Source organism: Nansenia antarctica (genome assembly GCF_963989245.1).
Source record: "Nansenia antarctica genome assembly, chromosome: 14".
NCBI classification, from domain to species: Eukaryota; Metazoa; Chordata; class Actinopteri; order Argentiniformes; family Microstomatidae; genus Nansenia; species Nansenia antarctica.
The window spans coordinates 17406691-17477059 of NC_137684.1; the positions used below are offsets into that span (position 1 = coordinate 17406691).

Genomic DNA, 70369 nt, shown 5'->3' on the forward strand with positions numbered 1-70369 from the left:
ACACAGACACACACAGAGATACAGACACACACACACACGCAGACGCAGACACAGATACAGACACAGACACACACACAGATATAGAGACACACACATACACATACACATACAGACACAGACACAGACACACACACACTCTCTCTGAATGGCCAGCTCTACTCTGAGACATGCTGAGTCAACACCGAGACAGAAAATCCCCTAAGAGACAGTCAAGCAGCAAATGACAGATGATGTTGTCTGAGTGTGTGTGTGTGTGTGTGCGTGGAGATGAAGATGTGGGAAAGGTGCAAGATTCTGATATTTAGTATGCCAGCATTCTGCGCTGACCAACCTGACCCTCCTCTCCCCTCCCTCCCTCCCTCATCCCTCCCTCCCTCATCTCTCCCTTATCCCTCCCTCCCTCCCTCCCTCATCCCTCCATCCCACCTACCAGGTGCTGGAAGAGCTGGGGCTTCCTGTGTTTGAGAAACTGTTGGAACACCATGGCCTGGTGCTGGATCCTGACGGAGGAGAGGGGTGGAGGGAGGGAGGGAGGGAGGGAGAGGTGAAACTATAGTAAATACAGTAACCTACATAAGGCAACACAAACTGTCATCGCTCTCAATGAATTATAAACATCTGCATGTAGTGAAGTAAAAGCAGTATGTATTTTTCTTAATTGTTGTTGAAGAGGTCATTCCCATCATCATCATCATAATTATCGTTGACAGCATCTTCTTCACCAATAAGCAGATACTTTCACCTGAGGCGTTTCATAAAACGCAAACCAACAACAACATACTTACAAAATAAAACTGACATTCTAACTTGTTGAGAGAGGTCAAAGGTGAGTGTTACTTGTTGAGAGAGAGGTCAAAGGTGAGTGTTACTTGTTGAGAGAGAGAGAGAGAGGTCAAAGGTGAGTGTTACGTGTTGAGAGAGAAAGAGGGAAAGAGAGAGAGGTCAAAGGTCAGTGTTACTTGTTGAGAGAGAGGGAAAGAGAGAGAGGTCAAAGTTGACTGTTACGTGTTGAGAGAGAGAGGTCAAAGGTGAGTGTTACTTGTTGAGAGAGAGGGAAAGAGAGAGAGGTCAAAGGTCAGTGTTACTTGTTGAGAGAGGTCAAAGTTGACTGTTACGTGTTGAGAGAGAGAGGTCAAAGGTGAGTGTTACTTGTTGAGAGAGAGAGGGAAAGAGAGAGAGGTCAAAGTTGACTGTTACGTGTTGAGAGAGAGAGGTCAAAGGTGAGTGTTACTTGTTGCAGGAGAGGTCGAACAGCTCTGCCAGGCACTGGGGCTTCTCCAGCAGAGCCACCAGGGCCCAGAAGGCCTCCTCCTCACTCAGGTTCATCAGCAGGACCGCCGCGATGTGGGACATGCCTGGTGAGAGGAGACGGGTGGGGTGAGACAGGCTGGGGTGAGACAGGCTGGGGTGAGACAGGCTGGGGTGAGACAGGCTGGGGTGAGACAGGCTGGGGTGAGACAGGGTGATGTGGGACATGCCTGGTCAGAGGAGACAGGCTGGGATGAGGACAGGACCCGTGTGGTACTGTCACACACACACAAGCACGTGCACAAACGTTTGCACTCGCACAAACTCACGCGCACACACACACACACACACACACACACACACACACACACACACACTCGCACACACACACACACACACACACACACACTCGCGCGCACACACACACACACACACACACACACACACACACACACACACACACACACACACACACACACACACACACACACACACACACACACACACACAGACACAGACACAATGAAGACAATGAAGATGTTATCCCTGCCCCCACACCCTTTAGGAGCGGTAGCCATAGATACAGAGATCTATCTACGGGGGCAGCAGGGTGTTGGAGGTGTTTAGTGATAAGTTTGGCAGGAGGAGGATCTTGAATGCTGGCTGAACTGACTCAGCACTTCCTTAGACTCTGCTGCCCTCTTGTGGCCATAATGGGCTCTGCAGTCAGAATGCATGGCACAAAGGACTACCTCCCTTTGAGTGTCATGAAAGAACAGTAGCATAAAGATGTAGCTCATTGTAGCTCACAGTCTGAACGCAGTCAGTTATGTTGTTATGCACTTTTTTGAGCCAATTTTCTATGCTATACAAATCAATTTGTTTGATTGATTACTGCATTTACATTTAAGGCTTTTAGCAGACGCCATCATCCAAAGCGACTGAAATACATTTGACGTAGTAAGTGAACCATCTAACTATCAGTCATAGCAGGAAGAAGTAAACTATGCGAGGGCCAGGGGCCATTGGCAGTCATAATGCTAGAAGAAGGAAGAATGTATCTTTATTTTTTCTCTGTATATATTAACAGTAGAGAAACTGTACAGGCGGGTAGAGGGGATGTAGGTGTCTCAGGGGGGACAGTTAAGGTGTAGCTTGAAGAGATGGAGGTCTTCAGTCTACAGCGGGAGACAGGGAGTGACTGCAGTCCTGACAGCAGTGGGAAGCTCGTTCCACCAGCGTGGGAGCCAGGACAGTGAAAGGTCGTGACCCGGTAGTGTGACTGCTGCCTCCACATAGAGGCGGTGGTGCCAGGCGGCCAGCAGAGGCGGAGGAGAGGAGGGAACGGGCAGGTGTGCCTACTGTACCTTGGCTATAGCCGATCTTGGGGTTGTATTTGGCGTAGGCGATGAGGACCCTGAAGAGCTTGGCCTGGCCCTCGATGGCCTCGGGACGGTCCCCCATCAGGGTGCGGTGGGTGGGGAAGGACCTCTCTGGTGGGGGACACAGTGGGGTCCGGGCGGAGGCATCAATACCAGGCACCATTTTCAAACATAAACTTCAACAGGTCATAGTTGACTGTTGTTCCTGCTGATATTTCAATTTAAAGATATAAAAAAAAAGACACAACCAACACTCTAACTCACGCACGTCCAGAGCGATCTGGAGGAGGGGGGGCTGTTGGGTGGTCGCCCCCCCCAGGTGTCTCTCTGTGTCGCTCAGAGTGGCGATGGCAGAGATGATACCATATTCACTGATCCCAAGGTCGACCAAGGGCCCGCGGACCTCATCCAGACATCTCTGTCATCCAACAGAACACCATACAATAGCTTTTTAAATGTTTCCTTTGGGCCGGTTTCACACAAAAAAAAGCCAAAGCCTTAAGAGTAATCCTTGAGAGAGAGAGAGGAGGGACAACATGCAAGATATGTAGATGGTCGCAAATCGAACCAGGATCCTTGCGGTGATGTGGTATGCACATTAGTGTGCTACACCACTAATAGGGCTTTCACACCGCCAAGGAACCGTGCCGGTTTGGGAACACGAACCTAGTCTGGACCCGGACGGCGCGTTCAGACCGAAAAGACATTGGTTCAGACCCTGAAAAGTTGGTTCACAGCTGGAACCAGAAAATAGTGGTTCTCAACGCGAACCAAAAACTAGAACCGTGACGTCGTCAATGGGTGTGTCATATTCTAGGCTGGGAAAACTAGCAAGAAGGAAGGAGACAATGTAATCTAAATCCAATCATTAGTGATTTTTAAAAATCAGTTTCCTCATTCTCTCTATCTTCCTCACATGCTCAGCAAACACATACACGCACGCACACGAGCGATCGCGAACTTCTTAAGCCATTTCTATTCCAGTAACAGAGCAGCTGGCTAGTAAGAGAATGTGTTTAGGAAGAACTGACTTTTTTTTTCTTTTTCATAAAAATATAAAATATCTTCATAAGAAGATTCTATCCTAATTTCCAGTGAAGTAACTGCTATCCTGTTGTGACATTCTTGTTCATCCTGCCCCTTCATCACCCCACATTGATGACGCTGATGGTTCCAGTTACACTGGTATGAACGCGGGCTGGTTCGCAAGACAGCACCAAGATTCGGAGGTTCCAGAATGGGAACAGGAACGGTTCCTTGACGGTGTGAAAGCCCTATGAGTTCCCCAACACACAGCTTTATCATATTATCATGGTTTGGGCTAGCAGGATCGCACCCTCCTCCTCTGTACAGTCCAATGGACAGATAGAGTCAGAGACCTGTCATATATCTAAATATATATATATATGTAATAAAATCCTTCTTTCGCCTTTAGCCTTTCGTTAATGCCCCTTCTGCTTGGAATGATCTTCAGCTCACGCTGCATTAATGCACCTATCCTATGGGAGATTTACAAAATTAATTGGTGATCTGCCTGTGACAGTTTGAAATAGTTTTTAGTCTTTTTCCCCATTATTCTGTATTTTATCTATGTCTTTATATTTGTATTATGTCTTATGTTTACCGTGTAAACTGATTCTCTGATTTATCAATGTTTATTATCAACTTGTTGATTAATCTGTGTTTCGATGACATTGGAAATGAGGGTCGTTGAAATGAGGGGGAATTGTCCTTTCGAGAATAAATAAAGATTTGAATTGAATGGGTCATTTTTATTTCGATACATGACAAAGTCTCTGACTCTACTTGTCCATAGGACTGTGTTGAGAAGATGCTAACCCGGCTAGGTTTGGGTTAAGTTAAACCACACAACACTAAACATGTAACAAACGTTTAAATAAACATAAAACAACATACATACGTATCATTGATACAGAACACAGGCATGTGTGACCCCCCCCATCTCCCCTCCTGCATCCTATGGGTGATGTGACTTCCCCCCCCCCTTCCCCGGTTATTTACATAATAGTTCAAGAAAAAGAAAAAAATGGTAAATCCGGAAGAAATTATTGTATTCCAACTATTTGAAGCCTTGTACCCGGGCTACTGTTGCTGTGCATGGAATCTGGTGAATGAGATGAGAGTGTTGGGTGATGATGGGACAGGACTGACCTGGTAGTTAAACACGCTGGACCCCCTCAGGCTGTCTATGTTGAGGAGACACCCCCACACCCGGCCCCTCAGTGATGGAGGGATGCCCATCCTCATGAACCGCTCAATCTGAAAAGATGTGGGGAAACGTTTATTAAACAGTGCTGCACAGGGTCACAGCTGGATCAATCCTGCTGCACAGGGTCACAACTGGATCAATCCTGCTTGAATTGACTAGTTTGAATTTAAATCCTTGACTATAATTACACACACAGACACACACACACCCTTTTGACAGGTGCATGCACTGTAAGCCTTGTCAAAATTATATGTGGTGTGTGTGTGTGTGTGTGTGTGTGTGTGTGTGTGTGTGTGTGTGTGTGTGTGTGTGTGTATATACAAAGTCCAACCTGGCTTCTGCAAATAAAGCTGGCTCCATTCCAGTAGCTGAGAAGCTCACACAACTCCTTTGCCCGGACAGGGTTGAGGTGGGGGTAACTAATTGAGACAATTACAAATATATTATATATTAATATTGATTACTTAATACTCAATAATCAGGCACAATCACATTACTGCAGCACGAATCGCAATCACTATCAAAACATTCAGAGCCTGTATTACCCGTTTCCTTATGCCTTCTAGACAGACTATTGATGGACTGGTAAACGGATTAGGCACTATGTCGTTTCTCATATAATGTTCAAATAGTCCTCCATGCACGGAACATGTCGTGAGCTTAGAATGATCAGGTTCTATCTCCGTTTAGAATGATAAGGTTCTATCTCCGTTTAGAATGATAAGGTTCTATCTCCGTTTAGAATGATAAGGTTCTATCTCCGTTTAGGGCAGTTCAGAGATATTGAGCGTCAAAGTTTTTACATTCCATTATGTTTTGTGAGATGGAACCTTTGTATTTTATGAATTACTAACTCAAAAATGTCAACATTTTAAAAATAACACCACACAGGCATTAATAAACACCTAATGGATCAGTTATGTAAAAAAAAAAAACTCAATTTTGACAAAAATGGAGATAGAACCTTATAATTCTAACGTCACGATGTGGCACAAGCGAAGCCGTTGTGATGTAAACTTAAACGCAGGTGTCCCGTACCTGTAATCATGACTCCGGTGATTCAACTTTTGCTCTTTTCTTTTCATCAACGCAAACCCGAACTCGTCAAAAGCCAAACTCTCAGTCCGTCTCTTGGTCGAGCTTTTCCTGCTGCCGGGAGTGCCACTGCTCCTTCTCCTCATTCTCAATGATCTGTTGAATACTTTGTAAAATGCTGTTTTTGTCTTAACGGAGACTGACAGACTGTCCGTAAACGAGTCCTTTCTTTCAGTTCAGTTGGCGACTTCGTTGCTCGGCATTGTGAACGTTCAAAAACCGCGCCCCTGCCCGCGTCTGCGTCAACTGGCGGTCCGCTCGATGTGCCCGCCTGCTGGGCCTGATGGGTAAGCAGTGGCGTAGCGGACGGGCCCCAGCCAATAGGGGGCCCCCTAACATCGGATACAAACTTTGCGGATATCACCTTGCGGGGGGGCCTCGGAATTTTGCGGTAAGTAAGCGGGTGAGAAGGAGTTATTGCAATATTTTCTTTGCAACAGACAAAAAGGCATTATTTTTGTGTTATCGTTGACCTCATAATAATAATAATAATAATAAGTACAGATGCAGTTGATGTTAATAATGTGTTTACTCTCATCTCTAAACTCCATCTCTCTTTTTGTCTCTTCCAGTCCTCTGTGTGTGCCTGGCCAAGGAACACCCCCCCCCCCCCCCCCAAATAAAAAAAAATATATATATATATATATTTCTTTTATTTAAATAATTTCATTTCGTAATAGACACCCCATCAACAACAACAAGCACAACTCTACAGCCTGCAGACACCCCATCAACATCAACTGGAACATGTCCTGAGGTACGTGAGTATCAAGGCAGCACCTACAGTTCCTGCTGCTACAGATCCTGTCATTTTAATTTTAAAAAAATATAGTTTTTTGTCTTGAAACTATTGTTGTCCATATTTTGAATGTGTGGGTGATGATGTGACAGCATCAAATCATACTCTCGCCAAGGGCATCTAAATACCTAGAGCCGGCCCTGTGTGTGTGTGTGTGTGTGTGTGTGTGTGTGTGTGTGTGTGTGTGTGTGTGTGTGTGCACTCGCACCGTGTTTCTTTGAAGCTTTTCATGTATGTCCTGTTGTGTCACAGTTATCATTAACTAATCAATTTCTTATTGATTGTTATTACAATATTTCCTTGAGGAAAATCAATCTCTGGATGTCTCACCACTATTGTATCATGTCTGTAACTCCACTTGTACTTCTTATTATTATGAAGTCTTCTTTTTTATTAAATACTACAAAACACCAGCCCTGAAGTGATCATCTTAGAATAGTGTTGGAGGACCAGTCTTATGGACCAGTCTTATGGACCAGTCTTGTCCTCTCTGTTCTCTCTCGTCTCAGCCTCCCCTCTCTCTTTCCCCTCCATTAATTGTTTGTAATTTTTACCTTTTATCCTTTGTATTTTGTAAATGCTATTTTTGTTTATACCTTCGTTCTTTTTACAACTGTAAAGTGTATTGGTGCGCTCCAGAAAAAGCACTTTAAATAAAGTCGGACTCGACATGACTAATTCCCCTCGGGGTTCTATGTACTTTTCAACACCCTTGGAAAAGGGCTGACATTTCATTTGCACAGCACAGCTAGTACACTTGTTGTTTTATCCTATGATGTTTTTATGCCACCGTACAGACAGACAGACTGCCACACTACAGCAACAACTCGGTCATTCCCACAGACCAATTAAGGGCCTTCTTCTTGTGTCATTCATCGCATTATGTCATTCACAAACAGGCGTCTCCAGAGAGGGAAATGTACGCTCTCTGATAGGACGACCAGAGTGTCCGTCATATTTTTTCCTCGTACTCTAACGACGCTGTGATTGGTCGAAGGAAAAAACGTAACCTCCCCCTCACACCCTCATAGGTTCAGAAAGTAGGTTAGTGGCGCGGCACGCTGGTGACGGAGAGGGGAGAAAAGTAGGTCACAGATTGAATACCGTTTATATCACAGGGCTGCGTTCGTCAATGTGCTCCGAGAGCGCCGGAGCGCACACTGCGTTCGACGTCATAAAGCCACCGAGTCATTTGATTGGACGAGAGGCGTTCCATCAGATACTGATCAGATTTCCAGAGCGTATTCACGAACGCACCCCACCATCACAGTTCTTATCACACTATCGCGTTGACCGCAGGAGAAGGCTTCATTCAATGGGTCTGTCCTAGTTCACAGTAAGTAAATACCTGATTTTTTAATTTGTGTGCTCCCTTATGATCAGCATGCATAGTTAGGACGAATATAGCGACGTTTGTCGGAGAGGAATGACATGTTTTTCATGTCTTGGTTCCTGACATAGTGATTTGGCTCTGGAGGAAGAGGGACTATGCTAAGCTAACATGCTAGCCATGTCACATTGTCTTGGCAGCAGCTGAACTGCGATAGTTAGCTAGGGTGGCTGTACTGTACTGTACTGTACGGACACATCATCTGTCTAGATATAGATATATAGATCTATATAGATGTATAGCTACTGATGAGTATCCCTCAGTAGGGGGGTGTTTGGGTGATGTTTGCTTGAAGCTCAGGGGGGTTTCTCAAGTCAGTGTGTGTCTCATAGACATATCGTGACGTTAGAATTATAAGGTTCTATCTCCATTTTTGTCAAAATTCCGTTTTTTACATAATCTGATCCATTAGGTGTTTATTGATGCCTGTGTGGTGTTATTTTTAAAATGTTGACATTTTTGAGTTAGTAATTCACTAATTCATAAAATACAAAGGTTCCATCTCACCAAACATAATGTTGGAATGTAAAAACTCAATATCTCTGAACTGCCCTAAACGGAGATAGAACCTTATCATTCTAAGCTCACGATACATGAGTTCTTCTTACCTGCCTGCCATCCTCATCATCTAAGCATCTAACGTTAGCTGACACATCAGACAGTGTTTAGTTCACTGTCAGAGAGATGCTGAAAGCCACATGATGCACTTAAGTAGGAGAGTCAGATGGGGCCAGCAAGCAAGGGAACCCGGGGGGCCAGGGGGGCCAAACGTACCCCACCACATTATGATCTGATTATGTAACTCTCCACTTCAGTGTTGGAAAGCTGACCATGTGGAATGACATTCCTCCATCAGGGCACTGCAATACTTTATTATACTACTATATACTATACTATATACTACTTTATTATATGATGTTTTTTTACATGTATTGAACAACCTATACGTTATTTGCTTACCAAGACACCATTGAGAACAATACATATAAATAAGGTAGTTATTATGCCCAACCATGATGATGTGGTTTTTACACTGGATTTTCCAGTTGCGTTGTTACCATGGTGACCAGGATGACAGCAGACCAGTGTGAGACCGTTTAAGAAACCTGAGAGATCTTAACTGCACAATTTGATTGTGGTTGATTATCTCCAAATGTTCTTGCGAGCTGATTAGGTAGGACATTTTTCCGCTCATATGTTTCCTGCTGACCTGACTGTTCTTCATTATTGCCTTTCAATTGAGAGAATTAGGTTTGTGTTCTTTTTGAGTGGAATAAGGACTCTTACTTAACATTGAGTGTTTTAGGACACTTTTTTTATCCTACTTAAATACATTTTAGAGTAGGCTTGCATTGAAGAAAAGACAAGGACTTTTGACTCATCTGATCCTGACAAATTCCTTTTGCCTATTTGAAGATAGCTTTCACCAGCTGTGGAGGTAGGCTATATTCCTCATCCAGACCTTCTTAGAAATGATGGTGCTGGGAAAAAAATGTTGATACATAAAACAAAAATATTGCAATGCATTGAAATAGCTGGCAACCAGTACTCATTAAGAATGTCATAGCTATCGCTACACACAGCATTAATAAGTACATTTCCTATAGTTTATTAGCAGTGACTGATAGCGAAGTTGGTGAAAGGTATCTGCGATAGGTTAGAGGACTTTACCAGCTCCCCAAGGCAGTGTAAGTGCGTCGCATCAAAGCAAGTGACGCACAAGAATATGTTATGCATGTTGGTGTACTGCGCCCCTTAAGCACCCCCTAAGCTACCACCCAAAGAGACTTCTGAATGCATGTCTATGTCAGAGTCAGGCAGCTCTGACGTACGTCCTCTCAGATGGAGTCTAGGCAGTCACAGAGCATACACCAGGGGAGGCTGGTGGAGGTAGAAATGGGAGGACACGGCTCATTGTAATGGAACGGTGTTGTACAATGATCCTGTCCTCCGATGTCGGCCTCCAGTGTGCCCTAGGCCTAAGCTCATAGCTAAGTTATTATATGGTGGATGATAATTACACTATGACACACACAGTATACATGCATGAAGTACTGCAGTGGATTAGACTATGTATTTTTCCTATTGTTCTGCGCTGCCATTAGGCTGTCTGTGTTTTTATGTGTCGCTCTCGGCCCGGGTTTCACAGACAAGGCCTTACGCCTAGTCACTGGACTGAATCACACTTTCAATGTAAAAACCGCCATTGGAAGATGCTTGTCTAAGTCTAGGGTTAGCCTAAGCTTTAAGCCTTGTCAGGGAAACGGGCCCTGAAAGTCCTCGGTCTAGTTTTGGTGGCGTAACTGTCTGTCCCGAAACCCAACAATGCTGCTTTGTGATGCGGGCCGAGGTCTCAGGGCCTACTGCTTTGGCAGACGGGCTTTTGGCTCTTTCAACTCTGGCCATAGCACCCTGCCTGCCAGCGGGTTTGCTGGCAATATTTCACAGAGTCCAGTCCAATCTTCTCCTGTGTCTTGATCTTTTGCAACTGATGTGTGTGTGTGCTTCCTTTTGCAAATGTCAGGCTGATGATTTTATGACCCCAAAAAAAGCGTCACACACTGCAAATAGTATTTTCGTGAATTGAATAGATCTATTATTCAATAACTCTATAGCGTTTCTTTGAGATGTTCCACTACCTAAAGGGTACGCCTTGATGGAGCACTGCTTTTAGATTTCTGTGTTTGTAAACCCCCCACGGACCATGGACGGAAAAAAAAAACGGCTGCCTACTTTTCTGGAACTTTGTCCTCAGCTGTGCTTTGGTGTGTCTGCCTTTGATGATGTCCTCCGAGGCCATGCGTTAATCACACCCTGCCAGCGCTCTGAGTAGGCTGACTGCTGTGGAGGAGGGGAGGGGGGCAGCCCAGTCTGTCAACGGGGCTGGGAGGGTGGCTGACCCAGTTTCCAGTCTCTCGGCAGAAAGAGCTAGCGTTGTGTTGATGATGATGATGATGATGATGATGACTCAGTGGTTTTTTCCCACTGCTGTGTCCCACTCCCACTGAACAGAACGGAGACTAGGCAGAAGGAGGACTGTGCTTTCTCAATCCACATGGGTCTATGGATAACTTCCACCTGTGTGTGTGTGTGTGTGTGTGTGTGTGTGTGTGTGTGTGTGTGTGTGTGTGTGATCCTATGAGTGCTCAGGCAATCATGACTCAATGAACCAATTTGTCTGGTGGAATTAAATGAACGGAACAGTGTTTTACATGTAGCCTGTTATGCATTGTTAATTTCAACCCTCCTGAGTCCTGATCCCTTACGACGATTCCTTGATGACTTTATGAATCTAAATGTGGGTCATTTGTTTCATGAAATACAGGCCTAATCAAAGGGAAAGTTATTACATTTATTCTCTTTGGAATAACAGCTTGATCGTTTTGCTTAAGCTGCCGACTGACCCACTGACCTCAGTTTGAACGATAATAAACTTTCTCTTCCTCTATCTCTCTCTATCTTTGTCCTTATCTTTCTCAATCTATCTCTTCCTCTCTTTCTTTCTCTATCTCTTTCTCTTTGTCTTTCTCAACCTATCTCTTTCTTTCTTTGTCTTTCTTTCTTTGTGAAGGTAGAGAGAGAGCCCAACCCAGTCCAGTACCTCAGAGTAGGAATACTGTACCAGTCCAAACCAGTCCAGTCCAGACCATACCATACCAGGGAGTGTGCCTCTCAAACCCAGGTACAGTATACGCTATGAAAATATGTACTTTCCAGTGTTGGTTACATTCTGCAGTGTACAGTAAGACATTTGTCAGAGAGTGTCAGCACAACATAGATAGATAGATAGGTATGTAGATAGGTAGGTAATTTATTGATCCCTGAGGGGAAATTAAGGCATTACAGCAGCTCACATCACAAACAACAACAACAACAAAGTAAAGTGATGTGACAAAAATAAAAGACATCTGAAAACATTATATACAGTAAGAACAGTCCAGTATGAGTTAACATCCCCCAGCTAGAGGAGTTCTACAGTAATACAGTACATTCCAAGATATTACTCAATTGACCGTACCTGCAAGCTCAGACAACCTTCCGCCCAAACCAGGTAAAACAACCTTACCGTTGCCTAGCAACCCTTCAGGTTAACTTTTCGCTCGCCACGACTGTGGTGGTGACGTCAGTCTGTCTGAGCGTCGTCGGGGCATCAAACTAGTTTATGTTTACATTCTGTTCTGCAGTTTTGTGCCGTGCGGTTTTGTGACACACTGGCCCAGATCAGGATCCAGTTCTACCTGAAGACACGACCTTTACACCACCTCACACACCGGCTAGGGGCTACGCCTTACAGCGTTACACACACACACACACACACACACACACACACACACACACACACACACACAGGACCAGCATAACCCAGTGCGCACACACACACACACACACACACACGCACATACACACACACAGACACGACTAAAGCCTAACCCAACACACCTAATTCCCTTTTATCTGAAGTGTTGCCCTTCCCTCCGTGGATTTAAAAGCGTGACGAACGTCTCCGTTTACGTTTACGTTCTGCGACATTTGTGACGTACGGACCTCCCTAGCCTGTCCTGACGTCAGCACCCTGTCCCTGAGCTGTCCCCTTGAGTGTGAGGTGGCCTTGAAATAGTGTAAACCCCCAGGGTCCTCGTCTCCCGTGGAGCGGGGGGGGGGGGGCGGGTGGAGAGAGATGAGCCTACTGCCTTTGGGGGGGTTAGTTGGTGTTGAATCTCTGCTGATTCAACACTTTGATGTTAAAGCCTCTAAGCTGTGACTGAGGAGAGGGGAGAGGGCCATGCTGGAGTCTGGTTCTATCTGGTGAGGCAGATGCAGAGAGGGAGGGACAGAGGCAGAGAGGGAGGGACAGAGACAGAGAGGGAGAGACAGAGGCAGAGAGGGAGGGACAGAGGCAGAGAGGGAGGGACAGAGGCAGAGAGGGAGGGACAGAGGCAGAGAGGGAGAGACAGAGGCAGAGAGGGAGAGACAGAGACAGAGAGGGAGAGACAGAGACAGAGAGGGAGAGACAGAGACAGAGAGGGAGGGACAGAGGCAGAGAGGGAGAGACAGAGGCAGAGAGGGAGGGACAGAGGCAGAGAGGGAGAGACAGAGAGGGAGGGACAGAGAGGGAGGGACGGAGAGGGAGGGACGGAGGCAGAGAGGGAGGGACAGAGACAGAGAGACAGAGGCAGAGAGGGAGAGACAGAGAGGGAGGGACAGAGGCAGAGAGGGAGAGACAGAGGCAGAGAGGGAGGGACAGAGGCAGAGAGGGAGGGACAGAGGCAGAGAGGGAGAGACAGAGGCAGAGAGACAGAGGCAGAGAGGGAGAGACAGAGGCAGAGAGGGAGAGACAGAGGCAGAGAGGGAGAGACAGAGGCAGAGAGGGAGAGACAGAGGCAGAGAGGGAGAGACAGAGAGGGAGGGACAGAGAGGGAGAGACAGAGGCAGAGAGGGAGGGACAGAGGCAGAGATGGCGCTTCTCCATTGACCAGACCGGGACGGTACAGGACAGCACGCATTTGTATCTTACCCGTACCGTATTTTCAGAAACGCTTCTCCACATTACACCACAGACCTGGAGCGACACAACACAACACAGCCACAACATAGCAAAATGGAGGAACTTCAACCAATGCTGTACTTTTTTGTCAGCATTTGGTTCATTATTAGAGGTAGAGGCAGAGACAGAGGACCAGGGAGAGTTTGGAAGCAGGAGTTGAACACCAAAGGCTTTTCCCTTTGATTCACAAAAAAGGCTACGGCACTTCTGTTCAGCTCTACTCTACTTTGTTATTCTACTGTGATCTGTTCTATTCTACTTGGCTATCGATTTAGTCAGACAATAGTACTTCCTGTCTGCCCATTCTCTCTCTCTCTCTCTCTCTCTCTCTCTCTCTCTCTCTCTCTCTCTCTCTCTCTCTCTCTCTCTCTCTCTCTCTCTCTCTCTCTCTCTCTGTCAGAGGTGCATTAGTAAACCAGACATGTCTTACACGGCATGTTTTCTCTCGAGGTAACCTGGCAACCAGTCTGTATCGGGCCCTCACTATGGGTGTGTGTGTGTGTGTGTGCGTGTGTGGGTGGGTGTGTGTGGGTGTGTGTCATACACTGGTTTTGTCTTTAATAGGTCAAAATAAAAAAGGGAGGCAACTCCTAGTTAAACTATTTCGGTCTGTTGTATTCCACTCGGCTGTGTTGGTGAAAAAGTGCAGAGATGCTATCATCATTGCCTCATGTAAACAACAGCAGACTTCTGGCGTCTCTCTGCTGTTAAACTAACATTGACGTTGATCTTCTCCATGCACCACAGAGTTTCCTTGAGTGGGTGGAAGGAGATGCTTTCCGAGCAGAAGTCGTAATGAATATTTGTGGTAAGAATGAGACTCATTTTTAATAGCTGAGAGGCATTTAGCCAGAATTCCATTTGAAGGATTATGTTTTTGTCCCTTCCACCGAACTACTGTTTGTGTTATAGCTTTTGATGTACGGCCTACTAAATTAGAAGTTAAAGAGTGTTCAGAAAGGATACTGGCTGGAGTTAGTGTTGGAAAGACGTGTGTGTCTGAGTCATTACCATGTTTGGCATTTAGCAGATGCCTTTATCCAAAGCGACTTACGACAAGTACATTTGTCTAAGTAAGCAAATCATCTTAGGAAGTGAGAAATCTATGCTAGGGCCAGGGGCCATTGGCAGTTGTAATGTGAGAAGAAGGAAGAATTGAGTGAGTGTGTGTGTGTGTGTGTGCCTGTCTGTGAGTGTGTGTGTTTAAAGCTGTGTGTGTTTAAAGCTACCTGTGTGTGTTCCAGATGACCTAATGGCCGACCAGAGAATGGACATCTCCTCTACGATGAACGACTTCATATCCCCGACCTCTGACCTGATCAGCAGCTCCGTCACCCCCGGCCTGGACTACACCCGCAAGAGGAAGGTCAGCACCTCCGACTACCAGTAAGGACACACACACACACACACACACACACACACACACACACACACACACACACACTGACTAATGTCAGTCCAGTGCTGTGATGGAGGACAGTGTGTGCTCTGTGCTGCTCTGTGTACTTTTAAAAGTGTGCCATTTGTAAATTGCCTGCAACACAGTTTCCCTCAGAAATTCAGAAAGTTATTATGATAATATAATTATATTATTATTGATCAATGGTCATCTGTCAAGCAAATGATTAAGACATTTCATGTTCCTTTGCTTTGCAGAATCGATGGCTTTTTTGAGTAAGTATGAGTAATGACTTGGTATGTTTATAGCTTTGGAAATCTCTCAGAAAATTGCATAACCTACATTTCCATATAGGCATTTTTCAATTATCAATGCAGGGCTTAAAGTACTCCGGCACAGTGCCGGATTTCCGGCGCGGGGGAATTAAAAATAAATAAATATATATATATATCACACGCTATTGGTTTACATCGTAATTTAAAGAGTCATCTTCAGCAAAGAGACAGTTCCGCCTACCAATGGTATCACATTGCTCAAGCCAACCAACAACTTCTAGCCAATCGGAGGCAGAGTATTGGGGCGGGCCTTAATAAGTTTGAATGAGTGTAATGTGAGCTTGTAGAGACGTTCGCTTTTAGCAGCCCGCTATCTCGCTAACTTTATTCTATTAAAATGGAAGCCAAGTTTCTCAAAACTGGCGAAGACACAGCTATATTAGAACGAGGAGTAAGAAATAAATGGCGCTGGGCATGGATAGAGGAGAGTAGTGGTGACGGGAAGCCTTATGGGACGTGGTGCCTCAAACTGAGGGAGCCGGGTGCTTGTTTCTGTACGCCGTGCTCGAAGAGACTCCTCTACGGCAGCAGTGGGAAGAAGGTGATCGCTCGACACGCCTCAGATCCCGGTCACCAAGCATCGGTTCGAGCACTCGCTCACACAACAACCTTGCCGGGAGCGACGGCTACAGGTACCACTTCATCTTCAATGACCGACCGTGTTTGCGAGCAAAAGATCCGAGTGTGTGCGTTTATAGCCGAACATGATCTGTCTTTCACAGTGGCTCAGCCACTCGTCGATTTGTGTAAGACGCTATCACAAGATAAAAATGCACTGACAAAGCTGTCCATTTCCAACCAGCACGCCAGCTATTTAAACACACATGGCCTTGCCCAAAAACGGCTATGTGAAAAGCTAAAAAAAGCTACATTTTCAATGAATATCGACGAAGCTACAAATCTTAACATGGACAAAATCCTCAATGTCCTTGTTCGTTTTTTTGATGATGATCTGGCCAAGGTAACAACACAACACCTAGCGAGCAGGAAAGTAAACATCGCCAACTCCTCAGCCCTCATGCAGGAGCTCAAAGATATCCTGGAGTCCAATGGTCTTGACTGGTCACTAGTCATCAGTATTCTGCTTGACAACTGTGCAGTGATGAGAGGAAAGAAGACTGGACTGGAGACACAAGCAAGGAAGGAGAACCCTAACCTGCTCGACATATGTGGAGATACAGTTCACATGGTGAACAATGCCGCCAAGGCCATGATGAGCCCATTTACCTCTGAGGTGGAAGGATTCTGCAATGACATCTATTATGATATAGAAAAGTCCTCAAAACAGAAGGAGATCTTTGCAGAGTTCCGGTCTCTTCTTCATCAACCAGCCAAGAGCTTAATCAGGCCCATCGGCAACCGCTTTCTACAGATCCTGGAGGTGTGTATAATGAGGGGTGAAAGCAACAAAAATGTAGGCTATTCATAAAAAAGATTTTAATATTAATTAATGTGTATTACTTCCACCCCTCATAGGTGTGCAACAGGTTACATGAACTTATGGATGTACTAGTGTTGCACTACTACCATCATGTGTTGGATCCAAATGAAGAGCATAAATACAGGTAATGCAAATTATGTTAGTGTTAAATGAACAGTTCACTGTTAATGATTTGTACTGTATTGCTTGTGTTAATCTGTAGTTAATGGTGTAGAGACTAGATTTCGGATAATCAATTGCTAAAATAAAAAGATAATCATTTGCTAAAAATGTAATATAAAATTCATGAATTAGTTAAATTAGTATGTAACATGAGCATCAACATGAGCATTGCAATTTCCTTACCGGAGAATACGTTTTCAGTTTCGGCCTATTTTCCTGGTTTTTAACTATAGCCTATCCAAGGCCATTGACATTGACAATTTATTTGAGTTAACAGGTTGAGTTTTAATCTGTAATCCACAATGAAACAAAATCTGTGTGTGTGTGTGTGTGTGTGTGTGTGTGTGTGTGTGTGTGTGTGTGTGTGTGTATGTGTGTGTGTGTGTGTGTGTGTTTGTGTGTACTGCAGATGGCTTCTTAACCAAGTGTTTGAAAGGCATGCACTAACATTTGAGGAAAGGGCCAGAGTAGATGTTCTTCAACAAGAACAAGCGTCAGCGTCCCGAATGAGAACAGCAGAGAATCAGAACCGGAAGGCACGGATCTCTGTGCTCTTCTTGGAGTTTGATAGGTTGACAGCCTTGATTGACATGTTCAGAGGTATATTACAAGTAGGCTAACTCGAGTGGCAATAGCTGTACATGAGCGCACAACCCTGACTGATGTTTTATTCCTCTCAATCCAACAAGAACAGAGTAACAATGACTGCTAGTGTAACATATTATACGTGTCAAACCTTTTGATTGGTAGTGAATATATTTAAATGTTCTGTCATGTAATTGCTTTTTAATTCTTCTTCTTATTATTATTATTCTTATGTTGTCTGTATGCACCAACAACCATAGCAAATTCCTTGTATGTGAAAACCTACTTGGCGAATAAAGTCATTCTGATTCTGATTCTGATATTTTGTACTTTGTTTGCAGGTGTCCTTCCAACCTTTCAGGGATTTCTGAAATAACTGCAGCATGAGAAACCCCTGGTGCACTTGCTGCATGTGGAGATGGTGGCCCTGGTCAGAGAACTGCTGTCCAATTTCATGATGCCCTCCGCCATCCCACTGAGTGCAAAGAGGCTAGTCAAAGTTGATGTCCAGAGTCGAGACTTGCAACTGTCTGACAAAAGGCTGTTTGTCGGCACACATTGCTACTCTGCACTGAACAAGGCTCGTGTCGAGGGGAAGATATGGGTTAACAATCTCTACAGCTCTCTCAGAGAAGGTTATATGAAGGCAGCAGATTTCCTTCTTAAAAAGCTTCCTCTCGACAACCACATCATCACTGCACTCTCGGCTTTGACTCCTTCTTTGATTCAAGATGAATCTGTCTGTGGGGCTTTCATCACATTAGGCAAGGCCTTGCCTAATGTACTGTAGTTGAACCAGAGGAGATTGGTCAACTAGATGAAGAGGTACGGGCATACCAAATAGATGTGGACCTGGTAGCTCGTGGCCAGAGTTACATTGAGGAAGAAAGTCGACTTGATGTAGACTGGTGGAGTGGAATCCTGAGAGATGCGAAATTTCCTACTCTGGGTAAGCTGGTCAAAGCACTTCTCAGCATCTTCACTGGCCCCCTGGTTGAGGGATCCTTCAATCTCATGGATGACATCCTTGAAGCAGACAGATGCTCAATGAATGTGGAGACTTACGAGAGTCTTGCAATTGTCAAATCTGCAATTAAAGCAAGGGAGTGGACAGCCTCAACGATGATGATAGACCCGCCATTGAGGAGGTCCTGCCTGGCGTCATATCAAACATATCAGCTGCACCTGAATAAGAAGAAAGAGAGGGAAGAGGCACTAAAGAAGAGAAAGCTGACAGATGCAGCAAGGGTTCTGGCTTCAGTGAGAGTAAACAAACTAGTGCACCAGGCCAGGAATATGGCTGCACAACCCAAAGCCTCCACTGCACCACACACTGCCTCCACTGGACCACCCAAAGCCTTCACTGCCTCCACTGGACCACCCAAAGCCTTCACTGCCTCCACTGGACCACCCAAAGCCTTCACTGCCTCCACTGGACCACCCAAAGCCTTCACTGCCTCCACTGGACCACCCAAAGCCTTCACTGCCTCCACTGGACCTCCCAAAGCCTCCACTGGACCACCCAAAGCCTTCACTGCCTCCACTGGACCTCCCAAAGCCTTCACTGGACCTCCCAAAGCCTCCACTGGACCTCCCAAAGCCTCCACTGCCTCCACTGGACCTCCCAAAGCCTTCACTGCCTCCACTGGACCTCCCAAAGCCTTCACTGGACCACCCAAAGCACTCAAATCCTCCACTGCACCACCTAAAGCTTTCTTTGGACCACCCAAAGCACTAAAATCCTCCACTGCACCACCTAAAGCCTTCACTGGACCACCCAAAGCACTCAAACCCTCCACTGCACCACCCACTGCCTCCACTGCACCACTCAAAGCGTCCTCTGTCTCCCCTGGAACACTTAATGCCTTGAAAAGGAGTGTCTCGGAGAAATTGCAGGGCTTTGTTTATGACCCAAAAAGAAGGAGAATATAAGTGATAGTGGCTTAAGTAATCAGTTTGTTCTTTTAAAGACATGTATATATTTTATTCTGTATTGTTATAGTGATAGTGGCTTAATAAGTAATCAGTTTGTTCTTTTAAAGACATGTATATATGTTATTCTGTATTGTTATAGTGATAGTGGCTTAATAAGTGATGCAATCAGTTTGGCCTTAAGTGATTTAATCAGTTTGTTCTTTTAAAGACATCTAAATATATTATTTTATTTTGTATTGAGTATAAAACAGTATTAATGCATTTTAACATTGAGACATATATGTTGTATTGACTATTAAATAGTATTAATGCATTTAAACATTGAGACAAGAAGCTGTCTTCTGTACCCGCTCTCCCAATATCTCAAACTGTGACCCCCCTCCCCAAGAAAAAGTTTCAGGCACAGGATTTTTTCCCACTTTAAGCCCTGTCAATGTATGAACAAACATTTTTGTTGATGTTTTATTTGAATCTGAGGTGTTTTTGTGAAACTAATGACCTGTGTTTCTCCTCCACAGTGACATGGACACAGACAAGGATAAACTGGGAGGGTAAGGGCCCTAGGATTATGGCCGCAGAAAGCTTGTGTTATTATAAGAGTCTCTGTCATCATGTTGCATGTCTGTCATCATGTTGCACGTGGACCCCAGGAAGAATAGTCTTAGCTATGTCTCACTATGGTGATGACTAATATTAGGGTTTTATTCTGAGGTAGAAATCGGAGGACAGGCTCATTGTGATGCATGGAATGGATTGAGTAATGGTATCAAACACTATTCCAGATAGATATTCCATTGCATGCATTGCAATGAGCCCGTCCTCCGATTTCTACCTCCACCACCCTCCCCTGAGTTCTGTACAGTGACGGAGAGTACAGAAACGTGTGTGTGTCCGTGTCCGTGGCCGTGGCCTTCTTCCTCCAGTCTAAATACCCTCTCCTTCCCTTCCAGTGACTCCCAGGGCCGGATAAAGAATGCCAGGTACTTACACACACTCCTACTCCTGCTTCCTCCTCCGGTGTCCTCTGTAACGGTAGACTCGGCCAGATCTGGCGTTTACCACGGGAAGTGGAGTGACTTCGGTGTCAAGCGAGAAGTTTCACGTTTCGTTAGCGATGCTGGGAGCGCCCAAGCATAGCGATACGTGTGATTAATGAGGAGATTGTCCTTGCTCCAGGCTAGCTTATCTCTGATGTGTGTTCACCCCAGTTTTCTGTGACCGAGTCTACTTTTCAAGTGTCTTTTCTGGGTATAGGCTTAGCTATGCTATCCTAAGACATGCTAGACTAAGCTATGCTATGCTAAGATATGCTATTCTAGGCTAGTGTTCCCCCTTTACCTGGCAACCACAGGCAGTGGTTCATTTCCAGAATCACTCCCTCAGTGACACACCCTCCCAGTGTCCTGGTGTGTGTGCTCTCATCCCTCTCCTGGGAGAATTAAACAGTTGTGTTGGATGAGGAGACCGAGGAGGAAGCCTTGTTGGTCGTTAATGAATAGGCACTTTATGTTTATGTTGTCTATAGGTTATGCTGTTGAGTGGAGCAGAAGGACTCAAGTGGTGCTTACTGACCGCTCTCTCTCTCGCTTTCTCTCTTGCTTTCACCCTCCCTCTCTCCCTCCCTCTCCCTCCCCCTCTCTCTCTCTCTCCCTCCCTCCATCCATCCGTCCATCTCTACCAGGGAGGCTCACAGCCAGATTGAGAAGCGTCGGAGGGACAAGATGAACAGCTTCATAGATGAGCTGGCTGCGCTGGTGCCCACCTGCAACGCCATGTCACGCAAGCTGGACAAGCTGACCGTCCTCCGCATGGCCGTCCAGCACATGAAGACGCTACGAGGTGGGACTGAGACACACACACACACACACACACACATATACTGTACATACTCATACATACATAGATATACACACACACAACTACACACATATACTGTACATACAAACATGAGATTTGAAACTAAACTACAATGAAACACTGTACTTACTTATTCCCTAGAATAGCTTAATCTAAACCTCAACGTGTGTGTGTGTGTGTGTGTGTGTGTGTGTGTGTGTGTGTGTCCACAGGGGCAGCCAACCCATACACAGAGGCCAACTACAAGCCAGCCTTCCTCTCAGATGACGAACTGAAGCACTTAATACTGAGGGTGAGTTACCATCTCTCCTACATCTGCCCTGTGTGGCGGAGACTGGTGTCACGGTGTAATGTGTCCCCCTCTCTCATGTCTGCTGCTCTCTGGTCTGGTGTTACGGTGTTATGGGTCCCCCTCTCACTTCTATGTTCCCTCAGGCGGCGGACGGCTTCCTGTTCGTGGTGGGCTGCGATCGCGGGAAGATCCTGTTTGTCTCCGAGTCTGTCTACAAGATCCTCAACTACAGCCAGGTGTGTCTACCTTCCCTCCCGCTGTCTGTGTGTCTGACCTGATCTGTCTGTCTGTCTGCTCATAGCTTCAACCTCCCCCCTCCCCTTCCCAATCCCTCTTTCTGTCTCACAGAAAGACTTGAGTTTGCACTAACTGCTCTCTCTCTCTTCTCCATCCTCTCTCACTCTCCCATCCTCTCTCTCCTCTTTCTCTCTCTCTCTCCCCCATCCTCTCTCTCTCTCTCTGTCTCTCCCCCCCACAGAACGACCTTATTGGCCAGAGCCTGTTTGACTACCTGCATCCAAAAGACATCGCCAAGGTCAAAGAACAGCTGTCGTCATCGGATACGGCGCCGCGGGAACGACTCATCGATGCCAAAAGTAAAACATCAACATCATTAAGAACACAGTCTATTACACTTGTGCTGTTATTTTATTCATTCTAGTCTGCTGGTATTTAGTAATGGCAGACTACCTCTCTTATATCACCGATAAGGGTGTCTGTGTCTGTGTCTGTGTCTGAGTCTGTGTTTTTGTTAACACAATCCAGCGCCACCTGGTTGAAAACATTCATCGGGTGTGGAAGTACTGGGTGAGAACAGCAACGTGCAACCTCAAGATCCCAAGGCCGGGAAAAACACCACTGTAGTCAATAGTTTATCAGATCAAATTGAATTTTCACGTACCTGGCTGGCATACAGCGTGACTGACATAGTAAAATGGCTCATTCAACAATGTGCTGTAAATAAAAGCACTGCTGTAACCCACTGCTGTCAGGACTGCAGAGTCACTCCCTACCTTCCGCCGTAGGCTGAAGACCTCCATCTCTTCAGGCTACACCTTAACTGTCCCTCCTGAGACCTCTCTATCCCCTCTACAGATTTCTTTACTGTTTTTTTTTTTTTTTTTGGGTAAAACAAACAAAAAATCTTCTAGCATTATGACTGCCAACAGCCTCTGGCCCGAGCATAGATTACTTCATCCTGCTATGACTGATAGTTAGATGATTCACTACTTAGTCATGTGTTTATTGTAAGTGGCTTTGGATAAAGGCGTCTGTTAAATGCCAAAAATGTGAATGTAAACCTTAGCCCACGGAGTGTGTACTGTACAATGGTCTGACCTGTGTCTCGTGTGTGTGTGTGTGTGTGTGTGTGTGTGTGTGTCCGTCCTCAGCGGGCCTCCCAGTGAAGACAGACATCACCCCCGGGCCGTCCAGGCTCTGCTCCGGGGCCAGGCGCTCCTTCTTCTGCAGGATGAAGTGCAACAGACCCTCCGTCAAGATGGAGGACAAGGACTTCCCTTCCACCTGCTCCAAAAAGAAAGGTCCGTCAACTCACCCTCTGGGATGCCTTCTATTTGAATGTTCTGGAAGATGTTGGGGGGGGGTTCTAGCATTGTGACTGCCAATGGCACCTGGTACCTAGTATAGGCAAGGCAAGCACCTTTCATACAACAGGCAAATCAAAGTGCTTTACATACAGCATTAAGTGCATTAAAATACAGCAAGAGCAGAATAGTAAGAAAATAATGGCTAAAAAGACGTTGAGGTGTTAGTGTACATCTAGTATCGGTTGTTTCTTATGATGACTGATGTATAGATGGTTCACTTACTTTGGACAAATGTACTTGTCGTAACTCGCTTTGGATAAATGCGTCTGCAAAATGTCAAGAATGTAAATGTAACAAGGTTGCACCCTCCTAACCCCCCCCCCCCCCCCCTCATCCCCCCCATCCCCCCTCCGGCATCACAGCTCTGTTAGCTAGCGTTGGCATCCGAGCTAACAGGAAGTGCGCTACTCTCTCCTAGAACAGGGAGTCACTCCAGCTTTTTAGACATTCACATCCACATTTCCAGCTGCAACATTTGACCTCCACTGAGTCGACCGAGTTCACCCACAACATCACAGCACGCCCAGTGAGCTTTGGCACCAAAACAAGCAGCGAGAATGTCCCACCTAATTAATACCAAGCTTATTGCTGCTCTTTGCACAGTAGAAGTCACGGGGGTGGGGGGGAGAGAGCCAGGACGCATTACGAAGATGATGTCGTACTAATAACCGTTTAGCAGGCGAAGGTTGTCAAGGTCGGACGGGAACACAGCGTGCCAACTGCAGCCTCCGAAGAGAGCCCTGTTCAAATATTCATACGCACTCAAATATTCATGAAGTAAAAGTGTGGGGAAAAATAGAGCTCGTCTCTCTGTGGTTTGACCTGGATGCGTCACATGATGACAGGTGTGGCTGAGTCGGCGCGGGGCATCAGCTACGGTGGAGGCCGGGTGTTATGTATTGAAGTGTAATTTTGAGCTATGTGGACCACCGTAGTTGGAGTGATAAAAAGCGGATAGGTAAATGCGGAAGTGATTATGCCTGTATACCTGCGATGTGTTCAGTAAAGCTACTACGGATAATCAAAGTGTTTCGCCGCCTCTGCCTCCATTCTTGATCGGGAATTATCGATGTTATTGTCTACATACATAACAAAACAATTGGCGACGAGAATCGACGAACTTGTGCAGCGGTTTTGTTTCCCCCTGGATTACAAATTATCGCCGGCGGGAGTCATGACCAGGGCGGTGTGCGTGCTGTGAAGTTCGGGAAAAGAGAAACTCACACTGCGCATATTGGAGGAGAGTACACAAGTAAGTGAAACGGACTTACTTAAAGTGGGAAAATGCCGATGACTGGAGCATTTGGACAGTTTGATGACACTTTAGAGACTTGGAATGCTTACACTGAACGGTTTGAGTTTTTTGTTATTGCTAATGACATTAAAAATGACAAGGTGGTGGCAACCTTCCTCAGTATAATTGGAGCTAAAACGTTTGGCTTGCTAAGAGACTTACTCCAACCAAACAAGCCAGGTGCCTATTCTTACACGGACATTGTGACAACGTTAAATGGACATTTTTGCCCAAAGCCTTTGGTGATTGCAGAGCGGTTCAGGTTCCACAAGAGGAATCAAGAGGAAGGTGAATCCATTACTCAATATGTAGCAGTACTGAGGAAATTGACTGAACATTGTCAGTTTGGCACATCACTGTGTGACACTCTGCGTGACAGACTTGTGTGTGGATTAAGGAGTGAGGCAATACAGAAGCGCCTGCTCACAGAGGAGCACCTCACATTTAAGACAGCTGTGGATATTGCAATATCAATGGAGCTAGCTGCCAGGGAAGCACTGCAGCTAGGGGCTGCCTCAAGAGTGCATGGGGTAGCAGCCACACATGATAGACAGAGAGGGGGTACCCTGGAATGTTATCGTTGTGGGAAACGTGATCACCTGTCATCAGAATGCTGGGCGAGGGAGCTCCTATGCCATCACTGTGACAAGAGGGGACACATTGAGCGGGTTTGTAGAGCTAAGAGAGAGAAGTCAACAAAGGACACCTTTAAAGATAGGAAAAAGTCAGACAAGGCAAACACAGACAACTGGCGGTCAAAGAAGAAACTGCACAGTGTTAAGCAGGGACAGACAAGCAGCAGTGGAACAGACTCAGAAGAGGAGTTACCAATAAAGGTGTTAACTGTAAAAGGAGGCTCGGCAGCCTATAGTGTCACCCCGTTATTGGAAGGACATCCCATTACGATGGAAATCGATACTGGAGCCGCTGTATCACTAATGTCAGAGACACTGTTCAAGAAAAAACTGAACCATATGCCATTGACTCAGGCAAAGCTCATTCTAAAAACATACACAGGTGAAACCGTCCCCATGGTTGGGAGGGCTAAGGTCCTAGTTGAATTAAATGGACAAAAAGTCAGGCTTCCGATCTATGTGGTCAGAGGGGACTATCCAGCACTGATGGGCAGACCATGGCTGGAGGTGATGCGTCTGAACTGGAGAAAGGTGAATGCAGTATCAGAAGATACCACCGGCCTATCAGCAGTGTTAAAGCGACATGCAGCTGTGTTTAAAGACGAGCTGGGGAGCATGAAAGGCATCACAGTCAAGCTGCAGGTCAAACCTGATTCCAAACCACGCTTTATGAAAGCCAGGACTGTTCCCTATGCACTCAGGCCAAAGGTCGACGCTGATATACAGAGGCTGGTGAAGATTGGGGTCATTGAGCCAGTACCATACAGCGACTGGGCCACCCCCGTGGTCCCGGTAATCAAGAGAGATGGATCAGTTCGCCTGTGTGGTGACTTCAAGGTAACTGTTAACCCGGTGCTGACTGTTGAACAATACCCTCTTCCAGTGATTGAGGACCTGTTTGCTGGGTTGGCTGGTGGTAAGAAATTCAGTAAAATCGATCTGAACCAGGCCTACCTACAGATGCATGTTGAAAAAGAGTCACAGGAGCTCCTCACCATCACCACCCACAAGGGTCTCTTTAGATATCACCGTCTGCCGTTTGGCATCACCTCCGCCCCGGCAGTGTTCCAGAGGGCCATGGATCAGGTCCTGAGTGGTCTCTCTGGTGTGCAATGCTATCTGGATGATATCTTGGTGACTGGAAAGGATGATGAAGAACATCTGCTGAACCTGGATAAAACTCTGGGAAGACTTGAAGAATATGGCTTACGTGTTCGCCAGGAAAAATGCGACTTCTTCAAGGCAGCAGTGGAATACCTGGGCCATGTCATCGATGCAGACGGGCTCCACACAGCGCCCTCTAAAGTGACCGCCATTTCAGAGGCTCCTGCTCCCGAGAATGTGAGCCAGTTGAGATCTTTTCTTGGGCTTCTAAACTATTATGGCAAGTTTATTCCACAGCTGTCTACGCGGCTAAAGCCGTTGCACGAACTACTGAGGGAGGGCAAAACATGGTCATGGTCAAAAGAATGTGACGCAGCGTTTAACATAGCCAAAGCAGCATTGACCGACAAGAGGGTGTTAACACACTTCGACCCGTCCTTGCCTCTCCAACTCGCATGTGACGCATCGCCATATGGAGTGGGCGCCGTGGTGTCCCATATCACACCGACTGGAGAAGACAAACCCGTCGCGTTTGCGTCACGTACGCTGAGCACAGCAGAAAGGAACTATCCACAGATAGAGAAAGAAGCATTAAGCATTATCTTTGGAATTAAAAAGTTCCACACTTACCTGTTCGGAAGGAGGTTCACCCTGCTGACCGACCATCGTCCTTTGACATCCATCTTGGGTCCGTATGCAGGGATACCGACCCTGGCAGCAAGCCGCATGCAGCGCTGGGCACTGCTCCTCAGTGCTCACAACTATGAAATTAAGTACCGGAGGTCAGGGGCACACGCCAATGCGGATGCTTTGTCACGCCTTCCACTTCCTGATCACCCTAAGAGCAAGGAGCAAACCATTTTCTACTTTGACATGGTGGAGAGTGCCCCGGTGACTGCTCACCGTGTCAGGAAGGAAACAAAGGGGGACCCCATCCTCTCCAGGGTGTTTGACCGCGTTATGAGAGGGGATCTGTCACAGGTTCCTGACGCACCACCGGATCTTCAGCCTTACCTTTCGCGGGGGAAGGAGTTGACGGTGACGGCTGGATGCTTGCTCTGGGGCATGCGGGTCATAATCCCGACAAAGCTGAGAGAACCAGTCCTGAGAGAGCTACACTCAGGCCATTGTGGCATCGTCAGGATGAAAGAGCTTGCACGCAGTTACTTCTGGTGGCCTGGGCTAGACTATGACATTGAATCTAAAGCCAGATCATGCCCATCATGTCAAGTCATCAGAAACACACCAAGCCTGGCTCCGCTGCATCCTTGGGACTGGCCAGCGTGTCCCTGGCAACGAGTTCATCTGGATTTTGCAGGACCAGTTGATGGAGCTATGCTGCTGGTGGCCGTGGACGCACACTCAAAGTGGCCTGAGGTGGCTGTCATGTCCACCATCACCTCGGGGAAGACCATTCAGATATTGAGGGAGATGTTTGGTCGATTTGGACTCCCTGAGCAGATCGTCACTGATAATGGGCCATCTTTTGTATCAACAGAGATGGAGGACTTCCTACAGAACAATGGAATTAAGCACATCCTTTCAAGTCCATACCATCCATCCAGCAACGGATTGGCGGAGAGAATGGTGCAAACTGTAAAACATGCCCTCAAAGCATCCAAGAGTGAGGCTCCCTTGAAGCAACGCCTTGATACTTTTCTATTCAAGTATCGTAATACCCCTCATGCAACGACTGGGACCTCGCCAGCTTACCTTCTAATGAAGAGGCAGCTTCGGACACGTCTTGATCTGCTGCGACCTACCTCAACGGAAACATCAGTCCACGAGAAACAGCAGGAACAAGTAAATCAGCGAGCTAAGCGGTCTAAAGACAGACAGTTTGATGTTGGAGACTCTGTCCTCGCACGCAACTACACTACTAAGGAGAAATGGACCCCTGCCACGGTCCTCCGGAAGACTGGACCTGTTTCCTATCATGTTCACACCAAAGACAATCAGACATGGCGTAGGCACGTGGACCAGTTGTTGCCTAGAGAGCTAGGAGTGACCAGCCCCACATCCGGGGCATCAGGATTCACGTTCACGGACGAGCTGACACCACACCTGAGCATGCCGGTACCTGCAGCGGCCACACCTTCGCCGCCTGCAGTAGAGCCAGCACCTCCAGACCCCTCGGTGATCGAATGCCCTGTGATCGAGCTGGAACCCAGCCCTTCTCCGGTGCTGAGGCGCTATCCCCCAAGAGACAGGAAACCTCCTGAGCGCCTGGTGCTAACCCTGTCTACCATCTCTCCCTAGTTGACATTTAATGTGTATGATGCTAATGTGGACATTATCATTTAAGGGGGGAGGAAATATGTTATGTATTGAAGTGTAATTTTGAGCTATGTGGACCACCGTAGTTGGAGTGATAAAAAGCGGATAGGTAAATGCGGAAGTGATTATGCCTGTATACCTGCGATGTGTTCAGTAAAGCTACTACGGATAATCAAAGTGTTTCGCCGCCTCTGCCTCCATTCTTGATCGGGAATTATCGATGTTATTGTCTACATACATAACACCGGGCTCTTTAACGGACCTCGATGCCCAGGGCTCATTAACTCGCTGTATCTGTGGCTATAGCTACACGGAGACGAAACGCAATTTCGATCTCTGGCCGCAAGCGTTTTCTCATCGTCGCGCAACAGAATCTCTCAGGTTTTCTGATCGGACGAAGAGGAAACGTAGAGGTACGGTTAGGTAGCGTGGGTGAGGTGGACATGAGATGGAGTATGGGCAGTGTTGTTCCCCACAGAATTTTGTGAGACTGTGGTGGGTGGACCCCGGACCCCCAAAAGTCTTTTGTCAACTGAGGGAGGGTGCTAGCTGAGAATCTTTTGTTCGACGGGGGGAAGGGGAGGTGGGGTCTAATCGTATGGACCTACAGTAGATCGCGTCGCTCACGTGTAAAATAATATGTCTGATTTGTTATGAGGTGTGCAAATTAGAGTAGACACGGTAGTTAAATAAGATATAGATTGTGTATTTCTAGAAGTTGTTTCTGATGTGTATGTATACCATGGTACATATGTGTTGTTCTGATAATGAGTGCTACCTCTCTCTCTACCCCCCCCCCTCTCTCTCTCTCTACCTCTCTCTATCTACCTCTCTCCCTCTCTATCTATCTCTCTCCCCCCTCCCTCTCTCCCTCCCTCCCTCTCTCCCTCTAGTTGACAGGAAGAGCTTCTGCACCATCCACAGTACTGGCTACCTGAAGAGCTGGCCGCCCACCAAGATGGGCCTGGACGACGACAACGAGCCCGACAACGAGGGCTGCAACCTCAGCTGCCTGGTCGCCATCGGCCGCCTGCACCCCCACATCGTCCCCCAGCCCTCCAACGGGGACATCCGCGTCAAGCCCACCGAGTACGTCTCGCGGCACGCCATCGACGGGAAGTTTGTCTTCGTCGACCAGAGGTGAGACAGGAACCGCCGTCGGGGGCGGCTGTCACTCAGGAGGTAGAGCCGCCGTCTAATGATCGCAAGGTTGGCAGATCGGCGGTTCGAACCCCGGCTGGCCACGTGTCAGTGTCCTTGGGCAAGACACTGAACCCCAAATTGCTCCCAGTGAGCGGGCCGGCGCCTTGCATGGTAGCTTGCCGCCATTGGTGTGTGAATGGGTGAATGAGAGGCCGTTGTAAAGAGCTTTGGAATAAGGCCCTATATAAGTGCAGTCCATTTTCCATTTACCATTTAATTATTATTAATAATAATCGGTTTAAATTCGATAGCTTTTCTAAGACCCAAAGATGTGGTTTTAGTGTGAGTGGTTTGGTGCATGATGGTCAAGTTTGTCTGTGTTGTATTTCTTAATATCGAGTTGGTCAAGAGATCAGAAGTTTTCTAGAAGTACAATAATAATATAATAATAATGAGGAAGTGGTTACATGAACCAAACACTGTGGTCTGTAACACTCGGAAAATAACTAGCTAATAATAATTAACTGGAAGTAAGTTCACAGACTACGCCTCTTCCCTGACCTGAAATAACCCGTCTATCCAGACGACAGTCACCTGGGCTGGGCGTAAGAGCTCTCCCTGTGATTAATTACTGTGTTTGATTAATTACTGTGTAGCTCGCAACAGTATGTCACAGCAGAGTGTGTCCTTACTCATAATGGAGGGTAATTAAACTGTCATGTAAGTAGGTGGCAGTGAATTAATTCAGGTATGGTATGTTTACATTTGAGAAATGTATCAGACTCCTTTATCCAAAGCGACGTACAACAAGTACATTTGTCTGAGTAAGTCAATCATCTGTTCATCAGTCATCATAAGAAAAATAAATCTATGCTAGGACCAGGGGACCAGTCACAATGCTAGAAGAAGGAAGAATTACTTTATTTTATTTTATTAATTTATTTACAGTGGAGAAACTGTACAAATCTGAATAACTGCCAACCCACTGGTGCTGTTTCAAGACTAATTTCAGTCTCGTCAGACACAAACACTGTTCCTAATCTGTGTGTTTCAGTCAGACACAAACACTGTTCCTAATCTGTGTGTGTTTCAGTCAGACACAAACACTGTTCCTAATCTGTGTGTTTCAGTCAGACACAAACACTGTTCCTAATCTGTGTGTGTTTCAGTCAGACACAAACACTGTTCCTAATCTGTGTGTTTCAGTCAGACACAAACACTGTTCCTAATCTGTGTGTGTTTCAGTCAGACACAAACACTGTTCCTAATCTGTGTGTTTCAGTCAGACACAAACACTGTTCCTAATCTGTGTGTGTTTCAGTCAGACACAAACACTGTTCCTAATCTGTGTGTTTCAGTCAGACACAAACACTGTTCCTAATCTGTGTGTGTTTCAGTCAGACACAAACACTGTTCCTAATCTGTGTGTTTCAGTCAGACACAAACACTGTTCCTAATCTGTGTGTTTCAGTCAGACACAAACACTGTTCCTAATCTGTGTGTGTTTCAGTCAGACACAAACACTGTTCCTAATCTGTGTGTGTTTCAGTCAGACACAAACACTGTTCCTAATCTGTGTGTTTCAGTCAGACACAAACACTGTTCCTAATCTGTGTGTGTTTCAGTCAGACACAAACACTGTTCCTAATCTGTGTGTTTCAGTCAGACACAAACACTGTTCCTAATCTGTGTGTTTCAGTCAGACACAAACACTGTTCCTAATCTGTGTGTGTTTCAGTCAGACACAAACACTGTTCCTAATCTGTGTGTTTCAGTCAGACACAAACACTGTTCCTAATCTGTGTGTTTCAGTCAGACACAAACACTGTTCCTAATCTGTGTGTGTTTCAGTCAGACACAAACACTGTTCCTAATCTGTGTGTTTCAGTCAGACACAAACACTGTTCCTAATCTGTGTGTGTTTCAGTCACACACAAACACTGTTCCTAATCTGTGTGTTTCAGTCACACACAAACACTGTTCCTAATCTGTGTGTTTCAGTCACACACAAACACTGTTCCTAATCTGTGTGTGTTTCAGTCAGACACAAACACTGTTCCTAATCTGTGTGTGTTTCAGTCACACACAAACACTGTTCCTAATCTGTGTCTCTCTGTCCCTCTCCTCCAGGGCCACAGCCATCCTAGCCTACCTCCCCCAGGAGCTGCTGGGAACGTCCTTCTATGAATATTTCCATCAGGATGACATCGGTCACCTGGCTGAATGTCACAGACAAGGTAGGCTCCTCCCACAGTCTGGTAGGCTCCTCCCCCTCCTCCCAGCTCCACAGTCTGGCTTTAAAACTCTCCTCTTTGCCTCTCTGTATATTTGACATTTTAATACATTTTAACCATTTAGCAGACGCTTTTAATCCGAAGGGATTTACAACTAGAGATTACAGGGACAGTCTCCCTGGAGTAATTTAGGGCTAAGTGCCTTACTCAAGGGCCCACTAGTGGTGGTGTTCCCAGGTCTTACTCCAAGGGACACTAGTGTGGTGTTCCCAGATGGGATTTGAACTCATGACCTCCTGATCCCCAGTCCACTAGGCCACCACTACCCCTACCGTCACACTGTCTGCGGCCCAGTCCAGAAACAGCATCACGTTTATTTGTCATTACGTCTTCTACAAGTAAACAATGAGGCAGGGCAGGGGGGGAACTCAAACTCACCGCCCTCACCTCACTCACTGCTTTCAAACAAATCCTGCAGCGAACCATAGTCGATCAATGCACCTGTTGATCACCGTCTCTCACCCATCCCATAACCCATCACTGCCTCATTTTAAGTACCCCTGCTCCACTACCCCCGCTATCCCTCACCTCCGCTCTTCCTCACCCCTACCTCCTCCTTCTCTTTCCCCTCTCTCTGACTGTTAGTATTTTAATGCATCTGTATTTGCCAGTGTTTTATTGTTTATTGTATTACTTAACCTTGTTTTATTTCTAGCTTCCCACCCCCCCCCCCCCCCCCCCAAAGAGCCATTGCTTTTTGGTCAGGCTGCATTTGCAAATAAGAATTTGTTCTTACATGTTTGCCTGGTTAAATAAAGGTTAAATAAAATAAAATAAAAAACTCCATCAACAAGGCTTCCATTATCCAGGCTTATTTTTGGTAAGCCTAGCGAAGTTGATGGAATACCCCCCAGCTCTACAACATCAATCAACACACTACGTTATAATGAGAATAAAAAAGTAAACATAAATATAAGCATTAAAAGTAAAGACAGTAATACAGTCAAATAAAAATATAGAGAATTATTGTAGCAGCAGTAGGTAGTAAGTAAAGTGTGGTAAAGTGTATAGTGTCGTGTCAGTGGAGTGCAATGTCACTGAGCAGAGGGCGGTAACAGCCCCTAGCCTCTACTCCCTACACATGTGTAGATCTAACAGGGTTTGATGGGATAAACAACATGGTCATAAGGCCATCTGACCTATCAGAGGGCAGAGTGGAGCCTCTACCATCTTGTTTTACACCTATCAAATCTTTTCAGATCTTCCCAAGTCACTCTGGATAAAAGCTCGAACTAAACGGTATATATTATATAGAAGAAGTTGATATTCTTAACGTATTCATTCCCGTCCCTCACTTTATCGTCATATTATTATTGTTAGCGTTGTTGTTATTGATATTCGTATTGTTCTTCTTCCGTCCGACAGTGCTACAGATGAGAGAGAAGATCAACACAAACTGTTACAAGTTCAAGATCAGGGACGGGTCCTTCATCACCCTGCGGAGCCGCTGGTTCAGCTTCATGAACCCCTGGACCAAGGAGGTGGAGTACATCGTCTCTACCAACACCGTCGTCTCGTAAGTCTACACACCACACACCACGCCACACACCACCTAACACACCACCTAACACGCCACCTAACACACCACGCAGCACACCACCTAACACGCCACCTAACACACCACGCCACACACCACCTAACCACGCCACGCAACACACCACACCACCTAACGCACCACACCACACACCACACCACACTCTAGCTGGCCTGGGCCCAGTTGTTCAAAACTTTTCACCTGGATCAGAATGACAGGCCATGTCTATGTAGTGATGCTTCTATGTTATTGTCCTTGAGATGCTGGTGCATTATTTACTCTTCAACATAGTGAGTGTTCCACCTACTTACACCTGTGTGTGTGTGTGTGTGTGTGTGTGTGTGTGTCTGTCTCCAGGTGCAGTGGTATGTTGGACGGGGCAGACCCCAGCTACCCCCAGTCTGTCGCCTCCCCCCAGAGTATGGACAGTGTTCTCACATCAGAAGGTAACAACCTGCATTTCCTCTCTTCTTACATTTTTGCATAGAATTCTATTAGTATTAATTTAGCATTTTCTTTTGTAAAAGTTCTTCAGCAGCTATGGAGATGAGCTAACAAAACGTTTTATACAGGAGCCTTAGACCCATTAGTGTGTGTGTGTGTGTGTGTGTGTGTGTGTGTGTGTGTGTGTGTGTGTGTGTGTGTGTGTGTGTGTGTGTGTGTGTACTATTGCCACCTTATCTTGTACTATGCCTATTATCTTTTGTCTTATGTCCTGTACTACTGACACTTTTATCTTGAATTATGCTTGATTTATTATTCCCTACATCTTGTGCTGCTGTCAGGATCTGAAGCCTTCGAATTTTACTCTGTTACACTTGTGTAATGTAACGTAACAAATAAAGTTGAAACGCGTGTGCGTCGTGATTTGGAGTCTGCGTGCGTTTTGTCATTGACGCTGCGTGTCTTGATTGACAGGTGGTGGGAGGCGGGCCCTGCAGACGGTGCCAGGCATCCCGGGGGGCACGCGGGCGGGGGCCGGGAAGATCGGACGCATGATCGCTGAGGAGGTGATGGAGATCCAGAGGTGAGAGGGACAGACAGAACCCAGCCGCCACCGGCCCTGTTCATCACTGAGGGACTAGAAATATAACACCTAGAAATATAACACCTAGACTGTGAATGAAGCCTGTCTGGGTGTGATTACCACTGAGCTTCCCCCCCCCTCCCCTCCCTCCCTCCCGTACGCTGGGTAGGACGGGCACCGTCACACAGCCTTAATCAGACACCACCTCCACTGAGGAGAGGGGTGACGGGGGTGGGGAGGGAGGGTGGCGGGGGTGGGGAGGGAGGGTGGTGGGGGTGGGGACGGAGGGTGACAGAGCTTGTCCCAGTGTGGTGAGGAGTGAGTGAGCGGGCGTGGAGGGGTTATTAGAGCTGCTGGATCTAGTCCTGGGCTGCAGCTCAGAGGGGGCGAGGCAAGGCCAGGTTATTTGTATAGCACATTTCATACAACATGGCCAATTCAAAGTGGGCAATTCAAAGTGCTATTTTAAAATAATAATATAATAAAACAGCAAGAGGAGCACAGCATTCGTAAATCCGCTCAGAGCACTCTGGTTTCAATTGAAATCGGTTCATTTCCTAACGGTCAGAGAGCACCACGGGTGCGCTGAGAGGCTCAGAGCGTATTTACAAACGCACCCAGAGACCTGAGGCCTGATCGGGGGGGATAATACAACCAGGGGAGGCTGGAGGAGGTAGAATATGGAGGACGGGTGTCGTGGGGATGGGTGGAATGAGGAATGGTAATAAACACATTGGTGTAAAACACATCTTTCCTCATGCCGTTCCATGCATTACAATGAGCCCTTCCTCCGATATCTGCCTCCATCAGCCTCCATCAGCCTCCACCAGCCTCCACCAGCCTCCACCAGCCTCCATCAGCCTCCACCAGCCTCCATCAGCCTCCCACCTGGTAGAGGTTCAGTAGAACCGTAGGGTCAGATGACTCTGGAATTGTAGAATAGGGATCTATTGTTGCAGCTCTGTATGTTACATTATATCTTCTCTTCAACATAGTGAGTGTTAGGCTGCTTACACTGTGTGTGTGTGTGTGTGTGTGTGTGTGTGTGTGTGTGTGTGTGTGTGTGTGTGTGTGTGTGTGCTCATGCAGGATCCGAGGCTCGTCTCCGTCCAGCTGTGGCTCCAGCCCCCTGAACATCACCACCCCGCCCCGGGACACCTGCTCCCCGGGGGGCAAGAAGGTGAGCGGAACCCCCCCCCTGAACCCCCAAACCCCAAATTACCCTGAACCTCCTGGAACCAAAGTCCCAAAACCCCAAATCACCCTGGAGCTAAAGTCAAGCATACTGCAGACGTCCTTTGTCCTTTTTTTCAAACATATTTAAACACTGGTAGTGTCAATGCCCAAATCAGCCTGGAAGTCCACCGGGTTGAGTGAGGTAGAACAGAATCAGAGAACGGGCTCATTGTGATGGTGTCAAACACGGTCCTGGCCGACAGGGAATCTAACCCACAACCTTAGTCGCTGCTAGGGCCAGTGTTCTAGTTAACTAGGTAGCATTGGAGATTACCGTACTCACCGAATCCATTTCGTTGCAGTATTTTGACTTGACTAGCGAGTGTGTGTTGTGATTCTCAACAACGTTGAAACGTAGTTCCATGTTTCAAAAGAAAAGTCTGAACATTTTGATTGGTTGCCGATATGAGGACCTCAAAGCATTAGAACGTGTCACAAATGCAGTATGAACCCATCCTCCGAAGTCTACCCCCCCCCCCCAGCCTCCCTCCCCCTGGTGTGTAGGTCACCTGATCTCAGGCCTCCTGTCCCCCGTGGCTGATATCTGATGCCTAGTATCTGTTTCCTCTGTCTCCCCACAGATCCAAAATGGCGGCACACCGGAGCTTCCGTCTGCAGGGAGCATGCTAGGACCAGACTCTGTAGGGTACCCCTACTCCAACAACTCCGTCATGAGTGAGTACAGAGAGACGCCACCGCGCCCCAACGCTTCAGCTGGGTTCTCTGGACGTCATTTACATTTTTACATGCTTGGCATTTAGCAGACGCCTTATTCCGAAGCGACGTACGATCAATACATTTGACTAAGCAAGTGAATCATCAATTTGCCAGTTGTAGCAGGAAGAGTAATCTAGCTCAGGCCAGGGGTCATTGGCAGTCGTCGTGATGGAAGAAGAAAGAAAGAATCAAGGGGGGGGGGGGAGTAGAACACGTAGGAGACACAGTATAGGGGGCAGCAGGTGTCTCAGGAGTCACAGTGCTGGGGGGTAGTAGATGTCTCAGGAGGAGCAGTTAAGATGTAACCTGAAGAGATGGGTCTTCAGTCTCACATCAAATGACTCACGTAAAAGTAGTCGGACAGCTGAAAAACGCAGCTGTAATGTAAAAGTAGACAGACAGACACAAGCCAATGGAACACCATCAGTAGTGTGTATTAGTTATATATATTAGTATATATATTAGTTGCATGTTCTACTATAGAATTATAATAATACATAAAAATGCGTATAGTGTCATAGAAAGTTCTCTCAATAATAATAATATTTATGTTGAATAGAGCTTTTCTCAGTACTCTCCATTCCATGGAGAGAACAAAAATAGATAGATAAATACAAAGTAAAACAAAAGCAGTTAGTAAAACAACAACAACACAAACAGTTAAAGATTAAAAGCAAGTCACAAGGGACCGGTGTCAAAGACAAGGCTTACGAAAACCTCTTGCAAGACTTATCAAGATAAGCCTCTGCTTTTCAATAAGTCTCGTGGGATTTACCCGAATAAGCCTAGATTTTTTTCTAGCGACGTTGATGGAATACCCCCCTACAGTCTGAATACCATTGTCATCAGAAAGCTGTGTGACTGATTCTAGCCCCTCCCCCTCCCTCTCCTGCCCTCCCCCCCTCCCTCTCTCCAGGTGACAACTCCCACCTCAGCATCGACATCATGGATGAGCCAGGCTCCAGCAGCCCCAGTAACGACGAGGCGGCCATGGCCGTCATCATGAGCCTGCTGGAGGCTGACGCAGGGCTGGGCGGGCCCGTGGACTTCAGCGACCTTCCCTGGCCCTTGTGAGACTGTCCCCACCGCCATAGGGCCATGGGTGACCAGGGGTTCCAGAGCTCCAGGGCCAATGGACCCCGTTCTACTCTCCGGTGAAGGGGGGGGTGGGGAGTTGGGGGTGAGGGGGGGGGGATGGGGTGGGGGGGGAGACCGTGGCCTGGGACGAGGCCTACATGAACTCTGGTCTGACCCCTAACCCCCTGACCCCTCCCCCGGGAGCCCCAGTCATATCTACAGCCACCATGTTACAACACACAGCTACAGACTCTCCACAGGCCAGGCAGCGGAGCGCACAGCTACGATCGAACAGGAAGGAACCCCCCCCCCTCCCTCCCCATCACAGACATACAGTTATACATCCAGTACCTGTTACTGTGACCCCCTGCCCTGGCCTTGGGCCTTGAAACACCTCCAGGCTTCCACGGTGACTGGGGTGGTCAGAGCAAGCTCTCCGCACCGCTACTTACACCAATCCAGGCGCATCAGATCAGATCAGTGGTGAATGAAGGAGCCATTTTTAAAAGTATTCAACCAGGTGATGAAGTATACCTGTCAGTGTACCTGTCTGCGTGCCTGACTCTGCGTCAGTGGTGCATTGACTCGGTGGACAATTCTTCCATTTTGCACATGATATCACAGGACTTCTTCACGTATCGGTTCTTAATATCCGTTTTCCTGCGTTTGACGGTTTAAAGCCACGGACAGGAGAGCTTTTTCAGTTTTAGTGTTTTTGATTGTTTTGACACTACCGTACGAAGTGGTTGGATATCGTTGTTGGATTATCCCTCCCCCATTGTATCAGATCTTTAAATATTATTATTATTATTATTATCATGTAAGAATATTCTTTATGCAAAAGTATATATATATATATATATATATGAGTATATGAGTGTATTGTATCAGCGGTGAAATATTTTTGAATTAAAACAAAGTATTTGTTTCTGTTGTTTTGCGAGTGTGTCGCTCTTCTTCTACGAGTCTTGGGAGCTGGAGTTAGAGCTGGGGGGGTGTTCCATCAACGTCGCTGAAGGAAAATCCAGGCTTATTCTTCACGAGAAATAAATTAATACAAAAATGAAGGTTTATTGAAGGTTTAATTTGACAAGTCTTGTGAGATTTGTCAAGAATAAGCCTGGATTTTCCTTTAGCGACGTTGATGGAATACCCCCCTGGAGTTAGAGCTGAAATTCAACAAAACAGGAATTTGAAGTACTCCTCTGGAGTCAGGGCTTGTACAGCCGTACAGAACCTCCTAATCATGCTTTTCTCACGTCTCCTCTGGGGAGGTTTAGATTAGCTGATCTGGCAGGGACTGAACTGTGCTTGCAATTTCATTGTTTTCAATTTCAACCCCCCCACACACACACACACACACACACACACACACACACACACACACACACACACACACACACACAAACAAACGCCTGTAGAATGGTTGCTTGTTGTTATGTGCGTCATCTTTGTCTGTTGGCTGGCAACGTTGAAGGAAATGGAACAAACCGGAAGGAAAACCTGAATTTATGTGGCAAGATGTCACTAGTTCAAACAGGTTTCCACCCCTATGTGTCGCCTGCCTCTCTGTCTGAATTTGTGTGGCAAGATGTCACTAGTTCAAACAGGTTTCCACCCCTATGTGTCGCCTGCCTCTCTGTCTGCCATTTTTGGCATTTAGCAGACGCCTTATTCCAAAGCCAGTGTCTAATGATCGCAAGGTTAGCAGATTGGCGGTTCGAACCCTGGCTGGCCACATGTCGAGGTGTCCTTGGGCAATACACTGAAGCCCCAATTGCTCCCAATGAGCGGGCCGGCTCCTTGCATGGTAGCTTGCCGCCATTGTAAAGCGCTTTGGAATAAGGTGCTATATAAATCAATCCATTTACGATTTAAAGCAACTTACAATCAATACATTTGTAGTGTCAAGTAAGTGAACCATCTATGCACCAGTCATAGCAGGGAAAAACAATCTATGCTCAGGCCTGGGGACATTGGCAGTCGTGGTGCTAGAAGAAGGAATTTCTTTTTCTTTTTAATTGTCTGTCAACTGTTGACTGTCTGTCAACTTTCTGCAAAAGACGTCCCCGGGCTTTCAGAACAAGGACAGCCTGGAGGGTCAGTGTTAGAGGAGAGGTTTATCTGCAGTGCAGCGTGCGTGTCAACATTGTCAGCTCTTGAGTAAAGCCTACAGCGCTGTGTTCCTGGTCTCCACCCCTCTCCTGGAGCTCCACTTCTCTACATGGGATTCCAAAGCACGGGATTCATTGGACGAAGGATGAGCTCTGAACACCAATCGATTCCCACTCCGTGTCAGAGTACACAAGTGCGTACTTCAGGAACAGGGTGAGGAAATAGGACACAACACAGGAGTTGCAAAGCTCAGTGATTTCTATATAATTTTTACATTTAAATTTTGGCATTTAGCAGACGCCTGACTTAAGTCACTTTTGGAATAAGGCCTCTGCTAAATGCCAAACATTTTACAATCAATACATTTGACTAAGTAAATTAGTCATCAATCCACCAGTCGTAGCAAGAAGAGTAATTATGCTCAGACCTGGGGCCATTGGCAAGTCGTGCTAGAAGAAGGAAGATTTCTTTTTTTCTTATTAATAATTATACTATTATGTATTTATGATATTCATAATGCTTTGTGACAGTGTGAAGAGAATGGCAGGAGTGATGCTTAGATCATGGGGTAGTGGTGGTCTCGGGGGTAGTGGGTTGGACTGGTGATCAGAAGGTCATGAGTTTAAATCCCACGGGAGCACTACCACCAGTTACTCCAGGGAGACTGTCCCTGTAATCTCTAAAAAAAATAAAAATAATCTCAAGTCATCTCAATCATCTCAAAACGGTTTCATGAACATGTCAATGAGTTCAGTGTTCTTCAGTGGCCCTTCCCAGTCACCGGATCTGAATCCAATACAACACCTTTGGGATGTGGTAGAACGGGAGATTGACAGCTTGAAAGCGCATCATTCTGATTGTTAGGATGATCATTAGGCTGTCTTGGTGCCTACGCAGCGGCGGTCCTGACAGGATGTTACTGAAGCGCGGTAGCATCTGTTCTACACAGGATCTCAACCACAGACCCTATTGGTGCAATGCAGGGATATTTATATATCATGTTGCCATCCTTCTAGTGGCAGAGAGAGGGAGGGGGAGAGAGGGAAAGAGAGAGAGAAACACAGTCAGAGAGAGAGAGAAACAGAGAGAGAAACAGTCAGAGAGAGAGGGGGCGGGGGGGAGAGAAAGAGAGAGAAACAGCCAGACAGAGAGAGAGGTAAAGAGAGAGAGAGAAACAGTCAGAGAATGAAGAGAGAGAGAGCGAGAGGGATGTTGAGAAGAGGGATGATGTGGTGGGGTGAGGAGAGAGAGTGGGATTAGAGTTTATAAGCTGATGGAGGCTAATTAACTAGAGGACAAATGGAAGATCATAAAAATATACATATGTTTCATAAACTCCTCCCAAAAAGTTCAGAAACGTTATTTTGGTCGATTATTCCTCCCCTTTAATAGTACCAATTGGTATTGTATTTTATATCGTTGGAAAGCCTGATTAGTCACTTTTACAACTTGTAAGGATCATGCATTCGTGGAAAGAGCAACACAGCTAAACGTGTGGGTAGCGGCCCAATTGTTTTTCCAAAAATCCCCTGCAATATTCTTCTGTTGGTATTCACTCTCGTTTTGAGTTGCTTGGTGGATTGCATGACTGCACTCTCTCACAGTAATAAGGAAAAAACAACACATTGACATTTTTATACTTTATTCATTTTACACTGTCAGGGACCTCAGCAGCGTGTGGAAGATCCATTCGCAGTCACAACAGCTTGGCACCTCCTCCTCATGCTGTTCACCAGCCTGGTCACACACTGCTGTGGGATGGCATCCCATTTCTCAACCAGGATTTGCCGCAAGTCAGCCAATATGGTTGCGTTGGTCACTCTGGTCCTGGCTCTGGGGGTGAGCGTTGTCATCCTGGAGGATGGAGTTGGGTCCCAGATTCTGGAGATATGGGATCGCCACTGGCTCCAGAATATCATTCCGATATCTCACTGCATTGAGATTGCCTTCAATGATGACAAGTTCTGTTTTGCAGGGGATTTTGGCAAATGTTTTTGGGCCTCTACCCACACATTTAGCTGTGTTGCTCCTTCCACGAATGCATGATCCTTACAAGTTGTACCTCGTTGTAAAGGTGACTAATCAGGCTTTCCAACGATATAAAAAACAATACCAATTGGTATTAATAAAGGGGAGGAATAATCGACCGAAATAACGTTTCCAAACTTTTTTTGAGGAGTTTATTTAGAAGTGTGTATAAAATTCCCTGATTTTCTTCATTCAGAGAGAAAGATTTGGAAGACCTTTCAATGGATGTTTTCAGCTTGGTGCATATCGAAAGGGCCGTCTAATGATCGCAAGGTCACAGGTTCGATCCCCGGCTCCTCCTATCCACGTGTAAGAGGTGTCCTTGGGCAAGACACTGAACCCCAAATTGCTCCCAATGAGCGGGTCGGCATGTCTGTCAACTGTTGACTGTCTGTCAACATTCTGCAAAAGACGTCCCCAGGCTTTCAGAACAAGGACAGCCTGGAGGGTTAGTGTCAGAGGAGAGGTTATCTGAAGTGCAGCGTGCGTGTCAACATCGTCAGCTCTTGAGTAAAGCCTACAGCGCTGTGTTCCTGGTCTCCACCCCTCTCCTGGAGCTCCACTTCTCTACATGGGAGTCCAAAGCACGGGATTCATTGGATGAAGGATGAGCTCTGAACACCAATCGATTCCCACTCCGTGTCAGAGTACACAAGTGCATACTTCAGGATACTTGCATGGTAGCTTGCCGCCATTGGTGTGGGAATGACTGAATGAGAGGCCATTGTAAAGTGCTTTGGAATAAGGCACTATATAAGTCAGTCCATTTAGCGTTTACCATGCCGCTGTCTCCAGACAGAGACACTGGGTGCATTTGTAAATGCAACATCCTAAAGGGACCAAGTCATTTGATTGGACAAGAGGTATTCCATGAGTGCTGATCAGAGCAAATTTACGAACGCAGCCACTGTAACAGGCTGATGTGGTGGCCTGAGGAGAACATGATTGGCTTAAGAGTTTCTAACACAGACGCCAGTGAACATGTCCTTCCAGTAGCCTGATAGCCTGATATATGTTTACAATTACAGTTAAAGCTGGAGATTTCTTCCTTGTGGCAATCGAGCATAATTACTTTACTACTAATTTGTGTATATTGGGAGTAACATCATCTGAATACATTGTATCCTCATTAGATTCCAGGGTCAGTCTCCCTGGAGTAACTGAGGGCTAAGTGCCTTACTCACACTAGTGGTGGTGTTTCCAGGTGGGATTTGAACTCGTGACCTTCTGTTCATCATTCCAACTCATTATCCACTAGAGCACCACTATCCCCACACCACAGGGGTCGAGGAGAGAAGAAGGGACACCACTGTTGTTCTGTTCCTTTAATACTGCCGAGAGGAAAAGGTTCACACAGAAACACTCCAATTAACCATCTCTCTCTTTTTTCTCTCACTGCCTCCCTCACTCTCTCTATCTCTCCCTACCTCCCCCCCCCCCCTCTCTCTCTGGCCTCTTTCACACCGGCTGTTCCGAACGCCGGTTCGCGTTCGCGTGCCGAAACCTCCGAACGTTGGCGATGTCTGGCGAACGAGCCCGCGTTCATACCAGTGTATCGTTCGCCAGACAGCGCCAACGTTCTGAGGTTTCGGCACGCGAACGCGAACCGGCATTCGGAACTGCCGGTGTGTAAGCCCTATCTGTTCTCTCACACTCACTCACTCACTCACTCACTCACTCACTCACTCACTCACTCACTCACACACACGCACGTCAACAAACTTAACAAATCAATAAATGTAAAACAGCAAGCCTGAGAATATGGTCACATCCACATCAAATCAGCTCTGTGTCCATTTAAATAGTCGTATCACTGTAGGAAGAAAATCCCCAGGATCCTCTGTCTGTCTCTGTCTGTCTCTCCCTACAGACGTGACGCGTCTCCAAGGGGAAACGTCCCTCTGAGCCGATGCTGTCCTTGTCCCCCTGCTGTGAAGGGTCCTCAGGCCTCCTCCTCTGGCTCCCTCAGCCCCTGGCTGTGGAGGGTCTTGCCTGTCATCTCCATCATAGCCTGCACCTCTGGGTCTGCATCAAGGATACTCTTCTTCTTACCACCTCCACCCTGCAACACAACAACACAAATGTCTCAAGACAAAAAGAGGGTGGAGCGAAATTGGAAGGTGAAGGAAATGGGATCAAAGCAGAGTGAGAGAGAGTGCGTGTGCGTGAGTGCGTGCGACTGTAAGTGTGTGTAAGTGTATATGTGACACATTCTAGTGTTTTAGTCCACATGTCAGCATCCGATGTAGTGATCAGACTTTTCTTTGGAAAAATGTAAATACATTTCCGCGTTGTTGAAAATCAATGACACGTCGCTAGTGTGTCAACAACTAGTGTTGTTCTGTGAGCCTGCTAACAATGTAAAGTAGTGTTCGAGTTAACTAGGTAGCAGTGGGGATTACTCACCCAATCCATTGCGTTGCAGTATTTTGGCTTGACTAGCGAGTTTGTGTGTGTTGTGATTCTCAACAACGTTGAAATGTATTTCCGTGTTTCAAAATGAAAGTCAGAACATTTTGATTGGTTGCCGACACGCAGACCAAAACACTACAACGTGTCACATGTGTGTGTGTGTGTGTTACCTCCTCCTCGTCCTCCTCCCGGGGGGGGGGCTTGCCCACCGCCCACACCTCCAGGGTGTCCAGGGTGAAGTCTTCGTCTCCAGACAGCTGGGGGCTGCCGTAGGTGGTGCAGCGGGGCCGCGCACGGCTGTGGCCACGGCCAAACTCACTGTCCAACCACAGGCCAAAGTACCCGTGCTGACCACCCATACCCTGGGAGAGAGGGGGGAGGAGGGGGAGAGAGAGAGAGAGAGAGAGAGACGTGCATAGACAGACAGGCAGGCAGACAGACAGACACACACACACACACACACACACACACACAAACAGACACACGTTACAGGCAAATAACAACAGGCAAATGTAATTTAAGGGCAGGGGAGGGGAGTCTCACCAGGCCGTTGGGCATGGTCTGCTGGCCCTGGTTCAGGTACATGTAGTTCTGGTTGTAGCCTGTACAGGTGAACACACGCAGGCTGGGAAACACTGAGAACAGGAAGCACCTGGAGTCTCCTACACACACACACACACACACACACACACACACACACATTTTGAATGCTTTATTTATGTCCACATATAAATACATAAGTGCATTAAGGACATAAACACTATTAGTGCAATCAGTTCATTGGGAGTCATTCATTTACGTTTGTGACTGTAAAGCAACCATCATACACATACAATATTAACACAGAGGATGTTTCAAATGTGGGTTAACAGACACAATAGCATTACTGTAAAACTATATCTACTCTAAGGGTACAAAAAGCAACGCCGTCTCCATATTGAGCGGCTACCGATAATAGTAGATATAGAGCAATACCTTGCTAACTGTTTAGTCTTTCTCTTGGAGGTGTGGGCCATCTGAAGGCCCCTAACCACCAGCTTGTGAACATGGCCCAGGCTGCCAAAAATGAAAACTAAAAGATGACTCTTGTAGCCTAGTTGTGAGATGTTCAGCTTGAGCCGGCTTCCTCCAGGCTGTGGTCGAAGGTACAGCCAACCTCTAGAATGAACACCTCTCTACTACTCTCATTAACCACCACAATGTCAGGGCTGGAGATGTCAGGGAACACCTCTGGTGTGTCTGTTTCTATGTATCTCTTCTGTGAAGCCCATCGCATATTGCATCTGTGTATGAAATGTGATATAAATAAAACTTGATTTGCTTAGCTTTTGACTTCGAGGGCCTGGAGGGGGGGTGATCTTTGGACAAGGACTACTGTACTACAGTATGTCTCTCCACCACCTCTCTCTCTCTCTCTTCTCTCTCTTTCTCTCTCTCCTCTTCCCTCCCTCCCTCTCTTTCCCCCTCTCTCTTTCTCCCCCTCTCTTTCCCCCACTCTCTTTCCCACTCTCCCTCCCCCCCTCCCTGCCCCCTCCCTCCCTCCCTCCCTCCCTCCTTTTCTCTCTCACCCTGGAACTGAGGTTCTATCTCTCTCTCTTTCCTCCCCCCCCCCCCCCCTCACCCTGGAACTGAGGTTTCATCTCCCAGGCGTGGGAGGCGAAGCCCCCGAAGACGTGCCCCCGCGTGTCCTTGGCCAGCAGCAGGGTGGGGCCCCGGCCCCTGCAGCCCCCCACCAGCCTGGAGAAGCTCTCCCCGTGCAGCCGCGTGGAGAAGAGCAGCCGCCAGGGGGCGCCATAACCATCTGGCAGCTGTGGAGAAAGAGAGAGAGAGGAGGAGACGGGATGAATGAAGAAGAACGGAAGAAAGGAGGGGGAGTTGAGAATAGAGAGAGAGACAGAGGGAGGGGGAGGGAGGGAGAGAGAGGTAGAGAGAGAGAGAGAGAAAAAGCCAGTACACAGCAGTTGGAGAGGGGAGGACACGGGATGAATGAAGAAGAAGAACAAAAGGAGGAGTTGAGAATAAAGAGAGAGAGAGAGAGAGAGAGGAGAGGGAGGGAGAGAGAGAGAGGAGGGAGGGAGAGAGAGAGAGGGGGGAGAGAGAGAGAGAGAGGGGCGGAGGGAGGGAGGGAGAGAGAAGGAGAGAGGTAGAGACACACCTGTGGTGTGAGGAACATGACAGTGGGCAGGTCCAGCAGGCAGCGTAGCTCCGCCTTGTCCCACGGGGTTTCCCTGCAGGGGGGGAGGAGTGGGGGCGGGGGGCGGGACGTCAGGCCCACCTGCAGGCCTTCACCAATCAGGAGCTCCATGTACACGGCAACGTTGGACACCCTGAAGAGCCAGTCCTCTAGACAGGCCACGTCACAGCTGCCCTGGTCTGATGAGGGAGGGGGGGGCGGAGAGAGGGGGGAAGAGGGGACAGGGATGGGGGGGGGGGGGAGGGGGGGAGAGAGAGAGAGAGGGAGAGAGAGAAAGAGAGACAGAGCGAGGGAGGAAAGAGAGAGAGAGAGAAAGAGAGACAGAGCGAGGGAGGAAAGAGAGAGAGAGAGAGATAGGGTAAGAGCGTTCTTTGTTTACAATGTGACCTGGGCGGTATAGATAGGGTTGCAAAATTCGGGAAACCATAAGGAAACTTTGGAGGTTAAAGTTTCCCAAACTTAAGGGAATTTTGCAACCCTTAGGTATAGATATCTACTGTTTATAGATTCCTCTTTGATTTGAGCGGCCTCACTCCGACTCCGCCCAACCCGGCTCGGCCCAGTTCCAGGCCATCGCCCAGCTCAGGCTAAACGAACGCACCCAGTATTCATATGAACAACCCAGTCGTACAGTATCACCTACTCAATCCATCACTCTCACAACTTTAAAAGGAAGAAGTGATGTAATAGTTGTTCGAGAGTCCCTATGGTACCACCCCCACACCCTCCCCTCCCTCCTCTCCCTCCCCTCCCTCCCCTGCCTTCCCCTGCCTTCCCCAGCCCTCCCCTCCTGCCCATCTTTGCCCCCCGCCCGTCCCCCATCCCAGTACCTGAAGGTTTGAGTTCGGAGGTCATTTGTTCAGCCAGTAGTTTGACACCTACGGCCCCGGCCCCCATGCGGTCAGGCTTCCAGCCCTGCAGGCGCCCCCTGTGGACCAGGATCTGCACTACAGCTGAGACCAGGTCCTGCAAGTACTAAAAACAGAACCCAGGACACAAAGAAGAGGACATAAACGCTACGCTTCCCTGCAAGAAACAGAAAGTAGTTTTGTTTATTTCGTTTAGTTTATTAGTTTATAGACCCTGCGTCATGTCCAGGGGGTGTACATGTACATCAAGCCGCCTCACGCTACAGAAACAGGAGATAGGCTCCTGCCCTAAGTGCCATTAGGCTCGAGAACCATCGGTTCTCAAGGCTACTTTTACTTTTACTTATTAGTTATTAGTTTACTTATAGTTTCGTGGACAGTCGCCATTAATTAACAAGAGTAAAGCATTACATGAAGAAATGGCTAAATCTGTGACTGACATGGGTATTACTGTATATCTTGGGGACTTCAAACAAGCACAGAAACTGCAATGATGATAAACACATAAATGTTAAGGTTTGATTGACATACTTATATTATCGTATTATACTGTATCCTACAATGGTACTGTCTTTTCACTATTCCAGGGAGTGTCATATCTTCCATAACAACATAATAATAGACAATGGTCCAGGGGACTAGCACCGCAGCCTACAGTGCACACATATGCCCATGTTGGCATGGGTTTGAATTAGGGATGCACCGAAATGAAAATTCTTGGCCGAGGCCGAAGCCGAATTTAAGGAAACACTTGGCCGAATACCGAATACCGAATACCGAATGTGTATCAGCAGTTTTTAATTTTATCATTGCATAAACTAAATACATTTTGCTTTTTATTCATGCTTCTCAAAGAAAGAAATTGAGATTGAAAAAAAAGAACTTTTATATATAACTTATTATAACTAATTATCGTGGGATTTAATCTCTACTGCTTTCCAGGGTTCAAGTTAATGATATTCATGATTTGTCTCTACATAGGCTTCAAAAAGTATTTAGATCCCTTCACTTTTTTCACATTTTTGAATAGATTTGCCATCAATCCACACACAGTACCCCATAATCTAAGTAAAACGTTTTTTAATGTTTGCAAATGTATTAAAATGTAAATACAGAAATACCTCATGTACATAAGTATTCAGACCCTTTGTCACTCTTAAAATTAGGTCAAATGCTAAATGTCTTCAACAAGTCATTCATTCAACAAGTTGAATTGAGTCCACCTGAGTGTAAGGATAATAGTTCATGTTATTTCAGAATGAATATCTTTTGTTTTTATAGTCTCTGGTTTGCATAGAAACCACCGCATGATACAGCTGCATGTCATAAACTCGTGTAGAACAGCTGGGAGTCTGAATATGTTTTCAACAAGGCAACAACTCTGCTTCTTCCGCTACGACTGCTAAGCTAACTAGCTAGATGAGTGTAAGGTTGCGTTCGTAAAGTCGCTCTGAGAGCGCTGGAGCGCACACTGGGCCCGACGTCATAGAGAAACCGAGTCATTTGATTGGACGAGAGGCATTCCACGAGTGCTGATCGGATTTCCTGAGTGAATTTACGAACGCAGCCAGTTTTGAAAGCGCGTCGCCTCGCGCCGCGCGCCTGTTGAGAGTTATATTTAATTGTATTGCGTCATCAAAACACGGCCACTATTCGGTGGTAAACATTCGGTGTTTTCACACATTCGGCCGAATACCGAATGTGCTTTATTTTGCGATATTCGGCCGAATACATTCGGTGGCCGAATGTTCGGTGCATCCCTAGTTTGAATCCGACCCATGCCCTGCTGACATACCCTCTCTTACTTACGTTCCTGTCTCTATCCAATAAAGAAACAAATATAATAGTGGGACTGCCCCACTCAAAAGAAAAACATGGGGCGCTGAGTGGCATAGCAAACTAATGCGCATACCACATAGTCGCAAGGTCCCTGGTTCGATTCCATCCATTGACATTTCCTACATGTCATCCCTCCTCTCTCTCACCCATCCCGGGTGTCGAGGTGTCCTTGGGCAAGACACTGAACCCCAAATTGCTCCCAATGAGCGGGCCGGCGCCTTGCATGGTAACTTGCCGCCATTTGTGTGTGAATGAGAGGCCGTTGTAAAGCGCTTTGGAATAAGGCGCTATATAAGTGCAGTCAATCTCTACTGTCTCTATCCCAATAAAGCAGAAATGCCCTAAAAACATATATATATATATATAGTACCAGTCAAAAGTGTGGACACACCTTCTCATTCATTCTCAATGTGTAACTGTATATACTGTATACACTGTATATATATTTTAAAAAGGCTAATTGGAGATGACCTGTGATCTCTCTCTCACCTCAGTTACTTGGTCACAGGTAACAACACTCGCCCTGGGCGTTGTTCCCCGAGACATCGCCATGACGAGGGGTGCCCGCTCCTCCGCTGTGCCCCGTAGGATGTCTGCCAGGAAGACCACCAGCTGTTCCCTGCTCACGCCAGCCCCAGGACCAGGACCAGGACCAGGACCAGGACCGCCCCCTGATGGAGGTGTTGCCTCTGGGTCCACACTACACATGGCCTCATAGACACGCCTCATCAAGGAGTCAGAGGCTATGTTCTCCATGGACAACTACGAGACAGAGACACACAATGTCATAATAGGACAGTTCACTAACAAAATCAAAGTTTGTCAGGTGCTTCAGACCTGAAAAGTGTTTGTTATCATCATCATCATCATCTTACCTTCAACATGTCCAGTGTTAAAACCTTCCCAGCTTTCCCCGGTGTACCGGCGGAGCTAGCGCCCTGAAGCCGGTCGAACACCGCCTCCACCACGGGCCTCTCCTCCGGGCGGAACCGGGCTAACCGCTTCTGCACCACCACACTCTCAGTGTTCCCCATAGCACTGTGGAAACACACACACACACACGCGCGCACACACACACACACACACACACACACACACACACACACACACACGCGCATGCACACACACACACAGAGACGCACGCACACACGCACACACACACACACACACACACTCACACACACACACACACACACACACACACACACACACACACACACACACACACACACACACACACACACACACACAAACACAACTTTGCTATAAATTATAATCTATTTGAGTTGAGCTTCACACACACTCGCTAGCAGGAGATGATCGAATGTCAAGTAGTCAAACACGGATTAAATAAAAGATTATATTTCTCACCATTATGAGAACATTGCATTTAAGTCATTCTAAAAGCACAGCTAACTACGCTACATGACAATCAGAGCAACACAAACGCCAACCTTGTTGAAAGAAGCGACTTCTGTCATTCCATAGCCATGGGCACAGCGTCAACAAGCAGCGGGCACTTCCCGGAGTGAGTGACGGACGGCAACGTAGACCAATGGGATTACCCGACGGTCGACAGACCCGCCTGCGTCAAGCCAGTAATGGATTTCTATTGGCTAATAAATGACGTGTGTTATTTTTAGTCGCCTGTCCAGGTGCAGGTGGCCTTCCCAGCCGGGTGAGAGTCGTTTCAGCACCACGGCGCTGTCCGCTGTCCGCTGTCCATCTCTAAACCCCATCCTCCCAGCGCCCACCCATCTAGAGCAATAAAACAGTAGGTTCATCTTTGCATTTCAAATGTGTTATATTATATACATGTTATCAGTACAATGCTGCCATCTCGTGGCAAATTGTACTTTATGTATCTCATATCTCAAGTCGTCCATAACTATTTCAGATCGAAATGTGTCTTTTTTAAAATGCTTATTATACATGATAAAGGGGGAACAGTTTTGTCAGACACTGGATGTTAGCCGGGGCTATTTTCATGTTGCACTCAAACACACGTGTTAATAATAATAATAATAATTTATTCAATTTATATAGCGCTTTTCCGAGGCTCAAAGACGCTGACAATATAGGATACACATAGGGAAACACAAAAACAACAAGTAACAACAACAAGTAACATGGAACACAGAGTCAGCGAACGGGGAGGGGGGTGGTGTAGAGTCCGGTGTCGATGTTGCTGGGAGCCTCGATGGATGAAGCGGCGGCGGCGGAGAATGCCTGCCTTGGTGGCGGCGGTGGCAGCAGCAGCAGTGAGGCGATGGCTGTGGTCCAGTGAGTGTAGGTCAGTGGCAGTACAGGTGAGACGAGAGAAGGGCAGGGGGAGGTGGGGGGCAGGTGAGATGGCCGGGAGTCCAGGCGAAACGACAGGCAGTGAACCAGAGCGACAGCGCGGTGCCGCCGCTGCCGCCGTCATCCGCATTGCCAGCCCGGGACCGAACCCGCGCGGCCGGCCAGCCCAGCCGTGCCATGCCAGCGACCAAATCCCGCAGTAGTGAGCGAAGGCCGGGAAGGACCGACACTCACCTGCGGAGATGGCAACCCCCAAACCGGGGAGGGAGCGGTGGCCACCTCCCGGGACGAGGGCAGCAGCACAGCACGGCCAGGCCAGCGATGTCCGAGAGCGGCGCGCAGCGGGTCGGTCGGCAACACAGAGCCGGGGGACAGGAACGACGAGGCGGTGAACACTGCAGTCCGGCAGTGGAGGCGGTGAGAGGCGGGAGATGGCGGGGGGGAAGGCAGCGGAGGTCGGCGAAAAAATCAAACAAAACAAAGTGAAAAAATACTTCATCCTGTTCCAATGTTTAGCTGGTCAGCTGTGGCCAGTCCAGTTCAGAATGCTGTAAGAAGATTAGTTTATGAAAGTCGGAGCATTCAAAAGTCTGTCAAATGTGTGCATTTCATACGAAACGTAGGACCTCTGCCTGTATCCATCAGGCATTTCGTGACGTTAGAATTATAAGGTTCTATCTCCATTTTTGTCAAAATTGAGTTTTTTACATAATCTGATCCATTAGGTGTTTATGAATGCCTGTGTGGTGTTATTTTTAAAATGTTGAAATGTTTTAGTTAGTAATTCATCAAATACAAAGGTTCCATCTCACAGAACATAATGGAATGTAAAAACTTTGACGCTCAATAACTCTGAACTACCCTAAACGGAGATAGAACCTTATCATTCTAAGCTCACGATTTGACAAGTGATGTCAAAGACGTTATGAAACCGTTTGACACTTCCTTGCTCGAATTCCTCGCTTGTCCACTATCCACAAAGCAATTGAGGTGAGACAGGTTTTGCTATGATGAGTTACATAAACTGAAACTTTGGCTCAGCCAGCTAGCTGTTGTGTATGTTCTGATTATGAAAGCCCAAACTTCTGCTTTGTTTACTACTGTCGGCTCAGGTACGAGGACAAGACGAACGAACTCGTCAACGAGGAGCTTGGGATCATCGCATACCCTATCATTGATGTGATGGGATCCCCAACACGATCCCCCAAGATGCAAGACTGATTCAAAAAAGAACCTGAAACACCATCGCAACCAACCCACCCAGACTTAAAAACACCATCGCCATAAACCCACTTCAGGCTCTTGACAGTGACCCTGTGAATTGTGTATTTAAAAAACACACACTGATGACAAGATGTTTTCACTGTCAACATTGACAGTACTGGTCCCCATGGTGTCCCTGTTTGGACTGTTTTACTCTGCGGCTGTGGATGAGGATTTCCCTCAGGGATGTACGAGGGCCAGCAGCATGTGTTTCTACAGCCTGTTGTTACCTGTCACCATCCCTGTCTTTGTGTTCCTCCACCTATGGAAATGGATGGGCTTCACACTGTTCAGGAACAACTAGTGCAAACTTTACAGACATTACAGCTGGAGTATGGTGTGGGAGTTATATCAGGAGAGGCTGGTGGAGGTAGAAAAGAAACATTGGAGGATGGGCTGGGCTCATTGTAATGCATGGAACGGATGAGGAACGAGGTCAAACGCAGGTTTCAGACCGTTCATTATTCCATTTCATGCATAACAATGAGCCTATCCTCCTTCTGCCTCCACCAGCCTCAACTGAATTGTATTTTTATTTATTTATTATACAACAGTTAGTTCCGACCAAGTAATTTGATTGGACAAGAGGCATTCCATGAGTTACGATATACAGTATAACAGCACTGGGACTTTTAACTATATGTATCACTCCGCCGCACAGGTGTTCTATTAAATGACCGTTAATTAGACTACATTAACGGTCATATAGCCTACAACAGAAACAGAAGATGGATATATTTCCAAATATAACATTTGACTTAAAATATGAATCAGAAGGAGTGGACGAAGGTACTTCAGTGCAAACCCCCAGGTGTGCTGATATGATACCGGCCGACCTGGACAAATTGGAGAAGAGTACAAATGAAATGAACACCGTAAGGCAAACGACATGGGCCTTGAACTGCCTCCAGACTTGGCTAAGCCTTAAACATATAGACATCAACATTCAGTCCATTGAGAAGGCCGAGCTAAATACAGTCCTGAGGCAGTTTTTTGGGTCCATCCGGACAACTAAAGGGGAGCACTACAGCATCAGCAGCTACCTTGGGCTCTGTGCAAAAGCCCTCTATCTGCAGCCCAGGAGGGTAACAGCCCTCTATCTGCAGCCCAGGAGGGTAACAGCCCTCTATCTGCAGCCCAGGAGGGTAACAGCCCTCTATCTGCAGCCCAGGAGGGTAACAGCGGAGACAGACAGCTACTGGTACACCACCGTTCCCCCGGGAGTAAACCAGCTGGCACAGATGTTGCCGAGGATGTGCAAAGAGGCAGGGACACACACATCTTACACCAACCACAGCCTGAGAGCCACTGCCATACAGAAACTGTCCGATGCGGGACTCGAGGCGAGGGAGATCATGGCAGTGAGCGGGCATAGGTGAGATTACGATCTGAATTGTGATTTATAATGATTGAGTATCGGAACATAAAAATCTAAACAAAAAAACGTATGTGTTTTGCAGGTCTGAAAGCTCGCAAAAAAGTTATTGGAGACCATCCACCGAGAGCAGAAAACGATGGAGCAGCGTGCTGTCTGATGTCAACTCGTCTGACTCTGAATCACATTCACACATGCCACCAAAGCGACTGTCAACCGAGTCATATTTCACTGGTTGCACAATACATGGAAATGTACAAATAAATGTACACGATACAAAGTAGCTAGTTTGTGTTCAGGTTACTAGGCAACAGTCCAGTTGAACAGTCCCTTTGCGGAACAATTTTTTCTTGACGGAGCCAAAATAAATGATTAAATAAACAAACAAATCATAATCTGTTGTCACTTATTACTGGTAACTAATAAATTGCGCTGTAGAACTGTTGTATAAAAGCAATATCACACTCGAGGTCATGCTGTTATACTGAATATCAGCACGGCTGTGATTGTCTGCGGCCTCGTACCTACGACCGAATCACAGCCGTGCTGATATTCAGTATAACACACGACCTCGAGTGTGATATTGCTTAATTATGCATAACAATGACATACCAGCCTCAACTGAATTGTATATATTTTAAAATATATTTGTTCCATTTATGGCACTTGATGATCGTGTGGTTCTGAAAGGTTGTGCCAATAATCATCCAATGACCATAGTGTAAAAAAGTTTTTTTTATTTATTCGATGAGTGAATACGTTTAAATGCCATAAAAATGCAGTTAATGTGTTTTAAATGGAACTATTACAGTAAACGTAACATCTTAACAGCGAAATACAGTTTGCGTGAACGTTTTCTTTATGAAATAACACTGAACAACTGTTACTTGCATGTTAACAGAAAAGATTAAACCAGAGAAATGAAGTAATGTTAATAACCCAGAAGAAGAACAACTTAACAACATGCAAACATATGCTTGTGAATTACTCCTACTAATCAGATTGTATCAGACGCGTTTTGTTCAACTTCAGTGTCTCCTACATCCTGAGGGAAATATGGTTTGAAGACGAGGCCAGTGGAGGTAGAAATCGGAGGACAGGCTCATTGTAATGTATGGAATGAAATGAGAAATGGAATCCTATGTCTGATACCATTCCTATGACACCATTCCTCATTCTATACCCCAAATAATGATAATGAAGTAATTGTGTATTGTTTACAATCAATTTGTCAGTCTATTGCTGTATTTTCTGCTCTAAATACAGGGTCAGCCATAGCCGGGGCCCCCCCCACCCATACACCACACATTACAATGAGCCCGTCCTCCCATTTCCACCCATTTCCACCCGAGTAGACCTCACTTCTTCTTCCTCGTCTTTGTCTTCCCACCTTTGTGAAGTCTAGTCTTCCCACTAGACTGGTTAAACTTCATCAGAGGAGACTCCGGTCTCGGCGACAATTCGTCTCCCTTCACCTTAAAGAAGAAACACTCATTCAGCCTCATCTGCACGGCGTTGACCTGCTGTGCCCTGTCCGCCTTGCTCCGCTCGCGCGCCTCACCGTCCTCGCTGGAAGTCGTGTCCGTGGTGGAGGACCTGGGAGTTGGCGGCGGCGGCGGTCCGTTCGGAGGGGTGACTTCCTCGTCTTTGACCTGTGACCCCGGAGAGGGCAGGGACTGCAGGGGGTCTGGCTCCGCCCTCGTCCGGTCAGGGAGACTCAGGTCCACTGGCTGCTCCTCTGAACTCTGGCGGAGCTGTTGTTCCGCGGCTCGGCACATCTGGTGGAACCTGAGTGACGTGGCGACTAAGAGCTCCTCCACGGCGGGGGGGTTGATGACGTCGTCTGTCTGGGTGGCTGCCTCAGATGTGGTGGACGAGCCCCAGAGCGGCGGGTGAGGCTTCCCTGTCGTTGTCGGCTGCTGCTGCTGTTTGTGTTTTCTTTGCTTTTTCATGCGTTCGGGCACCGATGTTGAATCACTGATGTTGAAGTCACAGCTGGAGGGGGGTTCTGTGGGGGAGGCTAGGAAGGTCTTCTGAGTGATGAACAGGTCCTCGCTGTTGGCTCCAGTGCCTTGAGAGTCGTCCTCCGGGCCCCCGTCTGTGTCATCACGACAGAGCACCGCAGCAGGATGACGATCCGGGGGTGACGTCTCTCTGTCATTGGCTGCTGAGGTGCTGCACTCGACTTTAACTCTCGGCTGTTTTGCTGGTCTGTAACGGGGGAATACATCAAACGCCACTTTCTTTTTCCTCAAGGTCTTTTCCTTCTTCTTCTTTGGTGCCTTTAGTGTGTCACTGGTCACAGATACGGGCTCCTGTTGCTGGAGGAAAGATTCAGAGTCAGATTCCTCTCGGAAATCAGCGCTTTCTCCCTTCTTCTTTTTCTTCACCCCTTTGGACTTTTTCTTCTTCTTTCCCTCATCTGTCCCGCCTTGTGTCAGACCTGCGAGTGTTTCGAAGATCTTTAGACGCTTCTTTTCTTTTTTGGATTTCTTTTTTCTTTTTCCACACACTGGTGGATCCACAGATGGGTTAAATGCAAAAATGTCTGCCTCTGCTCTCTCTGCCATCTTCCTATAGAACAGATAAGAAAGTGAGCAGAAAGTTAACCATGATGCTGCTTTTTTTTACCATACTCCTTTCATAACAAAAAATGACATGATTCATACGATGAGAATCGTATGATGAAAACTGCTAGAGTAAAAAATTAGCGAGAAACATTGAATTAATACAAAACAAAATGTAAAAACATAACGTATCGGATCTACTGTACAGGTGCAACTCAAAAAATGTGAATGTCGTGCAAAAGTTCATTTATTTCAGTAATTCAACTTAAAGGGTTAAACTTAGATATTATATAGTCATGCAAAGCGAGATATAAAGCCTTTATTTGTTATAAATTTGATGATTATGGCTTACAGCTTATGAAAACCCCAAATTCAATATCTCAGAAAATTAGAATATTGTAAAAAGGTTCAATATTGTAGGCTCAAGTGTTACACTCTAATCAGCCAATTAATCCAAAACACCTGCAAAAGGTTCCTGAGCCTTTAAATGGTCTCTCAGTCTGGTTCAGTAGAATTCACAATCATGGGGAAGGCTGCTGACCTCACAGTTGAGCAGAAAACCATCATCGACACCCTCCACAAGGAGGGAAAGCCTCAAAAGGTAATTGCGAAAGAAGTTGGATGTTCACAAAGTGCTGTATCAAAGCACATTAATAGAAAGTTAAGTGGAAGGAAAAAGTGTGGAAGAAAAAGGTGTACAAACAACAGGGATGACCGCAGCCTGGAGAGGATTGTCAGGAAAAGGCCATTCAAATGTGTGGGGGAGCTTCACAAGGAGTGGACTGAGGCTGGAGTTAGTGCATCAAGAGCCACCACACACAGACGGATCCTGGACATGGGCTTCAAATGTAGCATTCCTCTTGTAAACCGCTCCTGAACAACAAACAACGTCAGAAGCGTCTGAACTGGGCTAAAGAAAGAAATAACTGGTCTGTTGCTCAGTGGTCCAAAGTTCTCTTCTCTGATGAGAGCACATTTTGCCTCTCATTTGGAAACCAAGGTCCCAGAGTCTGGAGGAAGAATGGAGAGGCACACAACCCAAGACACTTGAAGTCCAGTGTGAAGTTTCCACAGTCTGTGTTGATTTGGGGAGCCATGTCATCTGCTGGTGTTGGTCCACTGTGCTTTATTAAGTCCACAGTCAACGCAGCCGTCTACCAGGACATTTTAGAGCACTTCATGCTTCCTTCAGCAGACAAGCTTTATGGAGATGCTGACTTCATTTTCCAGCAGGACTTGGCACCTGCCCACACTGCCAAAAGTACCAAAACCTGGTTAAATGACGATGGGATTCCTGTGCTTGATTGGCCAGCAAACTCGCCTGACCTGAACCCCATAGAGAACCTTTGGGGCATTGCCAAGAGAAAGATGAGAGACATGAGGCCGAACAATGCAGAAGAGCTGAAGGCCGCTATTGAAGCATCCTGGTCTTCCATAACACCTCAGCAGTGCCACAGGCTGATAGCATCCATGCCACGCCGCATTGAGGCAGTAATTAATGCAAAAGGGGCCCAAACCAAATACTGAGTACATATGCATGATTATACTTTTCAGAGGGCTGACATTTCTGTATTTAAAACCCTTTTCTTATTGATTTCATGTAATATTCTAATTTTCTGAGATATTTAATTTGGGGTTTTCATAATAAGATGTAAGCCATATAATCATCAAATTTATAACAAATAATGGCTTTAAATATCTCGCTTTGCATGTAATGAGTCTATATAATATCTAAGTTTAACCCTTTAAGTTGAATTACTGAAATAAATGAACCTTTGCACGATATTTAAAAAAAAATAGTTGCACCTGTATATCTTACTGTACTTACCTCGCCCCTGCCTGTACATATATCTGTATACCTATGGCTTGCACTATGCACTATTGCTCTGGCTGGATGCCAAATGCATTTCATTGTCACTGTACTTGTACTATGCCAATGACAACTAAATTGATAGTGTAGCAGTGATACGTCCTCTGTGTTTTATCCTCCACCACCTGTATCGAACTCGACACATTTCTAACTGCAACAATGTATCCTGTTAGCGGACAGTGTGCACACAGTCCGTTAACATGATACATTGTTGCACAGTTAGAAATGTGTCGACAGTACATTTCATCACAGAGTGAATGAATTTACACCTAGAAACACGAACGGAAACTTTGACAACTGCAGGCTATCGTTTTCAAGAGGAAAATACAGAGTAGGGAGATGTATAATGACAACGATAGGACGAATGTGGCTAGCTTGTCTGGTTGGGATGTATGTCTGTTCAAACACCAAATGGGGGATAAAGAAAATAAAACTCTCATTTAGTTGTTATTAAGTCAATTGTATAATTTGCATTTGTATATTCTTGTCCCTGACTTGTAGGCTATGCCTTTGTTCGCCAATAACATTTTTTTTTATATCTTTTTAAAAAAGAGATGGGGACTTGACCTCTCACCAGCCGGCACACCGCGCGCCAAATGGACCAGACGGGGAGAGCAAACATGATGAGGAGTTGTTACATTGTATGCCACAGGTGTCATATAATGTTCTCAGACACGATATTAATGTTAATATAAGTCAATTACCTTATGGAAACCTTCCCTGTTCCTGACAGACACGGGTTAGTACCGTCCACTCCAGTTCAAACAGGCGCCCTGTCAGCGGGCTCGACGTACCTGCACCTCGTGACACGCCCAGATGTGGCCTCTGATGACGTCGACAGGAGAACATGGTTTTATTCATTTTTATTATTATTAATAAACCAGGTAAGTGAGTATAAGGGGGGGTAAAACTGATAAATAAAAATCCAGCAAAAAAAAAAAAGCTTCAAGAACTCGCATACCATAACGTTACCGATACACTTTATTTGTTTGGTTTTTTTCGAAATCAGAAATGTAGTTGTGTTATGTGTCCCTCCCACTGCAAAGTAGGCTGATGGTAGACTATAATATGAGAGATACTTAGTTACTACTGTCTGCAAAACGTATCTTAGACCTAAATTAGTGGACCTTCAAAGTCTGCTGTAACAGCTTAACTACTACTGTATTATAAATAATATAGCTCAAATACCAGACATAGTCATTTGGTTCTATGTAGTCTACTGCTGACCCTAACTCTGTGGCGCAGGAGATAGAGCCGGTGTCTAATGATTGCAAGGTCGGCAGTTCGGTGGTTCAATCCCTGGCTGACCACATGTCGAGGGGTCCTTGTGCGAGACACTGAACCAACCCAAATTACTCCCAATGAGCGGGCCGGCCCCTTGTATGGTAGTTTGCCACCATTGGTGCGTGTGTGAATGACAGGCCATTGTAAAGCTCTTTGGAATGAAGGTGCTATATAACTTTCTTTCTCCCATTGAGTCCTTTGTGAATCACCAGTCTGGCCTGCTGCTGTCTCAGAGCGTCACGTCAGTCACCTTCTGGTCGTCCTGTGTCCGTTGACGTCACAGCCAGACAGGGGAATGCCTCACCCCGCGTCACGGAGGGACTCCTTTCTCCTTTTTATCGTGTGAAAACGGTCTCTCTTTAGCCGTCGTCTGGGCCGGAAGCCAGCCGGGCCCCGGTGAAGGCCCAGTTTTGTGTCGTGGATGATTTAGAATATTTTCTATGAAAATAGCCTTTCTAGTGTGTACAGTCAGGTTTGTACTGTAATGGGGTGTGTTGCTGGCTGCTTGCTTGCTGCTGCTGCTGCTAATCGGTTAGTCATTGAAGGAAGGCGGGGGGAAATGCTTTTAAATACTTTTCTTGGTTGCTTTTCAGGAATTTCCTCTTTGTGTTGTCACAAACGGGTGACCCCATGTTGTGCCTGTGACGTTGTGGGCTGGGCGGACGGAGAAACAGAAGCAGGTGGAATAACACTGTGAACCAACCGCTGCACTATTTTTGGTATCCGTCGTTAGTCATATGATATGACTGCATCATAAGCCAACATTGAACATTGCTTTTTGCTGTAGAATTAGGATTTATCTACAGTAGGTCCGGGAAACCGGCCCACTTGGTACCTTCCGTTGAGTATTGTCATTGTGGCCTAGGGTGGTCCAGTGGTCTAGCACCATGGCCTACATCGTACACATTATGCCCATGTTGGCATGGGTTCGAATCCAGCCAATGCCCTGCTAACATATACCCTCTTCTACTGTCTCTATCACATAACAAATATAAGGGTGTGACTGCTTCTCTCCATAATAACATAATAATAAGATCAAGACAAATTTGGTAAAACTGATATCATGAAATATTTTAACAGTTGACTTGTTGCCCTCGGATCACGAAGACGTCTACTTAGTATAATGGTACAAGCCTGGGCCTGCCGTTCTAGACGTCCTGAGTTCAATCTCTGCCAGGAGTTATAGGGTAATACCACCAAATGCTTATACTATGATGACAATGACAATACTTGTTGGCTGCTCGTCCCTGGTTAACCGTTGCACTACTGATGTTTACATTACTACTGTATATTGCACATTGCACATGTCTCCTGACATAGCTTCTTTTATACTCTGCACATTAGATACTGTACATAAACTACCTCACTGTACATAGCCCATAATTGTATATATCCCATAACTGTATATACCTCTAAACTATACTGATGTTTACAACACTATCTCTACACATACTGTATATTGCATGGTCACCTACCACTACCATTCTTGTTCTATTTATGTCATGCCCTTATATCATTATTTGCACTTCTGGTTGGATGCTAAACTGCTTTTCCTTGTATTGTACTTGTACATTCCAATGACAATTAAATGTAATCTAATGTAATCTAATGTAATCTAATCTAATCTAAATGTAGCAGGGGAGACTGGTGGAGGTAGGAATCGGAGGACAGGCTCGTTGTAACGCATGGAACAGGACAAGGATACAATACCTCATTCCATCCCATGCATTAGAGCGAGCCAGTCCTCCGATTTATACCTCCACCAGCCTCCCCTGGATAACACCACCAACGTAGTCATTTAGGACCCAGGGCCATACCCCCCACACCCACGCTGTGGCCCCCACTACCACCTGTGGACTGTGGTCACACACCCAGGATCATCCCCCTGTCCCATAGAAGAGATGGAAGGAGGGTATTTATGTCTGATAAACAGATGGAGCTGTTGAGGTGTTTATTGGGCTACAGAGATTAGGTAATAGGCAGTGATGGGTTCAGGTTTACACCCTTGCAGGCGGACGTGCGGCGCTGGATGAGGTGTGACATCCTGTTGGCTGACCCAGGAGTGAGAAGTGTGTGTGTGTGTGTGTGTGTCTGTGTGTGTGTGCGCACGTGTGAGTGTGTGTGTGTGTGTGTGTGTGTGTGTGCGTATGTGTGTGTGTGCGCACGTGTGAGTGTGTTTGTGTGTGTGTGTGTGTGTGTGTGTGTGTAAAGATGATTTAAAGGCTCGGGGTCTGTCAGCGCAACATGTACAGTGTCTGTTACAAGTGGTGCCTATGGGCTGAAGACCCATCTCTCTCACCTTAACTGTCCCTCCTGAGACATCTACATCCCCTCTAAAAAGGAAATCTTCCTTTTTCTAGCATTATGACTGCCAATGGCCCCTGGCCCGAGCATAGATTACTTTTTCATGTTATGCCTGGTGGATAGATGATTGACTTACTTAATCAAATGTGTTTGTTGTAAGTCGCTTTGGATAAAGGCGTCTGCTAAATGGCAAAAATGTAAATGTAAATGTATGAACACTGCCAAGCGTATACTGTACATCAAAGGGAATGTATGTACTGTAGTTAGGTGGTTATTGTTATCCATAAAGCCCTGTTTGATGTGTAGGGAGCGCAGTGCAAAGTTTATATTGTTGTTCTAAATCAGTCATGACAGTTTCACTCTAGAGTTTTGTTTTCAATTATTATAATACAGTAAATGTTATGCTGAATAGCACATTTCTGGTAACTGTTGTTGGCTTGGCAATAACGTTTTCAGATTCAGATTCTGATGTTGTTCGTTTTTGACTCTTCTGATTGACTTGTCAGAATACAATGTGCTCAATGATGCACAAGAGTGCTGAACATTTTAGAATAGATCATTAACCACCTGGTGTGATCCAGACCCTCAAGTCCCTTTCAAACCTTTCAGCATCCAGGTCTACCCAGTGGTTGTTTGGGGTGTGAGACTAAAGAGACCATCCTGTTGACAGCCTGACAAAACTGACCCTAACTTTAACATTAACCAAACCCCTAACACTAACCCATTTTCTTTTATATTTTAACCATTTAGCAGACGCTTTTATCCAAAGCGACTCACAATCAGAGATTCTCCCTGGAGTAACTCAGTGCTAAGTGTCTTACTCAAGGACACACTAGTGGTGGTTCCAGGAGGGATTTGACCTCATGACCTTCTGATCAGGAGTCCAACTCTCAATCCACTATGACCACCACACTAACCCTAACCAAATTGTAACCGATTCAGACATCAGTTTGCTGGTCAGCCATCTTCGTGTTGTCGGATGGTTGGACATATGTAGTCGTAGTCCCTGGGCCGTATGATTGGCCGATGACTAGCACTGTAGGTGAATGACTTCCAGATCGAGACACTCCCCATCTGCTTTCCTGCTGTCGATGGTCCGTTCGTCTGAGCGCTACATTACTCCTGCTTGCAAATGTTGGATCCGCTTTATCTGCGGAGGAAGGATAGCGACAAGGAAGGATGAGTCAGAACCGTCAAACCGTGGCACCTTCGCTTATTTTCGGAAGCAAACATCACCCCTTAAGTGTTAAATACGTACACTAAATACATACGCTACGGCCTTTTCACTACCCTCAGCACAGGATCCGGACATGGAAAGACATCATTCATTTTTATCAGAGGCCTCCATGACACCCTAGGGCCTCTCTGCTATTTACAGACGGTGCTAATCTGCTAGCTTGTTAATGCCCTAGCGGACGATAATGCGAGCGTAGCTGTTTGTCTTATTGCCTCGTTGTTACGGGGCTTGTTATCGTGGTGTTCATAGGCCGTTTTACGAGGTGGCGTATGCTACGTAGCGGATGTTACGGCTCTAGTGCAGAGCCCTGAATTAGAGCGAAGGTCAGAGGGGCATTACTGTCAGATGCCCTCCGTCCAGTGTCGTTCCATCATCCGCTCACTCGCCCACGGTGTCTGGGTCCTGGTTGATGGATGGTGTCTCTCTCTCTCTCTCTCTCTCTCTCTCTCTCTCTCTCTCTCTCTCTCTCTCTCTCTCTCTTTGTCTCTCTCTCTCTCTTGTCTCTCTCTCTCCCTTCCTCTCTCTCTCTCTCTCTCTTTCTGTCATTTGGCTTTCTGTTTATCACAATCAAGCCCACACAGTTTGGTGAATGTCCTTCCTCACTCTCTCTCTCTCTCCCTTCCTCTCTCTTTTTCTCTCTCTCTCTCTCTCTCTCTCTCTCTCTCTCTCTTTGTTTCTCTGTCTCTCCTGTCTTTCTGTTGATCACAAGAGTAGTGTACATGTACAGAGCAGCTTTCCAGTACCTATCCTTCTCTAGGACAGACTCAATCAAGCCCACACTGTTTGATGGATGTTCTTTGTTTTTTTTTCTCTCTCTCTCTCTCTGTCAGTCAGTTTTCTATTGATCACCAGAGTAGGGGCTTGTGACATACAGTAGCTATAGATACCTACCCCTAAATAGTACCTATCTCTCTCCAGGAAGGACTCAGTGAGGATCAAACTGCTACAAGCTCACACTGATTGATGGATGGTGTCTCACTCACTCATGTAATGGAATGAGGAATGGTATCAGAAATAATACATTTCACACTGCAGGGACAAAGTTTGGTGCAGTGTGGGTTTGATTGAATGGTAGCCTCAGTTTTAGTCTCTCTATGAGGCCATCAAAGGATTGCATTATCTACTCATAGTATGTTAACAAAACACATACACAGTGTTAACCACAGTCAAAAGAATACTTTTGTATGATTAGACTTTAGATCAATGTGTGGTTCATGTTCATCTTAGACGTCTTTTGGTACGGCTAAAGCTCAACCGACACATCTGGGGAGACTATTGTGTTGCCATGGCGATCCTGAGGGGGTTTCCGCGGCCACCCCTGCGTGAGCACGTCCCGTCAGGTGTGAAGGTGCAGAGATGTGTCTTTAATGGTGCGACCACTACCTGTTCTCTGTGTAACACACTTCACATGAAAGGCCCCAGCCCGTGACCGTCTGTCCGTCCGTCCGCCCGCCCTGCCACGCGCACCGGCCCGGCAAACAACCAAAAAAAAGAACACTCCTCGGAGCCGAACGTGCTGCCTGCACTTCCCGTGGAGGGAATAGCCCTCACGCCCTCGCGCCTAGCCCCCTTTGAACAGTCACACGCTTCTCACTGGGACACGTGAGATGCATCTCTGCATCGTTGCACGTTCACAGCTGATAGGAGATGCAAAACCCCTCTCCTGCTCATGCTGGGATGGCTCAAAGAAAACCCCCTCGGGATCGCCATGGCAACACAATAACCCCTGTCCCTCTCTCTATACCCCCCCACCCCGAGCCAACACAAATGGAATAAGACCAACGAATGTGTCTCACTAAATAAATTCCCCTCTATGCACAGAATAACTACTATTCGAACCCCCTTCATGTATTATTCATGCAGTTGTTATTCTTTTTTTTTTTATTATTAGTTTTTCAGATTTCATCCCTTTTTCACCCAATTTGGTAGCCAATTTAACCCAACTTAGCATCCAATTATCCCCTGCCTATTGCATAGGATCCGCCGCACGACCCCGTGGCCGGCAGTCCCAGAAGAGGCCGCCAGGCAGACTAGCTGACTGGCTCCTCGAGCCCAGCACCGTTATTCCGGCGCCCAGGGGGCGGTGTTGCGCGACGGATCCTAGTCCAGAAATACTCCTATACCGCCCTCGGAAGCGGCCGCCCAATATGCCGCTTCCCGTGTGCCTCGGCCATATCTGGATCTGGCGAGCCGGGATACGAACCCCGGCCCCGGTGGGCAGCATGCACTAGTGGCCAGTGCGTAGACCGCTACACCACCGCGGGGCCGCAGTTGTTATTCTAACCCTCTCTAAATGCGACCTCGCTACATGTGGTTGACGCTGTGCTGCCAGCTTCAAAGACAGTTCACAAAGCAGGTTCAGGGGTTTGAAGGAGATGGATGAGGAGATGGATGAGGAGATGGATGAGGAGATGGATGAGGAGATGGATGAGGAGATAGATGAGGAGATGGATGAGGAGATGGATGAGGAGATGGATGAGGAGATGGATGAGGAGATGGATGAGGAGATGGATGAGGAACTGGATGAGGAGATAGATGAGGAGATGTATGAGGAGATGGATGAGGAGATGTATGAGGAGATAGATGAGGAGATGGATGAGGAGATAGATGAGGAGATAGATGAGGAGATGGATGAGGAGATGGATGAGGAGATAGATGAGGAGATGTATGAGGAGATGGATGAGGAGATGGATGAGGAGATGGATGAGGAGATGTATGAGGAGATGGATGAGGAGATGGATGAGGAGATGGATGAGGAGATGGATGAGGAGATGGATGAGGAGATGGATGAGGAGATGGATGAGGAGATGGATGAGGAGATGGATGAGGAACTGGATGAGGAGATGGATGAGGAGACGGATGAGGAGATAGATGAGGAGATGGATGAGAAGATGGATGAGGAGATGGATGAGGAAATGGATGAGGAGATGGATGAGGAGATGGATGAGGAACTGGATGAGGAGATGGATGAGGAGATGGATGAGGAGATGGATGAGGAACTGGATGAGGAGACGGATGAGGAGATAGATGAGGAGATGGATGAGAAGATGGATGAGGAGATGGATGAGGAACTGGATGAGGAGATGGATGAGGAGATGGATGAGGAACTGGATGAGGAGATGGATGAGGAGACGGATGAGGAGATAGATGAGGAGATGGATGAGGAGATGGATGAGGAGATGGATGAGGAACTGGATGAGGAGATGTATGAGGAGATGGATGAGGAGCTGGATGAGGAGATAGATGAGGAGATGGATGAGGAGCTGGATGAGGAGATGGATGATGAGATGGATGAGGAGATGGATGAGGAGATGGATGAGGAGATAGATGAGGAGATGGATGAGAAGATGGATGAGGAACTGGATGAGGAGACGGATGAGGAGATGGATGAGGAGCTGGATGAGGAGCTGGATGAGGAGATGGATGAGGAGATGGATGAGGAGATAGATGAGGAGATGGATGAGGAGATGGATGAGGAGATGGATGAGGAGATGGATGAGGAGATGGATGAGGAGATAGATGAGGAGATGGATGAGGAGATGGATGAGGAGATGGATGAGGAGATGGATGAGGAGCTGGATTGGGGGATGAGTGCCATGATAGATGAGATCGCGGAGACTGTGGACAATCTCAGGAGAGTCTGTGCACAATAGTGTTTCTCATACGATAGAATGCAACCGCACACGCACACACACACACACACACACGCACACACACACACACACACACACACACACACACACTCACACACACACACACACGCACACACACACACACACACACACACACATATACACACACTCACACTCACACACATACACACACACACACACACACACACACACACACTCACACACATACACACACACAGATGTGCGGATCAATCCGCCCTGTTGGTTTCTTCAGGGTCATGTGCTGGTGACATCCTAAATGAACAAATGCTTCCTCCTTCCTCTCCTGGCCGCTGGACCCCAGAACCCACCCAGAACCCACCCAGTCTGAGTCAAAGGAAGGGGAGAGACATACGACGTCTAACACTCCACTAAGAATAACGTTTTCTCTTCCCAGTCACGCGTGGATCCTGCCCAAACACACCGAGGCTGTGCCGTCATCCAGCTAGCTTACCCAGCATGCTGCTGTTTTCATTTCACGGCGGGGGAACTTCCTCAGATACAATCTTAGAGTCATAGTCTTTCTTTGAGCATATTTTCGCACTTTGTGTGAGTTGTTTCTCGGTCACGTCTGGTATATCAACATGAAATAATAGGCTTGTGGGGCGGGGGGATAGATGAGTTAGAGTGCAAGTGCGAGGAGAATGTTGAATGATTGTCAGTCAGATGTGTGACGTCTACAGTAAGTTAGGCCTACGATGTAGAGAGATGTACAGTATATATAAATGTTTTACTCAAAGTTAAGACAGTTGTTTACAGTTATATAGTTGGGAGAGAGCCACACTGTTTCAAAATCTATAATTCACTCTTGGATATTGATAGGCAGCAGTGGAGGCTGGTGGAGGTAGAAATCAGAGGACGGGCACATTGTAAAGGGGTAGTGGGTGGCCTGGTGGATAGTGAGTTGGTTTGGTGGTCATGAGTTCAAATCCCACCTGGGAACACCACCACTAGTGGGCCCTTGAGTAAGGCACTTGGTAAATTACTCCTGGGAGACTGTCCCTGTAATCTCTAATTGTAAGTCGCTTTGGATAAAAGTGTCTGCTAAATGTTAAAAAACGTGATGGTATCAAACAGGTATCATTCCATTCCATGCATTACAATGAGCCTGCCCTCCGATTTCTACCTCCACCAGCCTCCCTGTTGGTTACAGTAGACCCCAGGTCATCAATTCTTCATGTGTCTGAAGTACAGTACACCATGCTCTGAAATGGACTGCACTTATTTCAAAGCACTTTACAATGGCCTCTCATTCACCCATTCATACACCAATGGAGGCAAGCTACCATGCAAGGCACTGGCCCACTCATTGGGAGCAATTTGGGGTTCAGTGTCTTGCCCAAAGCCATCTCCTGGTATGGAAACACAGGCTTTTGTGGTGAGGTAGCCCTGCCTGAGACGTGTGAACTCTAGCATGGCTCTCTGACCTGGAGGATGTCCTTTAGGTCTAAGGGCTAGAGACCCAATACCAGCTCAGTGGCCGAGAGCGGTTAGGGTGTCCGCCCTGAGATAGGGAGATTGGGAGTTCGATCCCCGGCCGATATACCAAATATATATACCTCATACCAAAGACTGTAAAAATGGTACCCGATACCTCCCTGCTTGGCACTCAGCATTAAGGGTTGGATTGGGGGGTAAGACCCTGTGACATACCAGCGTCATGCCCAGGGGGTGTACTTGTACATCAAGCCACCTTACGCTACGGAAACAGGAGATCCTCCTATGCTCCTACTCCTATGGGCCATTAGGCTCGAGAACCATCGGTTCTCAAGGCTTACTACTTACTTACTTACTTACTGGAGACCCAGGTTGGAACCCTGTGTGTCACGCAGGCCGGGCCGTGGTGAATTACAGTGAAGAACCTCCCAGAGTGTCTCTTCAGGGCGATGGAGAACTACTTGGACACTTCTGGGAAAAGAAGGTCAGGCTTAACTAGAGCAAGAGTAATGTGATGTCTGCACTGTCAGGGAGATGGGACGACCGCGCTCGCTCTGAGCGCCTCTCCTGGTCAGAGACGCGTACGTGACGCCGTGAATCTGAATCAATCATCCTGACAGTTGTTTAGCGAGAGACAGGTTTTAAAAAGAGCACTTTTTGTTATGTCACACAGATCCTTTCCTGGTTATGTTTGATTATGTATGTATGTAGTCGTGCCTCTACTGTGGACGCCTGTCTCAAACCAACTGATTTTTCTTCAAGATGGTTTTGATTTGGTTCAAGATGGTATGATTTGGTTCCAACACCCATTTTGGGAGGGAGGGGTCTATCCCTACAATATGTCAGACACTTTTAACACCCTGACATGAAGCGGATTCTTCACAACAAAACATCTGCAGTAAAGTGTATTTTAAAACTGCTCCATCAATCTATTTCCATGACTTACGATGAGCGTCTCTGCTATGCATACATCAAGTCTGATGTATATTTTCATCGTCTGTAAAACCCCACAGAAAAGACCCAGACATAGCATGGCGACAGCGTGCTGCTTATTAAATCAGACTGTTTTTCTGAGTAAGGACCTTTTTCCGATTTCCGCGCATCTGACTCCTCAACATAGTCCATTGTTGTCGTTAAGTTTACCTGCAGTTAGTAAACTGCCCAGCTGTCCATCTCTTTAACGCATGGTTCCCATGCACCCTGGTGCTGTCACATGCCACCTGTGACATGGCTTGCATAGATCCAGCATGAGGTAATGAGAAGGTTTAGGATCTCATGCTAAGGTTAAAAGTCATTCGTTTTGGTGGGTGTCATCTAAACAGGCCGACGAGCCCGCTGAGGTTCGTAATAGTATCAGGAGGGACCGGAGGGGGGTCACCATCTTTAACGTGCGGGGCCAGCTCCGCCGTAAATCTTGTAAACCCCCGGTATGTAAACAACTTTAATTGCTACACCAGGGTGAGGCTGGTGGAGGTAGAAATCGGAGGACGGGCTCATTGTAATGCAGGGAATGGAATGAGGATTGGTGTCCAACATGTGTGTTCGACGCCATTCCTCGTTCTGTTCCATGCATTACAACGAGCCCATCCTCCGATTTCTACCTCCACCGAGGCTCCACCTGTTGCTCGCCACCTGTGAAGTTGGTTTTACAGGGCGGTAGTGAGATCATGTTGGGAGCACATCGACAGGTGCAATGTGCACATTCAGTGTCCGACACGAAGTAGGAGCATCAACAATGTACTGTTAGCACTATAACTTTGTATTAGCATTTTATCACTTTGATGACCGGCTCCTAAAGCTGTGTGCCACTGCCTTTAAACTTCATCCCTGTGGATTCACTCAGAATTCAACAAATTCCTAATCCTAATCTATAACTTCGAATTTCTTAAAATACAAATAACGACTCCTTTTGCTGTACCCCTCCAATATCCCAATGCTTTCCAACGACCACAATCAGCTTTCT

At 46.7% G+C, this 70369-nt stretch overlaps 4 protein-coding genes across 5 annotated transcripts in view; 2 read left to right on the top strand and 2 right to left on the bottom strand.

The window, feature by feature from the left end:
* The window catches only part of LOC308169916 (carabin), a gene marked incomplete at both ends in the record, with an annotated part of 25867 nt that extends 19826 nt beyond the window's left edge, over positions 1-6041 (bottom strand). The window contains 7 exons of the mRNA XM_080544649.1: positions 431-500; positions 1232-1355; positions 2616-2741; positions 2895-3048; positions 4803-4910; positions 5192-5279; positions 5899-6041. Of these exons, the coding sequence (XP_080400775.1) occupies positions 431-500; positions 1232-1355; positions 2616-2741; positions 2895-3048; positions 4803-4910; positions 5192-5279; positions 5899-6041 (813 nt within the window). The remainder of the gene's footprint in view (positions 1-430; positions 501-1231; positions 1356-2615; positions 2742-2894; positions 3049-4802; positions 4911-5191; positions 5280-5898) is intronic.
* A 5657-nt stretch (positions 6042-11698) lies between these two features.
* LOC308170604 (basic helix-loop-helix ARNT-like protein 1) lies at positions 11699-37711 on the top strand. 2 transcript variants are annotated; one of them, XM_080545408.1, is made up of 19 exons: positions 11699-11826; positions 14437-14497; positions 14934-15075; positions 15346-15363; positions 20065-20097; positions 20497-20526; positions 21228-21385; positions 21616-21695; positions 21839-21931; positions 22174-22291; positions 23087-23236; positions 29506-29752; positions 31886-31992; positions 33415-33565; positions 33941-34029; positions 34502-34610; positions 35700-35790; positions 36428-36521; positions 37480-37711. In XM_080545408.1, exons 2-19 carry the CDS (start codon positions 14485-14487, stop codon positions 37635-37637), a joined length of 1881 nt encoding a protein of 626 aa, XP_080401534.1. In that variant the 5' UTR covers positions 11699-11826; positions 14437-14484; the 3' UTR covers positions 37638-37711. The 2 variants fall into 2 exon arrangements, with proteins under 2 accessions (XP_080401534.1, XP_080401535.1); XM_080545409.1 differs by lacking the exons at positions 11699-11826; positions 14437-14497 and having other exon boundaries at positions 15033-15055.
* Positions 37712-43485: 5774 nt separating this feature from the next.
* meak7 (MTOR associated protein, eak-7 homolog) lies at positions 43486-50612 on the bottom strand. Its single transcript, XM_080545439.1, has 9 exons — positions 50552-50612; positions 49973-50135; positions 49587-49859; positions 47220-47364; positions 46351-46568; positions 45817-46003; positions 44739-44857; positions 44366-44557; positions 43486-43845 (listed from the first exon to the last, which is right to left on the bottom strand). The coding sequence occupies exons 2-9, from the start codon at positions 50129-50131 to the stop codon at positions 43726-43728; spliced, it is 1413 nt and encodes a 470-aa protein (XP_080401565.1). The 5' UTR covers positions 50132-50135; positions 50552-50612; the 3' UTR covers positions 43486-43725.
* A 2140-nt stretch (positions 50613-52752) lies between these two features.
* Positions 52753-52965, top strand: LOC308170205 (phosphatidylinositol N-acetylglucosaminyltransferase subunit Y-like; the record flags this gene model as incomplete). Its single annotated transcript, XM_080544966.1, has 1 exon — positions 52753-52965. One exon carries the CDS (start codon positions 52753-52755, stop codon positions 52963-52965), a length of 213 nt encoding a protein of 70 aa, XP_080401092.1.
* Between the last annotated feature and the right edge of the window lie 17404 nt (positions 52966-70369).

What these genes read in the sequence shown, in the direction of transcription:
- LOC308170604 (XM_080545408.1), top strand. An exon ending in ACGACTCATCGATGCCAAAA is followed by an intron (nt 22,292 to 23,086) that starts GTAAAACATCAA and finishes GTCCGTCCTCAG; the next exon opens with CGGGCCTCCCAGTGAAGACA. An exon ending in GCTCCCCGGGGGGCAAGAAG is followed by an intron (nt 35,791 to 36,427) that starts GTGAGCGGAACC and finishes GTCTCCCCACAG; the next exon opens with ATCCAAAATGGCGGCACACC.
- meak7 (XM_080545439.1), bottom strand. Translation starts at nt 50,131, where the DNA reads ATGGGGAACACTGAGAGTGTGGTGGTGCAGAAGCGGTTAGCCCGGTTC. An exon ending in TAACACTGGACATGTTGAAG is followed by an intron (nt 49,860 to 49,972) that starts GTAAGATGATGA and finishes TCTGTCTCGTAG; the next exon opens with TTGTCCATGGAGAACATAGC. An exon ending in AGACCATGCCCAACGGCCTG is followed by an intron (nt 44,558 to 44,738) that starts GTGAGACTCCCC and finishes CCTCTCTCCCAG; the next exon opens with GGTATGGGTGGTCAGCACGG.